The sequence below is a fragment of the Chiloscyllium punctatum genome, chromosome 22 (genome assembly GCF_047496795.1).
Source record: "Chiloscyllium punctatum isolate Juve2018m chromosome 22, sChiPun1.3, whole genome shotgun sequence".
In the NCBI taxonomy this organism is placed as follows: Eukaryota; Metazoa; Chordata; class Chondrichthyes; order Orectolobiformes; family Hemiscylliidae; genus Chiloscyllium; species Chiloscyllium punctatum.
Genome location: NC_092760.1, coordinates 59,538,443 through 59,609,373, shown reverse-complemented (window position 1 = coordinate 59,609,373; position 70,931 = coordinate 59,538,443). Strand labels below are relative to the sequence as shown.

The 70,931-nt window shown below is 40.7% G+C and overlaps 2 protein-coding genes and 1 pseudogene across 5 annotated transcripts; 1 reads left to right on the top strand and 2 right to left on the bottom strand.

Annotated features, from left to right (window-relative positions):
- Window positions 1-20,181: 20,181 nt before the first annotated feature.
- On the top strand, window positions 20,182-37,118 carry cimap1b (ciliary microtubule associated protein 1B). 2 transcript variants are annotated; one of them, XM_072591770.1, is made up of 7 exons: window positions 20,182-20,353; window positions 21,043-21,171; window positions 24,920-25,123; window positions 25,277-25,378; window positions 25,613-25,734; window positions 34,148-34,288; window positions 36,565-37,118. In XM_072591770.1, exons 2-7 carry the CDS (start codon window positions 21,066-21,068, stop codon window positions 36,652-36,654), a joined length of 765 nt encoding a protein of 254 aa, XP_072447871.1. In that variant the 5' UTR covers window positions 20,182-20,353; window positions 21,043-21,065; the 3' UTR covers window positions 36,655-37,118. The 2 variants fall into 2 exon arrangements, with proteins under 2 accessions (XP_072447871.1, XP_072447870.1); XM_072591769.1 differs by having other exon boundaries at window positions 21,019-21,171.
- LOC140493896 (U5 spliceosomal RNA) lies at window positions 28,404-28,510 on the bottom strand (annotated as a pseudogene).
- Window positions 37,119-40,432: 3,314 nt separating the features above from the next.
- On the bottom strand, window positions 40,433-69,818 carry bet1l (Bet1 golgi vesicular membrane trafficking protein-like). 3 transcript variants are annotated; one of them, XM_072592422.1, is made up of 4 exons: window positions 69,678-69,818; window positions 47,378-47,469; window positions 44,062-44,118; window positions 40,433-41,185 (listed from the first exon to the last, which is right to left on the bottom strand). In XM_072592422.1, the coding sequence occupies exons 1-4, from the start codon at window positions 69,694-69,696 to the stop codon at window positions 41,018-41,020; spliced, it is 336 nt and encodes a 111-aa protein (XP_072448523.1). In that variant the 5' UTR covers window positions 69,697-69,818; the 3' UTR covers window positions 40,433-41,017. The 3 variants fall into 3 exon arrangements, with proteins under 3 accessions (XP_072448523.1, XP_072448524.1, XP_072448525.1); XM_072592423.1 differs by having other exon boundaries at window positions 69,637-69,688; XM_072592424.1 differs by lacking the exon at window positions 69,678-69,818 and adding an exon at window positions 65,716-66,018.
- Between the last annotated feature and the right edge of the window lie 1,113 nt (window positions 69,819-70,931).

Sequence of the window (70,931 nt, the reverse complement as noted above, 5' to 3'; positions counted from 1 at the left end):
TTTCAGAACATATGATAGTATGTTTTGAAAAAGCTTCTGATCACCTTTATATAATGGTGTATGAGGATAACTTAAGGAAAGCTTCATTACCTTCTGAAATTTGCGTTTCACTTGGTTGACTCTGAACTTTCTCAATCGGTTTGTTTATATGAACCTTAATACTTTCCTTACTGTCAGTTCAAAGTTTGGTAGAAGATTTGTAGCTCGGGTGCTCATTGTTGTGGTTCTGTTCGCCGAGCTGGGAATTTGTCTTGCATTACATTTGTCTTACTGTCAGTGTTATGTTGTTGTACCATCTTGTGGGTTACCTGTTTTTGTTCTGAGAATTGATTAGTACATTGGTACACTAGATTTTCTGAAATTGAACATCAGGTGGTTTGATGCACTTTATTGGCAGGTGTTGGCTACACGAAAAGCAGGTAGTTGTTGTTAGCCTGCCACCAGGGCTTCATATTAAGTATGCATTTTCAAGTTATGGACCAATTGGTGTAGAAGCAATGACTAAGTCAATGAGCCTCTCTAATAGTTCTTCCTTGGAAAAGTCACAATCATGCCATTTGCAAAGACGTCTTCTGACAAACTGGTCAATAGATTTTTGATGTTGCTATCTGTATGACATTGATTGGAAGTCTCCTCTTCCTGAAGTGAATCCTTTCCTTGAGCTGGTTTTCAAGAATTTTCTGCATCTTTTCTGGGTCTTTCAGATCATCAAAGGTGTGGGAAAAGATTTGCTAGCCCACAATAGGCCCACAAAAGCAAGGAAAGACTGCATGTGCTAGTTCGGTGAAGGCTTTCCTTATCAATAGCAAGCAAGATTTTTAGAGCTCTTGGATTAAATCAATCTATTGCTTGATCTGTAAAGTAGTTCTCCCCACCCCCACCCCCTCTCATTTATCTGTCCACTCAGCAGGCACCCTGCCTCTATTCCTAATGAAGGGCTTTTGCCCGAAAGGTCGATTTTCCTGCTCCTCGGATACTGCCTGACCTGCTGTGCTTTTCCAACACCACACTCTAATCTAGTACTGTATATGCTGTATTAACAATTTCAACTCAGGAAGAATGACACTGAATGCTTTGCTACCCATCATTCCACTCTCGATGTTTTGCACTGCACCACTTTAAACCCCATGTAAATGCAGGCGAAAGTGAGGACTGCAGATGCTGGAGATCAGAGTCGAGATTAGAGTGGTGCTGGAAAAGCACAGCGGGTCAGGCAGCATCCGAGAAGCAGGAAAATCGACCTTTCGGGCAAAAGCCCTTCATCAGGAATGAGGCCTATGTAAATGCATTCCATTCCTTACTCATTTTAAAAATTGCTCTTGGTCTCTTTAAAACTGTTCCTTCAAGAATTGTAGGTTTATAGTAACAGATTTATTTTATCCATTCATGCAATGTGGGTATTGTTAGCTAGTACAACATTTATTGCGCATCCCAAAATGCACCGGAGAAGATATTAGTTAGCTGTCTTCTTGGAGAGAGAGAGAATCGCAGAAGGCCCAGAGATCGACATTTTATGAAGCAGCTGACAAGTGCAGTTTCACAGCTGAGAAATTGCACAAGGGCTCTCGAGATCAGGTTTCACTGAAATAACAAACAAGCAGTGCAGTTCCATAGCTGACCTGGGAAGTCTAAACATTCAGCTTCAAAGTTGAAAATCACACAACACCAGGTTATGGTCCAACAGGTTTAATTGGAAGCACACTAGCTTTCGGAGCGACGCTCCAAATCATCCAGCTTCAAGTGCAGCTCCAGAGGTGTCAGTGATTTTTAAAAAAGCTGCCTGAAATTACAAGAAAAGCGGACGACCTTTGGTTTTTGAGAGTTATCAGTTAAGTGTTTAATTTTAAAATTTATAAAACATCGATTTTTGTTTTGTAAATCTATAATAGTGAGTAAATTGAGGGCTTTAAAAAATACTGAAATCTGTCTCTTCATTGACTTTTAATATTAAAGATTGGTATTAAATTGGTAGCGTTTTTGAGCAATAAGCTTCTGCTAACAGTGTTTTTGAGCAAAGTGTGTTGTGTTTGATTTTAGGTCATTTCTGGGGCTGTAGATTGTTAAAGGGGCAGAAATGGCTTTTCGTAAGGTGATATGCTCTTACTGTCTGACGTGGGAGTTCATGGAGAGTTTGAATGTTCTTGGGGACTATGTTTGGTTGCGAATACTATCGGAATGCGTGGATCAGTTGGAGCAGCTGTTGGAGACAATGAAGTGTTTACAAGACCAAGGGATGTGATGGATGGCGGATTCAGGAAGGTATAGATACCACAGATACAATCAGGTAGCTAGCTGACTGCTAGGAGTAGTAGGAGAGGTAGTCCAGTCGTGCAAAAGTCTCCTGTGGCTATCCCCATCTCAAACAGGTATGCCATTTTGGAAACTAAAGAGAGCAATGGCTTCTCTTGGATGTAAAACACTGACGGCTAGGTTTCTGGTACCTAGTCTCATGACTACCTCAACTGTAATGAGAGGTATGTCAGGCCCCAAGCAATCAATAGTAATTAGGGACTCTCAAGCCTAGGGCATTAATAGACAATTTTGTGGCTGGCAGCAAGACATCAGGATGGTGTGTTATCTCCCTGTTACCAGGGCCAATGATGTCTCAGAGAGGGTGCAGAAAATGCTGAAAAGGGAGGGTAACCAGCAGGAGTCATTGTGCACGTTGGTACCAACAACATAGATAGGGAAAGGGATGAGATTCTGCAGAGAGAATATAGGAAACTAGGCAGGAGGTTAAAAAGTAGGTCCTCAAGTTTAGTAATATCTGGACTAATACCCATGCCATGTGCTAGTGAGAGTAGGACTAGAAGGATAGAGCAGGACTAGGAGGATAGAGCAGATGAATACGTGGCTGAGGAGCTAGTACAAGAGGGGCAAGGATTCACATTTTTGGACCATTGGAATCTCCTCACGGGTAGAAATGACCTGTATAAGGGGGAGGGGTTCCACTTGAATTGGAAGGGGACCAAATACTTGTGGGGAGATTTGCTAGTGCTACTCGGGAGACTTTAGATTAATAAGGGGTGGGGGGAGATGGAGGGAGAGGACCAAAGTGATAGTGAGAAAAGGCTGAGGGTGATCCAGAATATAAGGGGAGCATGTCTAATAATCAAGGCAGACAAGAGCTTGGCAGAGTACAAGGTAAGACTGATAAACTGCATTTACTTCAATGCAAGATGCCTAAGGTAAGGCAGGTGAATTTAGGGCATGGTTGGCAGCATGGGACTAGGATATCATAGCTTTTACGTGGCTCAGTGATGGATAGGACTGGCAGCTTAATGTTCCCGGCTATAGATGCTATGGGAAGGATAGAAAGGGAGGCAAGAAAGATGGGAAGTAGCATTTTTGGTTTGGGATAACATTATGGCGGTACTTAGGGAGGATATTCTTGGGAGATTTTCTCTGAATGATGAGCCAATGGGCCAAGGAGTGGCAGATGTAGTTTAATTTAGATACATGTGAGGTGTTGCATTTTGCGAAGGCAAACCAGGGCAGGACTTATACATGTTAAGGGTAGAGCCCTAGGGAGTGTTGTTGAACAAAGAGACCTCGAGGTGCAGGTTCATAGTTCCTTGAAAGTGGAGTCACAAACAAACAGGGTGGCAAAGAAGCCATTTGGCAAGCTTGCCTTCAATGCTCAGTGCATTGAGTGTAGGAGTTGGGAGGTCATGTTGTGGCTGTACAGGACATTGGTGAGGCCATTGGTGAGCCGTACAGCACAGCAACTTATCCAAATGTCTTTTAACTGGAGGGTTTGAGATATCAGGAGAGGCTGAATAGGCTGGAGCTTTCTTACTCTCAAGCACTGAAGGCTGAGGGGTGACCATACAGAGGTTTATAAAATCATGAAACGCATGGATAGGATGAATGGCCAAGGTCTTTTTCTGAGGGTAGAGGAGTCCAAGACGAGAGGTCATAGATTTAAGGTGAAAGGGGAAAGTTTTAAAAAGCTGGTAACTTTTTCCAAGTGGTAACTTTTTCACACAAAGGAACAACCTGACAGAGGAATTGGTGGGGGCAGATCCAATTCCAACATTTAAAAGCCATCTGGATGGGTATATGAATAGGAAGAGTCAAGATTAGAGTGGTGCTGGAAATGCACAGCAGGTCAGGCAGCATCCGAGGTGCAGGAAAATCGACATTTCAGACAGGAGCCCTTCATTAGGAGTTTCCTGCTCCTCGGATGCTGCCTGACCTGCTGTGCATTTCCAGCACCACTCCAATCTTGACTCTAATCTCCAGCATCTGCAGTCCTGCTTCCGCCAAATGAAATAGGAAGAGTTTAGAGGGATATGGGCCAAAAGCTGCAAATGGGACTAGGTCATATTGGGATGTCTGGTCAGAGGGAATGAGTTGGACTGAATGTTTCCATGTGGTATGACTTTATGACTGTATAATTGATACTGTGCTTGGAGTGCAGGAACACCCACACTGTGGTTAGGAAGGGATTTGAGAAATTTGAGCCCAGCAATAGATAAGGAATAGCAATATAGTTCCAAGTTAGGATGGTTTATGGTGTTTCTGCACACAGTTGGCACTTACATCAAAAAAGTGATGACATCATGTTGACCTTGTTTATTTTTGCATCAATTTTGGGGGAAAAAAATGGTAGAGTCAACTGACATCTGGACATGGATAAGTCTTCTTAATGTAGAAAACTTTTTTTTAATGTTTCTAAGTTACATTTTCTTCTAAGAGTACTTTGAATTTGTTCTAATCAAGAGTATTTATCTGCTATTTTTCAAAAAGTCACATCAGCAGCCCCATGTCATAGAGTCATAGAGTCATAGAGATGTACAGCATGAAAACAGACCCTTCAGTCCAACTTGTTCATGCCAACCAGTTATCCCAACGCAATCTAGTCCCACCTGCCAGTACCTGGCCCATATCCCGCCACACCCTTCCTATTCATACACCCATCCAGATGCCTTTTAAATGTTGCAGTTGTACCAGCCTCCACCTCTTCCTCTGGCAGCTCATTCCATACATGGACCACCTTCTGTGTGAAAATGTTGCCCCTTAGGTCTCTTTTATATCTTTCCTCTTTCAGTCTAAACCTATGCCCTCTAGTTCTGGACTCCCTGACTCCAGGGAAAAGACTTTATCTATTTATCCTTTCCATGCTCCTCATGATTCTATAAACCTCTATAAGGTCACCCCTCAGCCTCCGACGCTCCAGGGAAAGCAGCCCCAGCCTGTTCAGCCTCTCCCTATAGCTCAAATCCTCCAACCCTGGCAACGTCCTTGTAAACCTTTTCTGAACCCTTTCTTTTTAAAGAGAAAAGGAGGTTTAGTACTCTGTGTGCTTCAGTACAAGGTCTGCAGTCTTTAGGTTTGCTTGTATTTGCAACTTCAGCTCTTTTATTTTTAAGTAACATATCTTGAAAGAACATGTATTCTAACCAAAAAAAAGAAGTCAGCTCTGTCTTCTTGGTGATCAATGCCTTATCTACAGATCTGAATGAGTGTCTATCCTCACAGAAAACTGATGTCTGAATTCTCTGATGTTCAAAGTTGTTGTCCACAAGGTCTGTAGTTTTACATATACCTGCCACTGAGATATTGGAGTTTTGTTTTAATAGATGGCCACTACTGTGAACCATGATGTGAAGTTTGCCTTCAACAAGTACTTTACCTGATGTGGCAATGCTTAAGTTATCCCTTGTAACCTAATAAATTTGATGTGGATATTTTTGAAGAGTCCATTATTACAGCCAACTACTATAAATTGTACCTGAACTAACAATAAGTTATTATGTTACAACTGAGCATCAGGTTTCAAATTGTATGTTGTGGCTTTGTTTTATTCATTCATTCATAGGACATGGACATTGCTGGCTAGCCAGCATTTATCACCTGTCCCCAGTTGCCCTTGAGAAGGTGGTGAGCTTCCGTCCTGAACTACTGGAGTCCATGTGCTGCAGGTAGAACCACAATGCCAGTGAGTGTGTGTGTGTGTGTGCCAGGATATGACCTAATGACACTGAAGAGAACGGTGATATACCGTACTTCCAAGTCAGGGTGGTGAGTGGCTTGGAGGGGAACTCAAGTGATCCAGAATATGGTTGATCTGAGGATTTTATACTCTCAGGTCCTGTGCAATGAGACAGCAATGATGTCATGAACATGTCTCTCAGAAGTATACTGACAAACTGACTGCAAGACATAATACAACAACAAAACAAAATGAAGAATCAAATTATCTTCCCTTTGTCACATTGCTGTTTGTGGAAATTTGTCAAATGCAAATTATCTGCTGTGTTTCCTGCATTACCACACTGTCTATGCTTAAAAAAAATGATCTCATCGACTAGAAACTAAATTGAGACATCTAGTGGTCATGGAAAGAATTTAGTATTTTTCTGATATGATATTTTTATTCCATGAGACCCTCATTTTATGGATGATTTGAATTATACATATCCTAAACTATTGTGCAATTAACATACGTTTCAGGCTTATAAAACCATAAGGCACAGGAGCAGAAGCAAACATCAGTCTATTGAGTCTGCTCCACCATTCAATAGGATCATGGCTGATCAAACACTCCTCACACTTACCTTCCTGCGTTTTCCCCGTAACCCTTGATTCCCCTACTGATTAAGAATCTATCTATCTCAGCCTTAAATTTACACCAAGGGCTCATTCCCACAGCTATCTGTGGCAAGGAGCTCCAAAGACTCACAACCCTCAGTAAAGAAATTCCTCCTCATCTCAGTTTTGAACTGGTGCCCCTTAATTCTGAGACTATGCCCTCTGAATCTGTGGCCTGACTTCGTAGCCCTTAATACCTTCGCTTATCAAAAAGTGATCTATCACAGATGTAAAATTAACAACTGTCCCACATCCAGTAAAATTTGTGGAAAAGAGTTCCAAGCATCTACCATGCTTTGTGTGTTGATGTGCTTCCTAACGTCTCTCCTGAACATTCTGGCCCTAATTCTCAGACTGTACCACCTAGTTGTAGTATCCCTAACCATTAAAAAGAGTTTATCTTTATCTACTCTATCTCTTTCTGTTAATATCTTGAAGACTGTGATCAGATCACCCTTAAACCTTAAATTCTAGAGAAAGGAAGCAGGCCTAATTTGTATAACCTCTCCTCGTGACCTAACTCCTGAAAACCAGGTATCATTCTTATAAAGCTACACTGTACTCCTCCATCAAATCACCAGCAAACGTCCCCACTTCTGACCTTATGATGGAGTGAAGGTCATTGACGAAACAGCTGAAGATAATTCGGCTTAGGACACAACCCTGAGGAACTGAAGTGCCCTTGTGCTGCAATGGTAATATCCCTACCCCTTGAGCCAGGAAACCAAGATTCAGGTCTCAGACTCTCCTGAGGAATATAATACCATATTTCAGCATGTTAATTAGAAAAGGATACCTGCGGTACTGAGGGCCTTGTGTTGCGAGAGTGTCCCTATTTCTGAGCCAGGAGCCTTGAGTTCAAGTCCCACATGCTCTGGAGGTGTTCAGAATAATATCTATAAACAAGTCGATTGGGAAAATGTTTACCCTGAAGAACTCTGGCAGTCGTCCTGGGAGCTGAAAGGACTGACCTTCAACAGTTTTAACTTTGTGCCGGATATGACTCCAATCAGCAGAGAGTTTTTGTTCCCAAATCCCATTGATTCCAGTTTAGCTAGGGCACCCTGATGCCACACGTGGTCAAATACAGCTTTCGTGTCTTGGGCACTTATTCTCACCTCCCTTCTGGAATTCAACTGCTTTGTCCAGTATTAAACCAAGGCTGTAATGAGATCAGGAGCTGAGTGTAACCTAAACTAAGCATCACTGAGCAGGTTGTTGCTGAGCTTGATAGCACCACTGATGACACCAGCCATCACTTTACTGATTGAGAGCTGACTGATGGGGCGGTAACTGGCAAGGCTGGATTTGTCCTGTTATTTGTTTACAGGGCATAGCTGGGCAATTTTCACATTGTCCAGTAGATGTCAGTGTTGTTGCTGTACCAGAAAAGTTTCATTAGAAGTACAGAGACCCCAGCAATATCCGCGGAATCGTTTTCCACAGTTTCAGTTACCTGCGGTTTCCCCCCGGGCCGAACATACGACAATGGCATCTTCCGGAACCAGGGAACAGGAGGCTGCCAGGAAGGTAAATTTTCCATTGAAATGAATGTGTTTGCTCCTATCCGTGGATTTGGATTTCTGTGGTAGGTCGTGGAATATATCCCCTGGGGGGGGGATACTGTACAACAAATTCTGAAGCATATTTTCAGTACTATTGGGCAGGTGAAGCTGTGGCAGGCGGAATGGTAAGAATGAGGTCAAGTATGCTTTTCCTTCTAGGTTCCTTTACCCACTGCAGCAGACCCAGTCGAGCAGCTATATCCTTTAAAATTCAGAAACAAAAACAGAAATTGATGGAAAAGCTCAGCAAAGCTGGCAGCATCTGTGGAGAGGAATCAGAGATAACCCAAAACATTACTTCTGATTCCTCTCTTGTTTCTGATTTACACTATTGCAGTTCGTTCAGTTTTCCTTTAGAATTGAAGAGTCCTCATGCATCAGCAGAGGGGAGTCAGTACGTGGTAATCATCAGGAGGTTTCCTTGTCCACTGTATCATGAGACTTCATGGGGTCTGGAGTCAATGTTGATGACTCCGAGACAACTCCATCCCAACTGTATGCCAATGTACCAACTTCCAGTGGTTCAGGACTTTAACAGGAATGGCGATGGTGTCTGGGATATTGTCTTTAAGGTATTATTCCATGAGTATGACCTTTTTAAACTACTACTTGACTAATCCATGAGGCAACTCTCCCATTTTTGGTACCAGTCCCATGGTGTTTAGTAAGGTGCATTTGCAACAAGGCTATGTTTGATGTTGATCCTAGAGCCTTCAGTAATATTTCATAGAATCCCTACAGTGTGGAAACAGGCCCTTCAGCCCAGCAAGCCCACACCGACCCTCTGACGTTTATCCCACCCAGACCTAGTCCCCTACTCTATTACTCTACATTTACTCTGACTAATGCACCTAACCCACACATCCCTTAACACTACGGGCAATTTAGCACAGTCAATTCACCTAACCTGCAAATCTTTGGATTGTGGGAGGAAACCCATGCAGACAATGTTCAAACTTCACACAGACTGTCACCCGAGGCTGGAATTGAACTCCGGTCCTTGGCACTGTGAGGCAGCAGTGCTAATCACATGCCGCCCAGATGATCTGTCAAGTTACATTCCTTTCTTAAGACTTTCTAGCAGTTGGTACAACTAAATGGCTTGCTAGGCCATTTCACAAGCCAGTTAAAAGTAGGTCTGGAGTCACATGTAGGTTAGATCAAATAAGGATGACAATTTCCTTTCCTAAAGGGCATTGGTGAACACAATGGGTTTTTACAACAATGTTTTCTTGGTTATCATTGATCTTTTAATTCCAGATTTTTAAATTGCATTCAAATTCCACTATGGTGAGATTCAAAACTGAGAACATTATCTGTATTACTAGTCCAGCGACAATACGCTAGGATACCACTTCCTGGTAGATTTTAATGAGTATCTTGAAGTAGAAAAACAAGGTAGAGAGGCAGAGACATATAGGTTAGTGACTTTGAGAATTTGAGGCTGAGGCACCTTATGGCAAGGTCTTTAAGGTATAATTCCATGAGTATGACCTTTTCTGACCTTACGAGAGGCCATGAAGGAGTTTGAAAAGAAGAATAAGCCATTTTAAATCAAGACATTGCTTGACCAGAAGCCAGTTTAGCTCAGCCAGCTCAGGACTGATAAGCAGAAGAGACTCTGTTGTGAGTTAAGTCAGAATCAGCAGACGTTTTGGTCGAGTCAAAATGAGAAGTTTTCCTCATCTTTACTTGGATTATTTCTCCAAATATCTTAAATATGTAACCTCTTGTTACCAACCTCCCACCATTGGAAACAATTTGGTGTACAAAACAAGCATGATGTAACAGAGACTTTGGAATGTTTTCTTTTTCATTAAAGCTTTGTCAGGGAACAGCTTAGAAAGAAAAATATAGAAACAGCAACAAAATTTCCACTCTAACAATTATTCAGGGGTCAGTTGATTTTGATTCTGAAGGTTATATGATCAAGTCCGATTCCACAGAGTTCAGCACATAATTTAGGTTGATACTTGAGTTCAGTATTGACGAATATCACAATGGTTGAGGGTCAGTACTGAGGAAGTGCTGTATGTGGGAAAGGAAATACAAAGGGAATATTGCACTGTCATAGGTTCAGTCTTCAGGTTGCATGATCTGTATTGGGAGAATGTTGCACTGTTGGAGGGGCAGCACTGTGGGAGGGGCAGCACTGTGGGAGTGCTGCACTATCAGAGGATCAATAAGAAAGGCTAATGCATTATCAGGAATCCAGTCTTTTGGGTGGGACAAGAAGCTGCAACATGGTATAAATAGTCTAACAGAATGCACAGACATTTATATGATAATGCACTTTGGTAGAAAGGATAGGAAAAGGCATTATAGGTTAAATGACACGGTCCTGAAGAATGTACAGGACAAATGGAGCTTTGAATGTGGCAAGAAATCTTGAGAGACAGCACAACATATGAAATCTTGTGATACATAAAGAGAGATATTTGTCACAGAAGTTATGATGAACCTAAACAAAGCGCTGGTTGGGTCTCAACTACAGTACTGCATCTAGTTCTGATCACCACACTTTAGAAAGAATGAGTAGATCCTTGAGAATGTAGACTCATAGAGTCAAAGGGATGTACAGCCCGGAAGCAGAACCTTCGTTTCAACTCTTCCATGCTGACCAGATATCCTATATACATGTAAATATAGTCCCATTTGCCACCATTTGGCCCATATCTGTTTTAAACCCTTCCTCTTCATATACATATCCAGATGCCTTTAAATGTTGCAATTGTACCAGCCTGCACCACTTCCTCTGGTAGCTCATTCCATACTCACACCACCCTCTGTGTGAAAAAGTTGCCCCTTCGGTCCTTTTTATATCTTGTCCCTCGCACCCTGAACCTATTCCCTCTAGTTCTGGACTGCCCCACCCTATCTATGCCCCTCATAATCTTATAAGTCTCTGTAAGATCACCCTTCAGCCTCCAATGCTCCAGGGAAAATAGCCTCAGCCTACTTGGCCTCTCCCTATAGCTCAAACCCTCCAACCCTGTGAACATTCTCGTAAATCTTTTCTGAACCCTTTCAAGTTTCACAATATCCTTCCTATAGGAGGGAAACTAAAATTGCACGCAATATTCCAAATGTGGCCTGACCAATGTCCTGTATAGCCTCAACATGACCTCCCAACTCCTATATTCAATGATCTGTTCAATAAAAGCAAGCATATCAAATGCCTTTCTCACAATCCTATCTACCTGGAACTCCACTTTCAAAGAACTATGAACCTGTACTCCAAGGCCTCTTTGTTCAGCAACACTCCCTCGGACCTTACCATTAAGAGTATAAGTCCTGCCCTGATTTGTCTTTCTAAAATGCAGCACCTCACATTTATCTAAATAAACTCCATCTGCCACTCCTCAGCCCATTGGCCCATCTGATCAAGATCCTGTTGTACTCTGAGGTAACCTTCTTTGTTGTCCACTATACCTCTAATTTTGGTGTCATCTGCAAACTTACTAACTATACCTCCTCTGCTCACATCCAAATCATTTACATAAATGATGAAAAGCTGTGGACCCAGCACCAATCCTTGTGGCACATCACTAGTTAACATAGGACAGAGTTTTATCAAAACGATTCAGAGGTGTAAGAAATTTTAGCTAATACGTTAAGTTGGAAAAGCTGGAATTGTTGTCTTTGATCTAAAAAAGATTGATGGGAATACACAAAATTATGATAGCCCTAAATAAGATAGAGAAAGAAGGCTGTCACATTATGTTATGATCAAACAACTATAGAACACAAGTTTAAGGTTTTGGGGAAGAAATGCAAAGGAAAAGAGGGGATGAACCTTTTTATTGAAGAAATTTTAACAACCTGGAACTCACTGAATACAAGGAAGGCGAAAGTAGGTTGTGATTTCAAAAGAAAATTGCGGGGGAATATCAGGGGTTATGGTAATATGATTTAACTGGGAAGAGTGTGCCAGTAATCATACCTCACATTAGCTCAAGTCTTCCAAATGTGTAAAATTCCAATGAGATCACCAAAGTGACCAATTTGCCTGTTTGATTATTGAATTCATGTAAAACTCTGATATCTCACTTTTTAGATTAGAATCAATCTAAACATCATGGCATAGACAGAGAACACAGGGGGCTAACACCTTCAACATACTGTCTAGCTAATACCAATTATTACAGCTAAACTGAGAATGCAACTTTTAAAAAAAGGTTTTGTGATTTAAACATGAAAGAAGTGAAACTATCATGGTATTCGAACAGATGAAAGACTCAACAGACAATCAAGGTATTTTTCAATGTATAATTTCAGTTACAGCACACTGTAATTTTTTGCTATAAATTCTGTGCCTTACAATTGTGTCCTCCACAACCACCTGATGAAGGAGCGTCACTCCGAAAGCTAGTGTGCTTCCAATTAAACCTGTTGGACTATAACCTGGTGTTGTGTGATTTTTAACTTAATTTTCACGTTGTAATATTCTCCTGGTATTTGTTACACAGCAATCAACATCAATTTCAGCTTATAGTTCTAAAGAAAAAAAGAAAAATATATCTCTTACCAGTCACTGGGAAAAAAAGAAAGAAAATGGGACTGACTATGTTACTCCTGAACATAACCAAGGAGTTAATGGAGTGAATGGCCATTTTCGGCACTGTGATGACTCAATAACTGTTTAACTCTGATTTGTGCTGCATTCCCTGTACACTGTACTGGGAATTCTAAGTTAGATTAAGTTTAAATCCTTAAAGTGAACTTGAACCCATGACTCTCTGAACCAGGATAAGAGTGCTATCCATTTGGTCTCATTAACACCTTGTTACAGCAGCTCTTAAATCAAAAACTTGTTCATAATTATTGGGTTTAGAATTTCATTCCACACAGTGAACCTACTTACTGCCAAAGATCCCTTTAACAGGTAGGAAACAGCTATAATAACTAGTAATTAAAAGCATGGAGATTGATCTGACAAACAGAAAACATTTTAGTTTTGTAAAGACTTTTTGGGAGAACAAGGCAATTGATGTGAGTTGGGTTGAAGAGCGATTGCCAAGAAATATTGTGCTTTTGCCGTTTCTTCAACATTCGATTGGAGATTCATAGTTAGACAAACCTTTTCTCAACTTGGCTGTGACTCTACTTCACTTATCTGTCTTCCACAGGTTAGTATTTGCCTTTTCAACAATTAATTTGCCAACATGATAAACTATTAACTGGGAGGTCCTCCACAGTCCTCTATCACCTCCAAAGACAGAAAGGATCACATTGCTAGGCAAATATATAAAGTATAAATTATCAGATCAGATTTATTTCTACAGAAAGAGTACAAAAAACCCTCTTAAATACATCAAAATACACTGACAATCAAAGTTAATAGCTTAATTTAAACAATGAAAAGCAAAATAAAATTGGCATTTTCTAAGGATTTTTTTTAATTCATAGAGTCTGGTCATAAATTACATGGGCACAATTCTCTACTAGATTAGTAGATTTTATTAGCAGAAATTCTTCAGGAGGAGAAATTATCCAGAGTTGCTGAGAAGATCTTTACATTATATCAATCTCCTTCCTTTTACTCAGACGTGTAAAATAAGTTTAACAAGAAGATTCAATTGACATCAAATTAACAATGTAACATTGTGCCAAAACTATATAATATTATCAAATTATTTTCTTAGTGACTCAGTCATTATGGAAGACAAGATTTGCTTGCAAAATGGCTGTCATGTAGTAGACATCACGTGCAGGTCTGATCTCTAGTCATCAAGGAGAGAAAACAACAACTATTTGTATTTCCTTATCATTTTTAACTTTGTCACACATACCATGATTCTTCAAAGATATTACATCATGAAAGGAAATGTAGATGTTAAGGAGCATCTTAAAGGAAGAAAGGCAGAGAGATTTATGAAGACACTGCTGCCACATAATGAATATGAAAATCGAGAACGTGCATGAAATCAGAATTCTCATAAGCTGTGTTATAACTTTGGCTTTGTTCCAGGAGGAAATTAACTATTCTATATTCTTCTAATTTGTCTCTTGGCAGAAGTAAACAATACAGTTGGATTAACAGTAATGAGTGGTTATAAACTATAGTGATAAATTAGCAGTTCTAGCTTTGTTTTTTTGTAGGGTCATAGAGATGTACAGCATGGAAACAGACCCTTCGGTCCAACCTGTCCATGCCGACCAGATATCCCAACCCAATCTAGTCCCACCTGCCAGCATCTGGCCCATATCCTTCCAAACTCTTCCTATTCATATACCCATCCAAATGCCTCTTAAATGTTGCAATTGTACCAGCCTGCACCACTTCCTCTGGCAGCTTATTGCATACACGTACCACCCTCTGTGTGAAAAAGTTGCCCCTTAGGTGTCTTTTATATCTTTCCCCGCTCACCCTAAACTTATGCCGTCTAGTTCTGGACTCCCCAACTTCAGGGAAAAGACTTTGTCTATTTACCCTATCCATGTCCCTCATAATTTTCTAAACATCTATAAGGTCATCCCTCAGCCTTCAACACTCCAGGGAAAACAGCTCCAGCCTGTTCAGTCTCTCCCTATAGCTCAAATCCTCTAATCCTGGCAACATCCTTATAAATCTTTTCTGAAACTTTTCAAGTTTCACAACATCTTTCCTCTAGGAAGGAGACCAGAATTGCACGCAATATTTCAACCAATGTCCTGTACAGCCGCAACATGACCTCCCAAAACCTGTACTCAATACTCTGACCAATAAAGGAAAGTATACCAAATGCCTTCTTCACTATCCTATTTACCTGTGACTCCACTTTCAAGGAGCTATGAACCTGCACTCCAAGGTCTCTTTGATCAGCAACACTCCCTAAGACCTTACCATTAAGTGTATACATCCTGCTAAGATTTGCTTTCCCAAAATGCAGCACCTCGCATTTATCTGAATTAAACTCCATCTGCCACTTCTCAGCCCATTGGCCCATTTGCCCCAGATCCTGTTGTAATCTGAGGTAACCCTCTTCGCTATTCATATCTCCCCCATTTTCTGTGGCTCTGCACAAAGGCCGCCTTGCTGATCTGTGAGAGGCCCTATTCTCTCCCTAGTTACCCTTTTGTCCTTAACATATTTGTAAAAACCCTTTGGATTCTCCTTAATTCTATTTGCCAAAGCTATCACATGTCCCCTTTTTGCCCTCCTGATTTCCCTCTTAAGTATATTCCTACTGCCTTTATACTCTTCTCAGGATTCATTCGATCTATCCTGTCTATACCTTACATATGCTTCCTTCTTTTTCTTAACCAAACTCTCAATTTCTTTAATCATCCAGCATTCCCTATACCTACCAGTCTTTCCTTTCACCCTAACAGGAATGTACTTTCTCTGGATTCTTGTTACCTCATTTCTGAAGGCTTCCCATTTTCCAACCATCCCTTTACCTGCGAATGTCTGCCCCCAGTCAGCTTTCAAAAGTTCTTGCCTAATACTGTCAAAATTGGCCTTTCTCCAATTTAGAACTTCAACTTTTAGATCTGGTCTATCCTTTTCCATCACTATTTTAAATATAATAGAACTAGGGTAGCTGGCCCCAAAGTGCTCCCCCACTGACACCTCATCACCTGCCCTGCCTTATTTCCCAAGAATAGGTCAAGTTTTGCACCTTCTCTAGTAGGTACATCCACATACTGAATCAGAAAACTTTCTTGTACACACTTAACAAATTCCTTTCCATCTAAACCTGTAACACTATGGCAGTGTTAAAATCCCCTACCGTAATCACCCTATGATTCTTACAGATAGCTGAGATCTCCATACAAATTTGTTTCTCAATTTCCCTCTGACTATTAAGAGGTCTGTAATACAGTCCCAATAAGCTGATCATCCCTTTCTTATTTCTCAGTTCCACCCAAATTTTTGTTTTGGTTTAAAATACAAAATCCAGTGGAATAGTTCCTTCAGTTAATCATGGGTGCTCAAATTTCTCTTCAAACATTAAGAGTCACTAATAGGATGACATCACTTGTATATGGTGGGCAGGCTTTGGGAAGTCAGGAATTCTAGAATTGCCAAAAGGCTTCCAGCCTCTGACCTGGTCTTGTAACACAATGTTTATATGGCTGGTACATTCAGTTTCTGATCAATGTAAACTTCAGGATATTGATGGCGAATGCCATTGAATATCAAGGGAGGTGGTTAGATTTTCTCTTCTTGGGTAAGGTAATTGTCTGGTTCTTCTGTGGTACAAATGTTATGTGCCACTAATCAAACTAAGCCTAATTGTCTGAAGTAAAAGGTTGAAGAAACTCAACAGGTCTGGCAGCCTATGTGGAGTGAGGAACAAAATTAATGTGTTGAGTCCGATGTGACTCTCCTGCAGAACTTGCCTGATTATCTATTGTCCAGGTCTTGCTGCTTGTGAGCACAGGCTGCTTAGTTATCTAAGGAGTTTCAAATGGAATTGAAAACTGTCAAATAATCAGTGAATGTTCCTAATTCTGACCATGTATTAAAAGGAATTCTAATCCCATTTACCAGCAGTTGGCCCATGGCCTTGTAATTGTATGCATTCCGATTGCTCATCTACATACTTCTCAAATGTCTTGATGGCTCCCACCTCTCTCACTCATTTAGGCAGTGGCCTCCAGATACTAACCACCCATGTGTTAAAATATTCTTCCTCAAATCTCCTCTAAGCTTCCTGCTTCTTAATTTATAACTGCTCCACCCCAATTGTTGACCCCTCTACAAAGGGGAAATGTTTCTCCTTGTGTGTGCTCCTGGTAGTTTCGTACAAATCAGCCAGCTCCCCCCTCAGCCTTCTCTCTTCTAAGGAAAATAACCCTATCATATCTCGTCTGTCTTCATAGTAGAATTGCTCCAGGCCAGACAACATCCGGGTGAATCTTCTCTGCACCTTTTCCAGTGTAATCGCATACCTCCAATAGTGCGGCAACCAGAACCATGCATGTACTCTAGCCATGATCCAACTTATGTTAAGTACAGCTCCATCATAACTTCCTGCTTTTGTATTCAATGCCTTGATTAATAAGGGCAAGCAACCCATTGACTTCTTAATTCCCTTATCCATGGGCATGCACACCAAGGTCCCTTTGGTCCTTTATACTTCCTAGGGTCCCTAGCATTAATTGCAATATTTAAAAGGCATTTGGATGGGTATATGAATAGGAAGGGTTTGGAAGGATATGGGCTGGGTGCTGGCAGGTGGGACAAGATTGGGTTGGGATATCTGGTCGGATATGGGTAGGACTGAAGAGTCTGTTTCCATGCTTTACATCTCCATGACTCTATTCAACAAATATAGTACTCCCTTGCTTTGTTAGATAACCTCAATGAATCAGCCCACATTTTTCAGGAATAAATTCCATTTGCCATTGTTCAACCCATTTAACCAGCCTTTCCATATCATCCTATAATCTGAGGCTTTCTTCCTAGCTATTTACTACATCATCAATTTTTGTGTTACTTGCAAACTTTGCTGATCATACCAGCTATATCCTGAGGGACAGGATGTACATGTATTTGGTAAGGCAAGGACTGATTAGGGATAGTCAACATGGTTTTGTGTGTGGGAAATCATGTCTCACATGATTTAATTTTTTGAAGAAGTAACAAAGAAGATTGATGAAGGCAGAGCAGTGGATGTGATCGATATGGACTTCAGTAAGGTATTCAACAAGGTTCCCCATGGGAGACTGGTTAGCAAGGTGAGATCACATGGAATAACTGGAAAACTAACCATTCGGATACAGAACTGGCTCGAAGGTAGAAGACAGAGGGTGGTGGTGGAAGGTTGCTTTTCAGACTGGATTCCTGTGACCAGCAGTGTGTCACAAGGATTCATGCTGGGTCCACTGCTTTTCATCATTTATATAAGTGATTTGGATGTGAACATAGGAGATATAGTTAGTAAGTTTGCAGAGGACACAAAAATTGAAGGTGTAGTGGACAGCGAAGAAGGATACCTCAGATTACAACAGGATCTTGATCAGATGGGGCAAAGGGCCAAAGAGAGTCAGATGAAGTTTAATTCAGATAAATATGAGGTGCTGCATTTTGGAAAGGCAAATCTTAGCAGGACTTATACACTTAATAGTAAGGTCATGGGGAGTGTTGCTGAACAAAGCGACCTTGGAGTGCAGGTTCATAGCTCATTGAAAGTGGAGTTGCAGGTAGATAGGGTAGTGAAAAAGGCATTTGGTATGCTTTCCTTTATTAGTCAGTGCATTGAGAATTGGAATTGGGAAGTCATGTTGCGGCTGTACGAACATTGATTAGGCTGCTTTTGGAATAGTGCATTCAATTCTGGTCTCCCTGCTATTGGAAGGATGTTGTGAAACTTGAAAGGGTTCAGAAAAGATTTACAAGGATGTTGCCAGGGTTGGAAGATTTGACCTTTCGGGAGAGGCTGGAGCACTGGAGGTTAAGGGGCAACCTTATTGAGGTTTATCAAATCATGAAGGACATGGATAGGATAAATAGACAAGGTCTTTTTTCCCTGGATGGGAGTGTCCAAAACTAGAGAGCATAGGTTTAAGGTGAGTGAGGAAATATTTAAAAGGGATCTAAGGGATAACTTTTTCACGCAGAGGGTGGTGCATGTATGGAATGAGCTGCCAGAGGAAGTGGTGGAGGCTGGTACAATTACAACATTTAAAAGGCATCTGGGTGGGTATATGAATATGAAGGCTTAAGAGGGATATCGGCCAAATGTTGGCAAAGTGGACTAGATTAACTTAGTATATCTGGTTGGCATGGACCAGTTGGACTGAAGGTAAAAACAATGACTGCAGATGCTGGAAACCAGATTCTGGATTAGTGGTGCTGGAAGAGCACAGCAGTTCAGGCAGCATCCAAGTAGCTTCGAAATCTACTTGGATGCTGCCTGAACTGCTGTGCTCTTCCAGCACCACTAATCCAGTTGGACTGAAGGGTCTGTTTTATGTATCTCTATGACTTGATGAACCCCTCACTGAACTCTGTGGTATGCCAATGGACACAGACCGCTAGATGGTTGGGCTCAAGTCATTACCTTTGCAGTGATGTTCTGGGGCTGAGGTGATTGAGCTCCAACACGTGCAGTTGCTTTCCTTTGCACCAGGTAAGACTCTAACTAGTGGATCTTTCTCCAGAAACGTATGCTTCTCTTCCACTTCAATTTAATTAAAGCTCTTTGATGCCAGGCTCAGATGAAAGCTGCCTTACTCTTTGGGACAAGTGTCTTGGTGAAGTACGTAACGATGTAGAGTAATGGGGAATGGGTTTGGGTGGGATACTCTTTGGAGAGTCAGTGTGGACTTGTTGGGCTGAAGGGCCTGTTTCTACACTGTAGAGATTCTATGATTCTATAAAGCTGGTGGGTAAATTAAGAGAGTTAGGGATGGGTCAATTGAAGAGACATTTCAAAATGTAAAGAGAAAACCATTTGAGTAAAGACAAGCAGAGTGAACAAGAAAGATTCTGAGTCTTCTCCACCTTTGATGAAAGAGAGCTCCAGTTTTTAAATGGCTTTAAGGCGAAGATAGAGTTTTCATAAGCAAGGGTGGTGAAAGGCATCTGGGCTAGGCAGAATATTATCAGATTAGCCATGATTTTATTGAATATCAGAGCTGGCTACGGAGATCAAATAATCTACTCCTACAATCGTCCTAAATGTTATGTTTCTACTTAAGAGGCAAAAATCGCATTTGACAGAAATAGTGCAGCAGCCAATCGGGTCCATTAAAAAGAAACAGTAAAAAGAAAGTGAAAGGTTCTTTATTGGGAAGCCTAAAGCATTTTAATACGGATACAAACGGAGATAAATCATTGAGATATGATTACCCCCAGTTTCTCCAAACTCGCAGCGGGAATTGAATCACTCCGGGGACCAAACCTAATTTCGGGAGAAAGCTGATCCGGAGTAACTCATGGCGAGCACATACCCGAATCAATTCCCCGTCAGTGACCCCAGTCATTCCAGGGGACGCTGCTGATCTGCCCTCAATGTGGAGTAATTTCAGGGAGCCGCATAAACTCCCGTTAACCGGCGCTGATTGGACCTGCCTCCTGGAACCGTGCTGTATCCCGCACTGGAGCGAATTGCTATGGGGATTGTGTACAGTCTCCATGGAGATGGGAGGATCAGGCCAGAGTTTGTTTGTTGGATTTAATCTAAACTCATAGACAGCGAGAGAACTTCCTCGGCACACGGCTGCTGCACTGGGGGCGGTGCGAGCACACACGGTCGGTAAGTAGCTCAAGCCCCACTGCGCCTCCCGAACGCACCGACCCTCTTCCCAACCCACTACCCCTTCCCCAAACCTTCTTCCCCAAACCCACCACCCTTCTTCCCAACTCACTGACCCTCTCCCCAACTCACTGACCTTCTTCCCAACCCAGTACCCCCTTCCCCAAACCCACTGACCCTCTCCCGAACTCAATGACCCTCTTCCCAACCCACTACCCCTTTCCTCAACCCACCACCCTTTTCCCAAATCCACTGCCCCCTCCCCAAGCGCACTGCCCCTCTCCAAACGCACTACCCCCTCCCCAAACCTATTACCTCTCTCTCCAAACTCACTGCCCCCTCCCCAAACTCACTGCCCCTCTCCCCAAACCCATTGCCCCTCTCCCCAAACTCACTGCCCCCTCCCCAAACCCACTGCCCCCCCAAACCCACTGCCCCCCTCCAAACCCACTACCCCCTCTCTCCAAACCCACTGCCCCCCTCTTCCCAAACCCACTGCCCCCCTCTCCCCAAACCCACTGCCCCTCTCCCCAAGCCCCACTGCTCCTGAAATACCCGTTACTGAACTGATAGAACATTGAAATAAGTTTTAATTCTCTACAGTGCGCCTTACTTTTCACCGTACTACAATTTGCGTGAAAGAAAATGTGTTTTCATTGAATTAGTGATGAAGACTTTCTCTCCGGAAGGTCCTGTCAGTTTAAACGGAAACATGAGTTCCGAATGGGTGGGAAACTGGAGACCGCACCGGCCTCGAGGACCGATTGCAGCTTTTTACAGCAGTCCCGGTCCTAAGTATGGACTTCCCGGTTCCATAGGTAGGTGTTAAACTGCACATCACCCGCCTTGTAACTATCAGCCCAAGCGCCCAATATGCATATGCAGACAGCAGTGCTGCCCCTAGTTTTCTTACAGAAAACTGACATCTCAGCGGAGATCTTCAGGAGGAAGACTGAAAACAGCTAGATTTTTCTATGTGCTGGCATTTAACACACGCATTTTAGAAGCTGCAGTAACAATGCTCTTGTGGTATAGTGGTACTTGCCCCAAGATGTGCCCTAACATTTCCGGAAAAGACTGACTCAAAGTAATCGAATCTGAAAGTTCAGTCCTGGGTTGAAGTTCTGAAGGAGAGAAGGAAAGAAAAGCTGTGCTGGTAATTAATAAGCTTTTTATGAGTGGAAATAAAACATCTTAACTGGCACATGTTTCTGACTGTGAAGTTAATCTGGGGACAGCCCACAGCTAAAGGTCCAAAGATGGATCAGAGTCCCTCATCTTTTGTAAATGGGAGGAAAGCACATGTATTTATTAAAGTTATTCCTTCTCAGCAAAACTCAAAGTTACCGTTGGATAGGAAAACACAAAAGCAGAAATCAAAATATATGATTTGCTCCTCTCTCCCTATAACTCTCTCTTTATTCTTTTAAGATGCTTAGATTTCACCTCATAATATTTTCAACAGGGTCAACATCCTGGGTGTTACAATTGAGCAAACACTGAACTGGACCAGCCACGTAGATACTGTGGTTACAAGAGCAGGTTAGAAACTCCAAGAAAATGGGAGTTGATGCAAACACTGATAGATATGAGATGCTACACTATAAATCAAGACTAACATTGACAAGTCTTCCTTCGAATGTTTAGAATTTAACAGACTGAATGAGTACTACCAACTGACAGAGAGAGAAAGGCAAAGGCTGCATATAAATGGGGCAGGTTGGGGGGGGGGGGGAAGAAAGTCGAGGAGAGAATGACTCCAGTCACACTTATGTAGCTAGATGTCTGTTACCGAGCGACGACCATGTCTTTGTGTAAATAGTTACTAATCAACCCTTAGAGAGCTCAGAACTCTGACAAAAGCACACATTTAATATGGTGGTCGCACATCCTCAGGGGACAGATTAATGGATCTGATAGTGACGCCTTAACAGTGTTTATCTCAGAACGTTATTTAAGCCAATTGACCTCCATCAGCTAAAACTAGTTCTTTGAAACGCTTGCTAATTTTCAACAGAATTGATTGGGAGAATCTGTTTCCAGTGGCAGGAGGGTCGGTAATCACAGGACACGGGTTTAACATCATTGGTAGAAAGACCATTGGGGAGATGAGGATAATTTCTTCAGATGGTGATGGCTAGTAGGAAGAGATATAATTTTAAATTGAGGGATGAAAGATATAGGATAGGTGTCAGAGGTAGTTTCTTTACTCAGAGAGTAGTAAGGGTATGGAACACACTGCCTGCAAGAGTAGTAGACTCGCCAACTTTAAGGGTATTTAAATGGTCATTGGATAGACATATGGATGAAAATGGAATGGTGTAGGATTGGCTTCAGATTGGTTCCACAGGTCAGTGCAACATCAAGGCCTGCAGTGTACTGTAATGTTCTATGTAAATATTTTAACACAGTGGATTGTTAGGACCTGGCAACGTACTTCCTGAAAAGGCAGTGGAACCAGCAGTAATTATGAAAGGGAAATTGGTTAAATAATTGAAAAGAAAAACATTATAATGGGGAAAAAGTGAGTGGTGGTGGGAGGTTGGGGGTTGTGACACTGATTGGAGAGCTCTTTCAAAAACACAGGTGCAATGGACAGAATAGCTTCCATCAATGCTGTGTGATTCTATAAGCAGAATTGTTGTAAATGAGGACAATGTCCCAATGCCAAGCTTAAATCTGGATCATGCAGCCGCATGGACCAGTGGAAGGACATCATTGAGGATCTTCTTATCTGCAACAAATTAATGTTAGTCAAGCTGATTTTTCAGGTTTTGCAAAGGGATAGAGATAAGTTAAGTGAGTGATCAAAATTTGGCAGGTGGAGTAACATGGAGAAAAAAAGAGAACTTGTACATTTTGGCAAGAGAAGCAGAAAAACTAAAAATGATTTAAATGGAGAGAGATTACAAAACTCTGAGATACAGAAGGATCTATGTGTTCTTGTATGAATCACGTGAAGTTAGCATGAAGGTACATTGTGATTAGAAAGGCAACTGAAATGTTGTTCGTTGCAACAGGAATGGAATATAAATGGAATATAAAAGGAAGTTTTGCTGCAGTTGTACAGGCTGTTAATGAGACCACAGCTAAAATATTGAGATTAAAAGCAAAATACTGCAGATGCTGGGAATCTTAAACAAACACAGAAAATGCTGGAGAAAAACTCAGCAGGTGTGAGAGAGAGAAACAGAGTTAACATTTTGAATCTGGCATGACTTCTTCAGGCATACAATGTTAGAAGAGGCATAGATAGGAAGAAGCTTTTCCCTTTAATAGAGGGGTCAATAACCAGGGGAAGCATTTTAACATAAAGACCAGGAGGTTTAGAGGGGATTTGAAGAACATTTCTTTTACCATCAAGACATTTAAGAAGTATATAGATGAGCACTTGAAATGCCATAGTACACAAGGCTATGGTCTAAATGCTGGAGTATGAGGGTATGATGACTGGGTAGACAGGATGGGCTGAAGGCCTTTATCCAGGCTGTAAAATCTGTGTGACTCTGACTCTAAGGAAGTCGAGGGTCATCAGGGTAGGCAGGAATGTGGAATTGAAGCCATAATCAGATCTTCATAGTCTTAATGAATGACAGAGAAGGCTCAAGAACACCTATTCCTGCTCCTAAGTTGCATGTCGGATATTTGGTTGTTAAGAATTGTCATTAGAAAGGGGTGGCACAAGCACTCATTCTGGCTGGACATTGGTCCTGACAGGATAGGAATCTGACTCCAGTCCATTTTGTCTAACCTTGATGTTTTTCTGCAGACAGGCAATATTGCCCAGTATCTTCCAGACCTGTCCCTGGTTAGCTGAGTCACCAGCTCTCACTAGATCGATGAAGGTCATTTCGAGAACAAGGTTTAGCTTACAACATTTCTCTTTGACCTGCTGATTGGTAAAGATTAGACCTGTAATACCTCGCGATGCTCTGAAACTATGCCAGTATTCCAGCAGAAAGGCTTCTGCCATTGGAAGCAGGCAGTCCGATGATACTCCGACGAGGATGTTGCCTGTCGTGAAGAGTAGAGCTATTCCTAAGTAGGTGTCATATTTAGTTATGTTTACCTTTTGAAGATTGAGACATTGTTTAGACCTTCTGGGAGCCTCACTTCACACCAAATTTGCAAGAAGAGTAAGTATAAACAGTGCAGAACTGAGTCTCTGCCAAGCCTCTATACCTCTGCTGGGATATCATCTGGGCTAGGAGCTTTACTAGTCTTGGTTTGTACAATGGCATGGTGAATTTCATCAGAGATGGAGATTTGGCAAGAGAACTCAATCACAGGGTGCTGGCATTGGTCCATTAGGCTCATAGTACTGTAAAAAATCCAATCAATGACTCACCCCAGACAGAACAAAGGGACAGATTAAGAAGTGGATCAGAAACAGCTCTTGGTCTCCAGGCCCCTGCAGTCAATTAGTTCATTGTATTGTGCACTCCTTCCCTCCATCTCATTGCCTCTTCACTCTGGCCCACTGCCTCTTCACTCAAACTCTCAATCTTCACCCTGCTTCTCTGCTCCTACCAGTCAGCCTGATATTAATAATGCTTACCTGTTTAGGTTATTCCCAACATGATGCTACAAAATACAAGTCTCCAGCATACAGCTTTGGAGTACCTCACACCAGATTCACTGTGGATAGTTCACCAGGTCCAGCCTACCTCATCCCATCGCTGCTCACTAGGCGAGGAAAGGATGGGGCGCCAGCCTATTCCCTCTACAGTCGACCAAAGGACAACAATCCATTCCAGACCCCAGGTCCAGGTAACCCTAACATTCGGGAGAAGGGTGAACATGAACGTGTTGCAGGATTAGCAAATGAGATGGCTATTGCTTGCCTAATGGGTTTTGCATTTGCCAAATAAATAATGCGATGACATTTTTTGTCAGGTGTTGATATGTCTGATTTCCATGCAGGTTCCTACAGTCCAGAGAAGGCTGGGAAAGTTGCCTTCAGTGCAGCTCCTTCATTCTCCATTGCTGGGAGGACAAAAGGTTTCAGAACTGACCAGTCACCAGGTGTTTGTCACTCTTCTTGGCTATTTCACTATTAGAGAGCTAAACATGGTCATTCAACAGTCTAGCTTTTTACAGGACTCAAGTGATTGGCTGTCTGCATAAATTCACTATGAGAACTAATTAAATTGCTGACCATTTTCATTGGATTTCATCATTTTTGTTACAGAAATTCTTGTTTCAATTCATTCTCTAAAACAAATTCCTTAATGAACAGAGTCTTGATTCTTGTTCCAGGTCCTGCAGCCTACCTACTGCCTTCCGTACTAGGCCCCAACATTGTAAACAAATTGTCTTCTGCCAATTTCTCCCTTAGTGGACGAAGTAAAGTCGGCAGTTTCCATGAGGACTTCCAGAAGGTAACATCTATCCACACCTGCTTCCAAACAGGTCTCTCACCTCAGTTAATATAAGTTAACATCCGATAGTTTTAAAATAGTGATGGAAAAGGATAGACCGGATTTAAAAGTTGAAGTTCTAAGTTGGAGGAAGGCCAATTTTGACGGTATTGGGCAAGAACTTTCAAAGGTTGACTGGGGGCAGATGTTCGCAGGTAATGGGATGGCTGGAAAATGGGAAGTCTTCAAAAATGTGATAACAAGAGTCCAGAGACATTATATTTCAGTGAGGGTGAAAAGCAAAGCTGGTAGGTGTGGGGAATGCTGGATGATTAGAGAAATTGAGGGTTTGGTTAAGAAAAAGAAGGAAGCATGTGTCAGGTATAGACAGCAGAGATCGAATCAATCCTTAGAAGAGCATAAAGGCAGTAAGAGTATACTTAAGAGGGAAATCAGGAAGGTAAAAAGTAGACATGAGATAGCTTATCTCCAAAGGAATTTTATAGATATGTATTAAGGGCAAAAGGGTAACTAGGGAGATAATAGGGCCCCTCAAAGATCAGCAGCTTATGTGTGGAACCACAGGAGATGGGGGAGATATCAAACAAGTATTTTGCATCAGTATTTATTGTGGAGAAGGACATGGAAGATATAGAATATGGAGAAATAGATGGTGACAACTTGAAAAATGTCCATATTACAGGGGAGGAGATGCTGGATGTCTTAAAATGTATAAGAGTGGATAAATCCCCAGGACCTGACCAGATGTACCGTAGAACCATGTGGGAAGCTAGGGAAGTGATTGCTGGGTCCCTTTCTGAGATATTTGTATCATCAATTGTTACAGGTGAGGTGCCAGAAGTTTGGAGGTTGGCTAATGTGGTACCACTATTTAAAAAAGGTGGTAAGAAAAAGCCAGGGAACTATAGACCAGTGAGCTTGATGTCAATGATGGGCAAGTTGTTTGAGGGAATCCTGAGGGACAGGATTTACATGCCTTTGGAAAGGCAAGGACTGATTAGGGATAGTCAACATGGCTTTGTGCATGGGAAATCATGCAAAGTTGATTGAGTTTTTTGAAGAAGTAACAAAGAGGATTGATGAGGGCAGAGAGATGGACGTGACCTATATGGACTTCAGTAGACATTCAACAAGGTTCCTCATAGTAGACTGGTTAGCAAGGTTAAGTCTCAAGGAATACAGGGAAAACTAGCCATTTGGATACAGAACTGACTCAAAGGTAAAAAACAGAGTGTGGTGGTGGGGGCTTGCTTTTCAAACTGGAGGCCTGTGACCAGTGGTGTGCCACAAGGATCGGTGCTGGGTCCACTGTTTTCTGTCATTTATATAAATGATTTGGATATGAATATATGAGGTGTAATTAGTAAGTTTGCAGATGACATCAAAATTGGAGGTGTAAAGAACAGTGAAGGAGGTTACCTCAGAGTACAATGGGATCTTGATCAGATGACCTAATGGGCTGAGAAGTGGTAGATGGAGCTTAATTTAGATAAATGTGAGGTGCTGGATTTTCAAAAGGCAAATCAGAGCAGTACTTAACCAATTAGTGGTAAGGTCCTGAGGAGTGTTGCTGATCAAAGAGACCTAGGAGTGCAGGTTCATAGCTTCTTGAAAGTGAAGTTGCTGGTAGATAGGACAGTGAAGAAGGTGTTTGGTATGCTTTCCTTTATTGGTCAGAATATTGAGTACATGAGTTGGGAGGTCATGTTGCAGATCTTCGGGACATTGGTTTGGCCACTGTTGGAATATTGCGTGCAATTCTTGTCTCCGTCCTATTGGAAGGATGTTGTGAAATTTGAAAGAGTTCAGAAAACATTTATAAGGATGTTGCCAGGGTTGGAGGATTTGAGCTATAGGGAGAGGCTGAATAGGCTGGGGCTGTTTTCCCTGGAGCATCGGAGGCTGAGGGGTGATCTTTTAGAGGCTTATAACATCATGAGGGGCATGGATAGGGTAAATAGACAAGATCTTTTCCCTGGGGCAGGGGAGTCTAGAACTATAGGGGATAAGTTTTTAGGTGAGAGGGGAAAGATTTAAAAAGGAACTAAGGGGCAACTTTTTCACACAGTGGGTAGTGCATGTATGGAGTGAGCTGCCAAAGGAAGTCATGGACGCGGGTACAATTACAACATTTAAAAGGCATCTGAATGGGTATATGAATAGGAAGGGTTTAGTGGGATATGGGTCAAATGCTGGCAAATAGGACTAGATTATGTTCGGATATCTGGTCAGCATGGACAAATTGAACTGAAGGGTCTGTTTCCATGCTGTGCAGCTCTGTCACTCTGTGTGAGAGTCTTGGCATTTGAGCAGTAATCTCAGCTCCACAATGCCCAAAGCAAATACCAACACACAGACCCATTTTCTTCCAATTTGAGGGTTTGTGGTTGGTCAGAATCCTTTGGATTGTTAGAATGCACCTGGTTAGTTCAATGCACCTCCATGTGCACAAAATACCTCCTCTTCTCATTTAATCACAAGTGAAACAAAGGTGTTATAAACAGGTGTGTGGAGTTCAGATAGAGACATAACCTCAATTAATAGTGGAAATGTGGAGCAGGTTGGAAGGTCAAAATGGCCTCCTTTGTTCCTGGGATGTGAGTGCTAATAACAAAGCTAGCCTGTATTGCCAATCTATGATTGTCACTGAGAAGGTGCTGAAGAACTCTTTTCTGGAACTGCTAGAGTCCATATTGTTAAAACTCAATGTTCCTCTTTATGGAAATCTTTAGTAAAAGGTGAAAGATTTATATAATCTAAAGAGGAAACAGAGCATACAGATATTTTGTTTAGAACTAATAATTTGGAGAAAATTGAAGTTTGGACAGCTTTGTCATAAAGAATGAACCAGTTTTTAATTCAACTTGAAGTTAAAATGATACTGTGTTTTTTGTTGATGGAACTGAATTTGATACTTTATACTTGCACCAGATGTCTTTTGGGGAATTTTAAAAATAAGTAACTGCCCAGCAGCAAAGTTTGTGTTGGTTTAAGTATAGTTTTTCACTGAACTGAGAGGAGAGAGGTCAGTTGGGACAGATCTACAAAAAGCTTGTAAGCAAGCCAGATCCTTCCCTCTCTTTTAATTGGAAACGTAATAATACTCAAAGACTGCAGACAGAAATGAAACATCTAATCCAAGCCAAGGCCTAATTCCAACTCACCAGCTACTAAACTGAGGATCGTCACCGTTGCAGACAACAACATGACATCATTACTAAAAACCAAAACAAACAGTGACAAAAGTCACCTCATTTCCTCATTCTGATTGGACTTTGATCTATTGACTTTGTGCATTTTTGCCTGTATTTTCCATCTGTGATACTCCTAAGTATGTTAAGACCTGATTGGCTCATCTATCTGTCCATCTCATGTGTGAATACGTGTACGTGTTTGGATTTAAAGGGAATCTAGTTTAAGTTTGCATGTAATTATTTATCTGTTTTTGCCACATGTTAGAGGATAAGTTTTCTTATGATAAATAAGTTGTTGGTTTTCTTGTTCACTGATGAAACTTGGTGAGAGTTTATTTTATCTTAGTGGTCATAGTCAGACATTGACCATCCTAGTCATTAAATTAGTTTTATTTTGTATTTGTGATGACTCATGAGATATAGGGACTTGATTTTGGTGTACTAATCCAACTAGAGATTGTGACAATGTAACACAATTCCTCAGTTTAAATAGTATCTTTCAAACAAATGGGATAAACTGCCAAAGTAGTGACTGCTGGTCACTTATTGTATTAGAATACTCCTATAAGGTTAGGCTGAATCACCCACCGACCACTCCCCACCCCGCTCCACCCCACTAACCTATCTGTAAGAATAGGAAAGGGAGTGAAAACTTTATGGGGGCAAGCCTTATGCCTGAATCCAAAGATTAAAGTCCCAGCTGAGAGAAATGAACATAAATTCACTATTGTAATAGCGGAAACAACAACCATTTTCACACTAGTAGATCCCACAAATAGCAATGAGATAAAATAATCTGTTTTAGTGACCTTTGGTTAAGGGATAAATACTGAGGCACAGGCAGGAGCTCCCTTGTTCTTTTCTGTCTACCCAAAGATGGCAGACCTTAATGTCGCATCTAATGTATGGAAACTGTACAACAAAGTTCTGCACAGGAAATATTGTCACTGAGGTTAGATGATGTGGAATAATAGGACAACTGTATTCATGATAATAATGAGACAGGTTTAATGACTAAATTGTAAGTGATTCTCCAGGTGAGAGTGATCCTAACATGATAGAGTTTTGCATTCAGTTTGAAGCTGAAAAAATTGGGTCTGAAACTAACGTCTTAAACTAAAATAAGGACAATAGGATTAGCTAATGTGGAATGGAAAGAGAAAGCTTAAAAGTTATGGTGGTGGAGAAGCAATGTAGATTTTTGAGATATTTCATAACTCTCAACAAATATATATTCCCTTAGAAAGGGAGGTCCCCACATCGTCCTTGGCTAACTGAGATATTAATCATAGTATTCTACTGAAAGATAACATGTAAAATGCTACATATGTTAGTGGTGGATCCAAAAGATTGGAAAATGACAAAAATAGAGAAATTGGCAGATGAGAAAAATCTATCAAGAAATATAAAAAGATAGTAAAACCTGATGCAAATATCTAAAAAAGGAAGGGAGTAGCTAAAGTAAGTATGTGTCCCTTAATGGCTAAGATTGGGGAATTAATACTGAGAGCAAGGAAATGGCAGAAATTTTGAATGTGTCTTTTGTATCCATCTTCAGAGTAGAAGACACAGAAAGTATCCCAAGAAAGTGGTATATCAAGAGGCAGAAGGGAGGATCTTAAACAATTATTATCAATAGAGAAAAAGTACTAGGAATACTAGTGGGACTGAAGGCTAACAGGTACCTTGGACATGATAGCCTGCATCCTAGAGTCTTAAAGGTAGGGCCTGCAGAGAACAGTGGATGTGTTGATTGGTATCTTTGAATATTCCCCAAATCCTGGAAAGGTCCCAACATTTGGGAAACAGCAAATATTATATCACTTTTACAAAAGGATAGAGACAGAAATTGGGAAACTGTAGGCCAGTTAGTCTTACATCTGTCATTCGGAAAATGCTAAATCCATTATTAAGGAGATAGTAATAGGACATTTAGAAAATCATTACACAATTAAGCAGCATCAACATGGTTTGGTGAAAGGGAAATAATATTTAGAAAAAATGTGGTGACCTCACTGAAATATACAGAAGTTTAACAAGACTTGACATGGTAGACTCTAGGAGGGTGTTTCCTCTGCTCCGGGGAATCTGGCACATAGGGACAATCTTGGGATAACAGGTTGATTATTTAAGAATGAGTGAGGAGAAATTTCTTCAAATAGTTATCAATTCTCAGAATACTCTGACTCAGTGAATTGTGGATACTCCATTGTTAAATATGTTTATAGCTGAGATAAACAGATTTTTGATCTCAGAGAATCAAACAACATGAGGAACAGGCAGGAAGGTGAAATTGAAGCCAAAGATTAGCTGCAATTGTTTGAATGGTGGAGCAGGCTCATGGGTCCAAATGGTCTACTCCAGCTACTTTTTATGTTCTTAAGAATAGTGGGTTTTGAGAGGGTTTATAGCTCAGGTTGAGGTTTTGGATGTAGGTTTGCTTGCTGAGCTGCAAGGTTCATTTCCAGACGATTCACTACCCTACTAGGTAACATCTTCAGTGGGCCTCAGGCAAAGCAATGCTGAAAATTCCTGCTTTCTATTTATATGTTTGAGTTGGTGAAGTCACTTCCTGTTCCTTTTCTCAGGGGGTGGTAGATGGAGTCTAACTCCATAGACAATAGAAGCAGGAATAGGCCATTCTGCCCTTCGAGCCTGCACCACCATTCATTATGATCATGGCTGATCATCCTCAATCAGTATCCTGTTCTTGCCTTATCCCCATAATCCTTGATTCCACTATCCTTGAGAGCTCTACCCAACTCTTTCTTAAACAAAATCAGAGACTGGGCCTCCACTGCCTTCTGGGGCAGAGCATTCCACACACCCACCACTCTGTCCTAAATGGCCCACCCCTTATTTTTAAGCTGTGTCCTCTGGCTCGGCACTCACCCATCAGCGGAAACATGTTTCCTGCCTCCAGAGTGTCCAATCCTTTAATAATGTTATACATCTCAATCAGATCCCCTCTCAGTCTTCTAAACTCAAGGGTATACAAGCCCAGTCGCTCCAATCTTTCAACATAAGATAGTCCTGCCATTCCAGGAATTGACCTTGTGAACCTACGCTGCACTCCCTCAATAGCCAGAAAACTCGATGTGTTTGTTGATAAGAGTTCCAGTTGGAATGCGATATGTTGAGGAATTCTCGTGTGTGTCTTTGTTTGGCGTGTCCTGGGATGGATATATTGTCCCAGTCAAAGTGGTGTCCTTCCTTATCTGTATGTGAGGATACTAGTGAGAGAGGGTCATGTCATTTTGTGGTTAGTTGGTGTTCACGTAGCCTGGTGGCTAGTTTTCTGCCTGTTTGTCCAATGTAGTGTTTGTTACAGTCCTTGCATGGTATTTTGTAAATTACATTAAATTTGCTCATTGTCTGTTCAGGGTCTTTCAGGTTTATTAGCTGCTGTTTTGTGTGTTGGTGGGTTTGTGGGCTACCATGATGCCAAGAGGTCTGAGTAGTAGATTAGATTAGATTATTTACAGTGTGGAAACAGGCCCTTCAGCCCATCAAGTCCACACCGACCCACCGAAGCGCAACCCACCCAGACCCATTCCCCTACATTTACCCCTTCACCTCACACTACAGGCAATTTTAGCATGGCCAATTCGCCTAACCTGCACATTTTTGGACTGTGGGAGGAAACCGGAGCACCCGGGGGAAATCCATGCAGACACGGGGAGAATGTGCAAACTCCACATAGTCAGTCACCTGAGGTGGGAATTGAACCCAGGTCTCTGGCACTGTGAGGCAGCAGTGCTAACCACTGTGCCACCGTGCCGCCCAAAGTCTGGCAGCCATTTCAGAGATGTCATTTCTGGACATATTTTGTCTGCTTATTTGGGTTTGTTGCTGAGAGATTGGCGGACTATGTTCATTGGATACCCATTCTTTTTGAATACACGGTGATTTTTCTCTGCTCTGCATAGTTCCTCTGTGCTGCAGTGTGTGTTGGCTTATTGAAATAATTTTCTGATGCAGCTTCATTTGTGGGTGTTGGGATGATTGCTTCTGTAATTCAATATTTGGTCCGTATGTATTGTTTTCCTGTGGACACTGGTTTGAAGTTCCCCATTGGCTGTTTGCTCTACTGTGACATCTAGGAATGGCAGTTTATTGTTGTTTTCCTCCTCTTTAGTGCATTTTATGCCAGTAAGCGTATTATTGATGGTCTTGAAGGTTTCCTTTAATTTGTTTCATTCAGTGATGACAAAGGTGTCATCCATGTAGCGGACCCAAAGTTTGGGTTGGATGGTTGGTAGAGCTGTTTGTTCAAGTCTTTGCTTTACCGCCTCTGCTAAGTACCCTGATATCAGAGATCCCATGGGTGTTCCATTGATTTGCCTGTACGTTTTGTTGTTGAAGGTGAAGTGTGTGGTAAGGCATAGGTCCACTAGCTTGATGACACTGTCCTTGTTGATGAAGTTAGTGGTGTTTGGTGTATGTCTTTGGGTCTTCTAATAGTGTAGTCAGTGTTTTCTTGGCCAGGTTAATGTTGATTGAAGAATACTATCACTGAGCCACCACTAACAGTAATTCACTTTTCAAAGTTCTGGATGCATGACTGGGGAAAAATGGTCTATTTTAATCCATAAAGTAGTCCTACCCTATGCTGTGTTTAGTAGAATGTCTACCAGTTCTTATTGGAAGACAACCTTCTTCCTGAGAAGGATAAGTACTCCATACAGCTAGCACCTTATAAGACAAAATGTGCAATATTTAGAATTGATTGTTGAATTTTATAAGTAACAATTCAACAAATTTTATTCAATAATTTTATTTCTGATTGAGAATTTTTTTGTTACTTATTCATTGAACTGAGTATCACTGTTAAGGCCATTCTTTATTGTCCATTGCTAATTACTACACCAATTAGTAGTAAGTCATCTCTTGAACAGCTACAGTCCATGTGGTGTAGGTACAAAATGTCATTAGGTATAGCATTCCAGAATTTTGACCTAGCAACATTGAACGAATGGCAATATATTCCATAGTCAGAATGCATGTGGTTTGGAAGGAAATTGCGGGTGGTGGTGTTCTTAGGTGAACCACATCTTTGCTGTTCTGGGTAATAGAAAACACAGGCTTGGAAGATGCTGCTGAAGGAAGCTTGATTGAGGTGCATTTTGGTGCACACCATTGCCCTTGTGTGTCTGGAGTGCATTTTAAAGTGGAGGATGAGATAAAAGGGTTTTTTATTTTGACTTTTTCTTTCTCAGACTCCAGGACCTGGTGCATATAAAGTCCCCGATCCCAATATGTACAAACAAAAACCACCTCATTACAGCATAACTGGCAGGAACCAACTACCCGGTGATTCAACAAGGAAACCAGGGCCTGGGAGTCACAGTCCAGAGAAGGTAATAAATATTAATCTCGCCGAACTGTTTGACCTATCCAGTGAGACTGCCACGTTCATCCAAAACTGCCGCCTACCTTACACCAAATCCTATTCACCTATCACCCCTGCATTTGCTGACCTACATCAGTGAAGTAGTGCCTCGACTGGTAAATTGTAATAAAAGCAAATTACTGCGGATGCTGGCATCTGAAACCAAAAGAGAAAATGCTGGAAAATCTCAGTAGATCTGGCAGCATCTGTAAGGGGCGAAAAGAGCTGACGTTTCGAGTCTAACTGACCCTTTATCAAGGGTCAGTTAGACTCGAAACGTCAGCTCTTTTCGCCCCTTACAGATGCTGCCAGATCTACTGAGATTTTCCAGCATTTTCTCTTTTGGTTGTAAATTTTCATTCTTGTTTTCAAAATCCTCCATCTTGGTTCCCTTTCCTATCCCAGTAATCTCTAATGTCCTGCAACCCACTAAAATATCTGAACTCCTCCAGTTCTGGCCTCTGTCACATCCCAGATTTCAATCCGTCCATTGTCGGTAGATATGTCTTCAGTCTTGGTACAAAGCTCTGGAATTCCCTCCCTTTCTCCCCCTTTATTTTTAATCACTTTTCAAAATCTATCGCTTGAATGACACCGACCTAATATCTCCTAATATCTTAGTGCCAAGTTCTGATTGATAATACAACAGTGAAATATCTTGAGAAATTACACTATGTTAAAGAAGCAACATCAATACAAGTTATCATTAATTATTCACAGTAATGAGTTCAATGCTGTGTCCATTTGTTACATCGTTCCACATGGGTTTCAATTCAGTAGTGTCAAGGAAATAGCAATTAGCAGTAATAATTAAAGTCTAGAATCAGTGACAAATTCTAACAGTCATTGAAATTTAGAAGAAAATCTATAATTAATAGAAACAACCAGTTTTTTTGTTGCAAATTGGGTATTCCCCCTTCAGATAGACAACATTCAGTTCACATAGATCATAAAGAATCTGCTTCAATCATTCTGTATCAATTTGTTAAAAATAAAGTGAAAGAATAATTTCTTAAAACAAGGTGCAATTGTAGATATGTAAAGAGCATTAGAGTGGATCCCATTGGGCATTCCTTCATCTCCTTACACAATGTCAAGGGAAAGAGCGTTCAGCATCATCGAGGAGTGCATTCTTCTACAAGTATTCATTCCACAGCAGTCTTTAGAGCAAAACATTTAAAGCATAAAATCCACAATGAAAGAATTGAAAGGACCCCTTAAGTATCCAAAGTAATGCTCTCTTGCTGTAACTGCCCACCATTGTAATCATGCGCTTAGTTTTAGTTGGAACAAAATACTTCATTGGTGACCAAGTGTGCAATTGTGCAGCTGAGGGAATTCTGCACAACACTCAATGGCAATAAATGGCACAATGAAATTATGTTGAATTCTCAGTTCATTTTCAACCTATTTAATACTGTTAAGGAAAAGTGATCAGAAATTCTGCAAGACAAAAGAAGAAAAAACTAATTTACAAAATTAGATCAAGTAAATAAAATTTCAGAAATGAATACAAATAGGATACAGAAAATACCTGTAATTTTGGATTCACTTTCCCAAGATTGATTAAAACTGTTTAACTGCTCTATTAATTGCAGGGTGTCCATCTGTGACCCTGTTCCTTCTCCCAAGTCTTTAGATATAGTTTTATGGGGTTTGAAGAGGAGAATTGAGGAGTCAGCAACAGAAGTTAATTCTTAAAATTCTCCTCAGAAACTAAATTTAATTTGGTCATAAATGAAGGTCTTTGGTATCTTTGTTGCACTCAAACCTTGTCTGATCAGAACTGATTGGTATATTGAAAAGCTCGTGAACCAATCTGCTATTTGTACTTCTCATTTCCCACGGACTGAAATCTGGACAGTGTTAAGAGTCTGAAGGGAGATTAAAATTCAGAAATGTGTATAGCCTGCTCCCCACTAAAGCTACTTACCAAATAAATTCTGCACTTGTAAAAGAGTAAGGGCGGACATGTACAGAACACAAATGCTAGCAGGGACCAATTTTACAGTTAGTCTGTTCCTGTGCTCTAAATTCTATCTAATATACTGAATAGATTTCGAATGATTGTGGGATAGTGTTATTTTAATTCACTCTACAATCAGAGAACTTTTGCACAAAATAGTTTGTTTCGACTTAGATAGTCTTAGTTGTTTTAATGATCCAGAACAAAATAAATAATAAATGTGAAATGCTAATTTTCCTTGCCTGAAATTGACAGCAATGCTTCTTACTCTCACACAGGTTGTAGTAAATCGCAATCTAGCTCCCGCATTCTCCTTTGGCATCAGGCATTCAGAGTACCTGACACCAGTAATCGACAATATTGTGTAACAACGCAAGCTCCTTGTAACTTATAAAATGTTTTAAAACAATTATGTACAATTTGCCACATTCTGATCTAAGTTGCATCCCTTTGAAAACTTTCTGCACCGGTTTAAGAAGTTACTATACTTACTGTATTATGTTTCAAACGTTCTGTGGATACCATTTCAAGTCATGTATTCTTTTCAAAGAAATGAAGACAGTGACCAGGTGATGGAGTCTGTGCTTGTGATGTCCCCACATTATGATGGGATGTGGATCTATTCTGTGACTCTTACGTACTATGTTGGGAAGTGGATTTGTCTGTGATTTCTGCTTATGGTGATGGCACAGGAGTTTGTGATTTCCCCACATAGTGATGGGAGGCATGCCCCTGTCTATGATTCACATATGCTCACATCCTATTTTTACTCATGCCACTCTGTGTTGCAAAGTATAATCAGATATTTTCACAAAGAAGGAATATAAATTCTGGATGTAGGTTTGCTCGCTGAGCTGGAAGGTTCATTTCCAGACGTTTTGTCACCCCAGTAGGTAACATCTTCAGTGGGCCTCCGGGCAAAGCACTGCTGATAATTCCTGCTTTCTATTTATAGGTTTGGGTTTCTTTGGGTTGGAAATGACATCACCAACCCAAAGAAACCCAAACCTATAAATAGAAAGCAGGAATTATCAGCAGTGCTTTGCCCGGAGGCCCACTGAAGATGTTACCTACTGGGGTGACAAAACATCTGGAAATGAACCTTCCAGCTCAGCGAGCAAACCTACATCTAGAACCTCAACCTGAGTTACAAATCTTCTTAAAACTTGCTAGGAAAATAAATGATAGGGTAAATCATTGAATTAAATGGAGTAAACATTGGAAGGTACATTTCTCTGGAGAGAGAAATGCAAATACTGACTGGCCTGCTAAGTACGTCCAGCATTTTCTGTTTTTATTTGACTTCCAGTTTCTGTCCAATATTTTACCTTTTAAATTGCTAGGTTTTAAAACTTCCCCAATACTTGCAATGCAGAAGTAATTTATTCTGACTTCATTTTGTAGCAAGTACTGGGAGGAGCAGCCAAAAACATCTGTTCAATCAAACTCTCAACCAGGCAGGCAAAGCAAAGAACAGAGCAGAGCAGTCAGTCACAGGGCCCATATGGAGGACTGTCTACCAAAGTAGAACTGTGCTACAATCTTCTATATCTGTGAATTAGCCCAAGAAAGATTATTATTCAGCACTGCCCCCAAATAGGATAGAAATAACACTGTGTACTCAGGTAGATTGCAATTCCTCAAGTGACATAAGAATCTTAGACCAGTATAACTTGGTGTGTCAGCTGGAATCTTATCACGGTCCACTCAGAGGTAAAACTGGTCAGGAATTTGAAACCAAGTTCTATTCGGCATATCTGCAATGAGTTGGGTTGCAAATGAAGGTTTAAACCTCTGAATTAAAGGAATAATGTAATTGCAATATCTTGAAATATTGAATAAACCATTTAGTAGGTTATTTTTGGTCTCATTTACTTATTTTGTGGTTTTATTATGACACGGAGACAGATGGCTGAACTAAATCAGCCACTCTTGCCTCTGTATTCAGAGCACAATAAAATTAAAAGCTTGAACTACACACAAAATTGACAGCTTGAAAGACACACAAAATTGACTCCAATGGTTTCTAAACAGACCTTTCAATAACCAATCCCAGACGGTGACTAATTAACTCCAGATACCGAATTGTATCTTAAACAAAAGATTTAGCAATGTATTAACAATATAGTAACTTCTGCAGAACAAAAAGTAATCTAATAGGTCTATGATTTAAACACAATAACTTTTGTTTTCAGCCCCATTCACTCAAAAGGTAGAGAACAAACACAATTAAGAGATAAAGAAAATAATAAAACTGGCCAGATTACTAAATGGTCTTCATGATGTCTTATTCCACAGGCATGTATGATGGTTTATTGGTTAATTTTCTAAGATATTGATCAGGTCACCTTTTCAGTTCACTCAGACAAAGGCAGTAATACTTTATAACTTAGTTTTCTATTCTCAGAGCTTCTGAGAGCTGCTCATGCGAGGTTAGGCATGGAGCGTTCAAATCTTCACACTGTAGCATCAACAGCCAGATTTCCACCTTCCCAAAAACCTTAATTCTAACACTCAGTTAAGGTCACAGAGAGTGCTGCAGAATAAAGAGGCCTTGGAGTGCAGGCTCATAGTTCCTTGAAAGTGAAGTCCTAGGCAGACAGGATAGTGAAGGCGGCATTTGATATGCTTTCCTTTACTGGTCAGTGTATTGAGTATATGAGTTGGAAGGTCAAGTTGCGGCAGTACAGGACATTGGTTAGGCTACTTTTGAAATACTGCATGCAATTCTGGTCTCCCTGCAGTAAGATGTTGTGAAAATTGAAAGCGTTCAGAAAAGATTCAAAAGGATGTTGTCAGGGTTGGGGGATTTGAGCTAGAGGGAGATGCTGAATAGGCTGAAGCTATTTTCCCTGGAGCGTTGGAGGCTGAGGGGTGACCTAATAGAGGTTTATAAAATCACGGAGAGAATGGATAGGGTGAATAACCAAGGTCTTTTCCCTGGGGTGGGGGAGTCCAAAGCTAGATGGCATAGATTTAAGGAGATAGGGGAAAGATTTAAAAGGGACCTAAGGGCAACTTTTCACACAATGGGTAATGCATGTATAGAATGAGCTGCCAGAGGAAGTGGTGGAGGCTGTATAATTATAACATTTAAAAGGTGCCTGAATGGGCATATGAATAGGAAGGGTTGCGAGGAATATGGGCAAATGGGACTAGATTAATTTAGGATACCTGGCTGGCATGAATGAGTTGGACCAAACGGTCTGTTTCAATGCCACAAAGCTCTATGACTCTAATTCAAACTCTGACCACTAAGTGACATCTCCTCCACGATTTCCCAGTTACCATACAACATCTAGCCCCAGTTTGACCATAAGGTCTTTTCTAGTCTTGCTGGAACCAATTCCCCGCCCCCCACTTGTCATTAAACAATGACAAATATTTAAAGCAATAAAAACAGAAATTGTTGGAAAAGCTTAGCAGGTCTGGTAGCATCTGTGGAGGGAAATCAGAGTTAATATTTCAGGTCCAGTGACCCTTTCTCAAAATTAATGGTAGCTAGGAAAAGTTGTTGTTTTATGAAGTAGATAGGGTAGGGGGAGGGGGGTAAGGAGTAAATGATGATATGTGGAGTTAGAGCCCACAGAGTGAGAACAGTTGAAGAATGAATAGCTACTAATTGGGACGATTAGTGGTTAACAATGGATTGTATGTAATACCATATAATAACAAGGCCTGGTGTGTGGGGTTGGCACAAGGACATGTGAGAAAGTGCCCGAAGCCCTAAAATTATTGAACTTGATATAGAGTCCAGAAGGCTGGAAAATGAGGTGCTGTTTCTCCACTGAGCACTGCAGCAAGCCCAAGACAGATATTCAGGAAACAAGGTGGTGTGTTGAAGTGGTAGGCATCTGGAAGCTCACGGTCTTTTTTGCCTGCCACTTCAACACATGGAAACCTTACAGCAATTGTATTCTACATTAGTCAGAGAACACCTGGTGTAACATGTACATTTTTGGCCTCCAATCTTAAGGAAGGACAAGAATTCAATAGAAAAAATGTAACAAAGCCACTTCATATATGGCTGAGTGAGAATGGGCTCAACAAGATCACGGTTGCCATTGTAAGTAACTGATGGTGGGTGGGTAAACTAGATATAAAATAAACTATACACACAATCACAAGTTTAAAACATTTTGGGTGATCAATATTTATTCTGATAAAGATGAAAGCAACACTAACAATTTACGATCTTTATATACTTCACGACTACACATTTAGCAAAAAAAAATTTTGAAAAATAAATCCTCAAAATCATAGATTAAGTAAGGATCATCATCTTTGGAATTAATCATACAAAACATCCTTTGCAATATTTAAATTATGTCATGAAGCAATAAATCTAGAACATCCTTTTGTTAATAATTTTTAAAAATTAGTTTTATTTGGGTTGTATGGAGGCCCCAATTTATCCTCCTCACTTCAAGTGAGAAATGGGGCTCTAATCCAGTTTTATGTTTGCATTCTCACTGAAAGCTGGTTAAGTTTTTGCACTGTACATCAGTGTGCACTATAGCGTCATATAAAATCATGTTCCCTCATCTCTCCCTGAAAGCTCATCTTCATTCCCAGACTGATCGAGGGAACCTCATAAAATCTTGTTTTGTGAAGAAACTTTGGTGCAAAAGGAAGGGCAGTCAACCTTTTTAGCAGTATCCAAAGGAAGTTTGGCAAATACTCTCTGGTCACTGGATCTATTCCTCATCACACTGTCCGACTGTAAAAAGATCAAGTCTGAATTCTCATGATAAGGAAGTACAGGATGAAGAAAAGAAGGACCAGCCCAATAGACATATAACACAACAGTTTCTTGTTGTCCCGGCCAGATTTCACCATCGAGGAAAATCTCTTCACACTTCCTGTCAAAAGTCCAGTAGCACTCAAAAAGTCAGAATCCTGCCACACAATAAAAGAAAACTTTAAGATTAAAAAATAAACCTCTCACACATAATTAACTCCAATTAAATTCTAGATTGGAACAATGGTCTGATATTTGAAGCTTCAGTGAACACATCCCAGTCCCTTTTGATGTCTAACTCTTTTCTGGCTTCTCATCTTTCTCTCTCTCAGCTTGGTTTCTCCACTCTCTCTTTAACTAACAGTACCAAAGGGCAGTGGTGCTCCATACTACTGAGCACCTTCTCAAGTTATTACAACACAGGGAGAAAGTGAGGATTACAGATGCTGGGGATCAGAGCTTAAAAATGTGTTGCTGGAAATGCGCAGCAGGTCAGGCAGCAAAGGAGAAGGAGAATCGACGTTTCAGGCAACAGTCCAAGGGGTAAATTGTATTCCTATCTTTCTGTAACTATCCCAACAATCTTTGAAGGCATTCTTTTCCAAATATTTTTCACATCACATTTGCAACCTATGCTGGATTCAGCTTCTTTTACAGTTTCTGTTCAGACATTCCAGGCCCTTTGGTCCATCATATCTATGCCATCCCTGATGCCAATCTAAACCAATTCCATCTGCCTCCACATAGTTCATATCCCTCCATTTTCTGCCTGTACATGTGTCTGTCTAAATGCCTCTTAAACTTTGCTAACATTCTTGCTTCTACCACCCCACTATGGCAGTTTATTCTTGGCACCTAATACTCTGTAAAAAATGCTCCTTGCCCAGCTCCTTTCAACTTGTCCCCTCTCACCTTAAACATATGCCCCTGAGTATTTGGTATTTCCACCATGGGAAAGAGACTCTGACGATCCACCCTATACATGCCTCTCAAATTTTATATACTTCTATCAGGTCACCCCTCAGACTCCAATGCTGCAGAGAAAACAATCCAAGTTTACCCAACCTCTTCTTATAGTTAATACACGCCAATGCAGGCAATATTCTGGCAAACTTCTTCTGCATCCTTTCCAAAACCTCCACATCCTTGTATAGTAATGACCAGAATTGCACGTAGTACTCCCAAATGTGGCCTGAGTAAAAAAAAAGTCTTGTATAGTTGCCACATGACTTGCCAACTTTTATGCTCAATGAAGCCAAGCATATTGTATGCCTTCTTCACCAACTTATCCACTTGTGTTGCCACTTTCAGACAGCCATGGACCTGGACCCAAAGATCTCTCTGTCTATCAATGCTCCTGAAGGTCCGACTATTTACAGTATACTTTCCTCTTGCATCACCTCACCTTGTCCAGATTAAACTCCAACTGCTATTTCTCTGCCCAACTTTCCAGCTGATCTGCATCTTGCTGCATCCTTTGATATCCTTTCTCACTATCCACAACACCAGCAACTTTCTTGTTATCTGCAAATGTATTAATCAAATTATCTACATTTGGATTCAAGTCATATTACAAACAACAGAAGTCCCAGCACTGCTCCTTGTGGAACACCACCGGTCTTAGACCTCCATTCAGAAAAACATCCCTCCACAATGACCCTCTGACTTCAATGGCCATGCAAATTTTGTGTCCAACTTGCCAACTTAGTCTCTTGCTCTTAATCTATGCATAAATGCCTTGGATTCTCTTGAAACGTACTTGCCAAGAACATTCATGGCCCCTTACACTTCACAAAGGCTACTTGTTTCTGTTTCTTACAATTTACAATGCTTTTTTGTCTAAAAACTTACAACATTTCTCGTCATCCAAGATTTCTGAACCTTGCCATCCTTATCTTTCATCCTCAAAAGGAACATACTGGCCCTGAACTCTGATCAACTGGGTTTTAAATCTACATCTGATGTGAAGAATTTTATCTTCAAATAGCTGCCCCAATTCAACTATTCCAGTTCTTGCCTAATACTGTTGTAATTAGTCTTTCCCCAATTTTCCACTTTTACCCAAGGATCAGTTTTATCCTTTTCCATTACCACTTAAAACTTATGGAATTATGATGATTGCTCCCAAAATGCTGTCCCACGGAAAAGTTGATTACGTGACCAGACTCATTCCCCAATTCAAGGTTAACATAACCCCTTCCCTAGTTGGACTTATTGTTTCATGAACCCTTCCTGGATGCACCTAACAAATTCTGCCCCATCTAAGCCCCTAGCACTAAGGGAGTCCCAGTGAATATTAGAGAAGTTAAAAATCACCCACTACAACAACCCAGTTTTTCTTTTACCTCTTTCCATGATCTGCTTATATATCTGTTCCTCTACTTTCCCCTGGCTATTGGGAAGCCTATAATATAAACCTTGCATAGTGACTGCACCTTTTACATTCCTAAATTCTACACATCTGGCATTGCTGGTTGGGCCCTTCAAGATGTCCTCTCTTAGTATAGCTGAGACATTCTCCTTAAATCAGTGATGCAACTCCCCAACCTCCTTTTATACCTTCTCTATCCTGACTGGAACCCTGGAACGCTGAGCTGCTAATCCTGCTCTTTTCTCAAAGAAGTTTATGTACTGGCTACCATATTGTAATCTATTGTATTAACCTAGACTGCAAGCTCATCTGCCTTATCTGTTATACCTGTGCATTAAAATAAATATACTTCAGACCGCTAGTCCCACTCTGTTCAATAACCTGGCACTGCCTGTTCCTCCCACTAGACATGAGTTGACTCCCCTCTTCTCTTCAATCACACTGCATGCTGATCTACTGCTGAGAGTTACCCCTCCACCACCTTAACAATAGAGTCCCTATCACTACTGCTTGCCTACACTTAGACTCTCCCTACTGTACAATTGTTGTTGTAGCTCTACAGAATTACCAGTAGCTTCTCAGCTTAGTGTTTAGTTAGATAATCTCAGTAAAACACTGTTTTCTCCATTTTAAAAATAATCATTGAAGCTTGTGTGGACTCACCATGCCATCCAAATATCTATTCTGGTCGCTAGCTTCCTGGTCAATATCCAGAGCAATCTGCTTGAACAGAGAATTGATTAAATTAACAAGGTACAAACAAATCATCTGACATGGACCACCGCTACAGGGGAATCATAAAATCTAATGCTAGAAACACAGACGCTGAAAATTAGAATGTGCAATATGAGTCAGCTGTGTTCAGAGATTGTACTCTTTCTTCGTAGTCAGAAGTTTGAGTTCAAGCCTCAGGAAGACACAAACACAAAATCTATTTGTACTGGTGTGACTTCAGAGAGGGTGCACTGCACTGACAGAAGGTCTGTATTGAGGGAATGCTGCACTGTTGGACAGTTAATACTTATGCAAAGGTGCACAATTGGATGGGCAGATTTGAAGGCAGTGGCACATCTTTCGATGATCATTACGGAGGAAATATCACATTTTCAAAGAGGCAATACTGAGGAATTATTACACACTCACAGTCAGAGAGGTGGACTGGCTGGAGTGCTGTACTATTGTTGAACAGAACACTCCACTGTTGGTGACAGTACAGAGGATGTGCAGGAGGATTGGAGAGGCAGTATTGAGGAAGTAACTTATTATTAGAAGGACAGTAGCTGAAGGTGACAGTGACAAAACCTCAAAAGTATTTCTTTAACTGTAAAGTAATTTGAGACTATATGAAGTTGAGCAAGGCATCTTAGAAGAGCAAGTCTGTCTTTTATTTGCCATCTGCAAGATTTTGCTCAAAACTGTCGCTTTTACCCTCAAAGTCACAAACAACCTTCTCTGACTGGGATGTATCATTCCTTAGCCTCTCTGTAGCTTTCAACAAGTTTTACCACACAAACATCCCCGAGTACCAATCCTGATATCCAGGTACTAGGGACTGTCACCTTACACCTTCCATCATAGCCACAGCATGTTAAGCAATCACTTTATTTTACTAGTTATGGGAGACCCACCTCCATAATCTATCACTCCTTCATGTGATGTTGCCCACTGTGTACATAATCCTTAGACATAGCTCAATTTCAATAGTATTGTCAGATTATTTGTCTAACATCCAGTCTTGCATAAACACCAAATTCTAATTAAATCCTAGGAAAAAGTAAAATTATTTTCAGTACACATCAGCTTATACCCTGCTATCTGATTCCAGCTACCGTTTCAGGCTGAAGTGGAGGCAACATTAAATAACCAATCATGAGCTGTGTTTCTAACATCCATATCCTCTCCAGCACAAAATAATCGATATGTGGAACCACATCAACAACCACTGAACACAAGACACGTGAGCACAGTGGACCATAATGTCTCTCCAGCCTGCTCTGCTATTTAATAAGATCACAGCTGATCACTTACATTAAATTTAATTACTACGGAGCTCTTATGTTGCAGTGGTAGCGTCCTTATCTCTGAGTGAGAACGCCTGGGTTCAAGTCCCACCTGCTCCAAATGCATGTCATAACACCTGTGAACAGGTTGATTAGAAAATATCCAAGGCCCTCAGACTAGAATGACCTCACTTCCACAACATGTTTGAAATAAAAATCGTTGAAAGAGTTATTCACCTTTTATCCCTTCACCACAACCATATCTCTAACTCAACCCATCATCTATTCAAACCCTTCCATGTCTATCATCCCCACACTTGATCATTGCACTGCTCTGCCAGCCGGCTTTCCCTCTTCAGATCTATCTTTGCTAGGTCCTATATCCTGCCAAAACCTACCTCCACCCCTTTCCAAATACCCATCAACAAGGCCCTGCTCCTTAAACTCTTCCTTCTCCTTATCCAATGTTAAGGCCACCCACCAACAATGACTTGTCTGTTGATGCCCCTGTTCTAGTCTCTTTGCCTTTATATTTGCATGTAGTTTCCTCCAATCTTTGTAAACTGCTTTGAACATAGGAAATTGTTACCAGCTGAAAAATAAATAAATATCATTGTTACATTTTCTAACATTAAATTCTCCCTGTGAACTAATCTTTCTTGCATATGAATTGAACAGGTGGACTACACCTCAGAAGTATGTTTTAGAATCATATCTTTAAATGATTCCCAATTATCTTATTGTTGAAATGAACATTCCAGAGAATCTACGGACAAAAATGTAAATTGTATGGTCAAGGAGCTGAAACTGGTGTATTCATTACTAATATATTAGTAGCTCGAAGCTCTCCATCTTCACTGTCCAAAACATATCCACAACATCAGGGAGCTGGACAAAACTCCAACAAAATATTCTTACAAATTGCTGTGTACCTGGCATCAAAAGCATGCTTATCAGAGTACAGCTTCATTACGTTGGTCAGCTGTTTCATATGCAAGATTCCTACATACCAAGACAGTATTCTACAGAAAGCTAAGTATGAGAACCCACATCACAGGATATCCCAAAATTGAGATAATGAAATCCATTAGTGCTCCCCACCCTATACCCACGGGGAATACATCCCAATACCTACTGCAGATGCTCAAAACCGTGGACAGATGCGAACCCATTCATTTAAATGGGAAATGTCTTCTGGTGCATGATTCTGGTATGTTCCCTTTTATATGTTCGGGCCGCGGTAAACCATGGATAACAGAAACCGTGGTAACCAGGCCCGTGGATACGGGGGTCGCCCGGTCATATGAAAGTGAATCTCAAAACTTGCAGGTTGGATACCAAGACATGGGAAATTAACTTTGGACAGACTCAGACACAGGAGGTTTCCATTAAGCAGGAGGTTGACATCGGAGGAGGACAAAATGTCTTCATGACAGATGAACAGGACACAAAGCTAAATTTTTCATCCATCTCCCCAACAGTATTTATATATGACTTTATATACAGTATTTTGAAATGAGACCCAACCCAACATCACACATGGAATGTCATCAACCTAGCCTGTAAACTCTCTCTTTTGGCTGAACATACATCCATTAAAACAACAGAATTCATCAGTTACACTCTATACTCAAACACATTGTTTCTTAATCAAATAAATTTATGAATAATCGTAATTACAGGTTTTAGAAGAGTTAACTAATCTTGTTCCCAGACACTCATTAGTTTTCTCAATTGAAATTCATGAGTTTTCTGAATTATCACACTGCAGCATTTTAAAAACAGGTCTGGAAGGAACTCGACCAAACAAAAGTTTGCTCTTTTAGCATCACAATTTCATATCAAGACCTTTCCCCTCTATTCTTAAAACCGATGCCGATTCATGGGACCTAGACTGCAAGGGAAGAGCAGCAATTTAATATCACTGATGATTTCTAGATGAGGCATTAAAAAATATTAGAAATTAAAATGTGACAAACCGATTTGAGCCGGGACACCTTACTGGACAAATTATCGGTCATTCGTTTGTTTTCTGCATCAAGCATTTGGTCCACTGCACCTGAACCGAGGCCTGGAAGAAACAAAGAAATAAACATATAAATGGCAAACATAGACTGTAGATGGAAGATGGAATTTGGAGTCCCAGGTTACCCGGATCCCTCAATATTGACCCCAAGTTAACACGGATCCTTCAACCACAGTCAGTCATTTTTCTCACTTCTTCTCCTATTACTTTGCTGCGTTAATGGATTGCAAGGCATGCTGCAAACACTGACCATCTTTTGAAGTAATTTATTGGCTGTAAAGCAATTTCGGATGTCCTGAGGAGAGGAAAGCTATATCTAAGCTGGCGTTTATTAGAAATCATACAAAACAGGAAACTACTCATTTCCTGCTTGGTGTAGGTAATTCATAGAATCATAGAGTCCTACAGCACAGAGACAGGTCCTTTCACCCAAATTGGTCCATGCCAACCAAAACACCCACACACGCTAACTCCATTTCTCTGAACTTGGCCTACATCCTTCTAATCCTTTCCTATCCATGTATTTGTTCAAGTGCCTTTTAAATGGTGCTATTGTACCCGTCTCAAAAACTTCTGCTGGCAGCTTAGTCCATATGCATACTATCCTCAGGTTCTCTTATTTTTTTCCCCTCTACTCTTAATTGATACCCTATTGTCCTAGATTCCCCTCGATTGGGAAAAAGGCTGTGTGAATTCACCCTATCCATGATCTTATACACCTCTATAAAAGGTCCCCCCCTCAGTCGCCTATGCTCTAAAGAAAAAGTCCTAGCTTGTCCAACCTCTCCCTATGACACCCCAGACCATTCAGTCCTAACAACATGCTTGTAAATTTCTTCTGCACTCTTTCCAGTTTATAACATCCTTCCTATAACAAAGACACCAAAACAGAACACAATACTCCAAGTGTAGCCTCACCAACATCCTGTATAACTGCAACATAACTTCCCAACTTCTATACTCAATACCCTGATTGATGAAGGCCAGTGTGCCAAAAGCGTTCTTCACTGTCCTGTCTGCCTGTGACTCCACTTTTAGAGAACTGTGAACCTGAACTCGGAGATCCCTCTGTTCCACTACATTCCGTAAGGCCCTACAATTCACCATGAAACTCCTAGCTTGATTTGGCTTTCCAAAATGCAAGACCTCACACTTACCTATATTAAGCACCATTTGCCATTTCTTGGCCCCCTTCCCCAGCTGATCATGGTCCCGCTGTCATTTCTGACAACCTTCCTCACTGTCCATGATACCACCTATTTTAGTGTCATCAGCAAACTTACTAATCATGCATTGTACATTCAGACTGCTTTTCCACTAAATGGTAGCTATGTTTTACTAATTTATTACTTTAACATACTGGAAGTCTACACAAGTAGCTCCCAGCATGGCAATTTCTATTTCAAATCTTGTATCACTTATTAATTACATACAATATACAGTCAACACACATGTCTAATGCCACCGATCTGCACCTGTATTCATGCTCCATATGAACCTTTTCTCACTTTACATTATCTCATCCTATCAGCATGTCCTCTTAAGGTTCCTTGAAGGATAAAAAAGTACTTCATTATCCATCTATTAAGTCACCATTAATGGATATCTGAATACATGCAATTCTCAATAGGTTATTACTTAAAAAATACCCAAGTGAATAATTAGCAAAAATAATGTTAAACAAGAGATCTGGTTAATGATGCAGAAGCTAACAAGGATAATCAGAACAATCCATGCCATAACATTAATCTCAGCTGAATTACATTTTTAAAGAAACTGGAACAAAGAAAAACATTAGGGATTCTAGTAATGATGGCCAAGGGGATTTCTCACTTTCTCAACTACAGACATAAAGAGCAGGATTGTTGCCTTGCTCATCTTAATTTTGACAAGAGTGGGTGCCACAATGTAAATAACCTTCTTCTGTTTTGTAGATATTTTTAATCAACTTATTCAGACATGTTGTGACACAGCTCTGGAGGGGACTTGGATAAACCTTCTAGCCCAAAGTAGGGACATTACCAATACTTCACAAGACCCCAAATCGTATTGCCCCTGTTATTTCCAAGTGGTCACCCATCCAAGTAGAAACCAGGCCTGCTTAGAGTCCAAGAGCAGATGAGATTGGGTGTCTTCAGGCTGGTATGATCGTAGGCACTTCTGTTTTGTATGATACTATTAAATACCAATGCTTGCATACAAGTTGCAATTCAACTTACATAGAAAGTGTTTATAACAAGGAGACAACAGCCATATGAAAATCAAATCTGCATGAACCAAAATCTGCTCTCTTGGTGCGCACTGAGTGCAAGAGATTAACAACTGACCCCACCACAGGGCAATGACCAACATATTGTCCAAAAAATTGTTATAACTGCATCATCTGATTTTCTTTCTGCAGGATGGAACAACATCTTATTACAGAGGGATGAGCTTACAAATGTTTATAAAATCATGAGGGGTATAGATAGGGTGAATAGCCAAGGTCTTTTTCCCCAGGGTAGGGGAATCCAAAACTAGATGGCATAGATTTATGGTGAGAGGGGAAAGATTTAAAAGGGACCTGAGGGGCAACATTTTCACACAGAGGGTGGTGCATGTATGGAACAAACTGTGTGAGGTGGTGGTGGAGGTGGACGTAGGTACGATAGGAAGGATTTAAAGGAATATGGGCCAAATGTTAGCAAATGGGACTATACCAGTTTAGAATATTTTGGCGCAGACAAGTTGGACTAAAGGGTCTGTTTCCATGCTGTATAATTATGACTGTATAAGGAGGAAACAGCTGCAAATCAAGAGTATGATTACCTCAGAAAACAAATAGCCTATAAGGAAATGAGTATCTTCTTAAGAAAGTGTTTTAATTCAGCTTGTCAAACTTCAAATGATAGAAAAGAATTTAGAATCATCCAGGACTAGAAAAGTAGCCATTCACACTGCTGTAGCCCTTTCTACCACATTCGGTCTTAGTTTTCTCCATAGTCCACAATGGAGAACAAGGCAAAGAAACCTAATTGACCAAGTTCTGATTTACTATTCAATCTGTAAACTTCAATTATATTGTGTCCTTTTTAACTAAATAGTTGACTTTAAGCTTCTATGTTCTTGGGAATTGCCAGATCAAAAAAAATCCCAAGGTCCACCCAGTTCACCATCTACACTGATATAATCTTATCATCCAACTATTACAGTTATTGACTAATCACAGTGATCAACCTTTATTAATGAGATTACATCAGACTAAACATTAGCAGTGGAAAAAATAAGTTCAAAGGCATCTTTTCTTCCTAGGTTCTCTACATTTACCATGCCATGTCTCAAATTACTCAGTTCGATTATTATGGTTATATTATAGGCAATGGCCTAGCCAGTGACACCCACATCCCATGACTGAAAGATCTTTTTAAAAATTACTGAACATAAAAGAGAAGTTGATAGGATAGGTACCAGGAGACAGTAGAACCAGGGAACATTTTTAAAAATAAGTGTCTTGCTATTAAGATGAAGATGAGGAAAATCTTTTACCATCAGAAAGTCATTAGCTTGTGGAATTCTTTTCGCCAGGATCAGTAAACTTATTCAATGCTGCATTAGATAGACCTTAGATAGATAAAGGAGTCAGGGTTTATGAAGGGACAGACAGGAAAGTGGAATTGAGACCACAATCAGATCAGCCACCGTCTTATTAAGTGAAAGAGGTCTACTCCTGCTCCGAAGTCATAGAATCATACAGAAAGAAGTTACTTGGTCTATCAAGTCTGCGGTACAAAGAAAATGAGCCACCCAGCTTTATCTCACCTTTCAGTATATGTCCATGGTTCTGTAGATTATAGCATATTAAGTCATGTGCTCTAAAACTGCTGAACCTCCTTGCATATAAATAGATGCTTAAGCAAGATACTGACAAATTAGTGTAGCTGTACTCATGCATTAATCATGCCAACAAAAGAGAGCATTTAAATAAATTGCTGTACTACTCATGTTATCCAATTGAGATTGACATTTAAAAGTTACACATGGTTAATGTTTCATTGACCACACTAAATGGAATAGCCCTTTATTAATGAAAACTATTAACCCTGCAATAGCAAAATCACAAAGCAACATTATTGTTCAGTTCAAGATGAGAAGATAGTGTCTTTGGCTCAATCACCTTCACTTTACTGACATAAGATTGGACACATTTACATCCTTGAATTATCACATGGACAATAGTGAGGAGAACACAGGTGGAGCTTAGATGTTAAAATGAACAAAGCAGAGCCTGAAGGTAGTGACGAGGAGATAGGAATTTCAAAGAAAAGTGAATTTAGGCAAAGGAAACAAACTTAAGATAAAATTACTATTAATCAGCTATTCCTGAATCTCAGAGGGATCAGGTAACATGATGCTACTTTCAGAGGCATTATGGAACAAGTGAATTTATTTCAGAAATGTAGCTCACCTCAACAGATAGGAATGAGTTCAAATCTCAAGAAACATTTTAGTCAAGAAAACTGCATTATATACACACATGAAAAGTCTAAGATTTATGAGTCAAGAATACAGGGAATAGAAAGGCAATTTATTATTTAAATGGAGAGAAACTTCAGAGTGCTTCAGTGCAGATGGATCTCACTGACCTTATGCATGAATCGCAGAAAATTAGTACATAGGCACAGCAGGTAGTAAGGAAGGCAAAAGGAATTTTCCACTATTGCTAAAGGAAGAGCATGTAAAAGTGGGTTGCTGCAATTGTACAAAACATTAGTGAGACAGCACCTGGAGACTACATCCAGTTTTGGTCTGCTTACTTGAAGAAAGATGGAGTTACATTGGAGATAGTTCAGATGAGGCTTATGAGAGAGAAAGCAGCTTAGGCCTATACTCTCTACAGTTTAGAAAAGTGAGAAGAGATCTAATTGAAGCATAGATGCTAAAAGGACTGAAAGTTGGCTTGTAAAGATGTTTCCTCGTGTGGCAATCTAGAATGGAGGTCATAGTTAAGGTAACAGATTTAAAACCAATATGAGGAGAAATTATTTCTCTCATTGGGGTCGTGATTCTGTGGAATTCACTACCCCAGAATGCACTGGATGCCAGGACACCAAGTACAATTAAAGAGATACACAGATTTTTAATTAGTAATTAGTAATGGGTTTAATGGATAGCAGGCAGGGAAGTGGAGTGATTGTATTGAATGGCTCTGCAGGCTTGTGGGGTTGAATTTCCTGCTCCCACTTATGTTCTTATAAATGTGGAGACTGAGACAAAATTGCGATGTAATATTCAAACAGATGAGAATTGGAGTGGACCGTTTATCATTTTATATATGTTCCCAGGGATAGAACTGTATCAGCATATCAGATGTGCTGCTCCATGAGAACGTCCAGTTTATTGTGTAAAGTGGAATCTCTTGTTTCACAGCCCCTAATACAAAAGAAAGACTTACATTTATACAGCCACTTACAATGCTTCAGCCAAAGTACTTTACATGCTTCAAACAAACTCCATTGTCTTTGACACTTTACTACCCAAGTAAAGGTCCCTCATTGCTAAGGAATGGAATTATTAGCGAGAATGTAGAAATATGAAACGTCAGGAAGATCAAATCTTTGATTTCTAATTCCATGCCATGCAAACATCTGAATTTTAGGGAACTTTAGATTTGTCTCTTCCATGGTGTCATGTTTTGGTATGAATACTTCAAGGGTTAGGCACAACATGATATGTATAAAAATTGCAGTCCAACATGGGGTCTCTATGTACGGTTGACTACCTTGTCAAATAGTCTGCATCTCATGACTGAGCCTTAGCCTCCAATGGGCATACAACCCAGATCACAACCAAAGGATGACATCATCTGGCTTCACAAGGAAACCATGACAACACAGATTCCTGACAAAACACAACAAAGTGGTATACAATGTGCATCTGTAAATGTTAGTCAATTGGACCAAGCTTCGAAGAACACGGCGAGGAGGATTGAAAATACTGCAAAGTAACATCATTAATCAATTAAGAAAAAGACTGTTAGCCAAAAACTGAGATAGTTTCCAAATACATCTCAAATCAGATCAAATCAGTGAACAATTAATTGGCAATTACCTACAAAACACGATTAAAGGTTTCCTCAAATCAAGGAAGATTGGATAGATCATAGAGCAAAATGCTGGACTGAGCAGCTTTGGGTGTTTGAGAAGTTTTAGCATTTCAAAAGGTTCAGTATTTCAAATCTCATCTGTACGGAGGACACATTAGTAAGCTTTAAATACTGAACTGAGCAATTCCATCTTTTTGATTTTCAGTCCGTGCCAAGATTTTAAAAATGCATCGCAATGTGGAATTATTCTCAGCGAGCCTCATAAAGATGACTGCTGAGGAAGATGAGGATTCTCGGAAGAAAATACTGAATAGTCTATACATTCTGGGATGTCACCACCCAGAGATGGTGTTAACTGTCTGTCATGACTATTTGTCTCACCACAGCACATTGACAGGTCTACAGGGGGCTGTAATTTTCGACACCATGACAATGATTACCAAAAAAACACTTGAACAAATTAGTGAAGGCCTAGCACAAAAAATTCTCTCATTGGCTGCACTATGGATTACTAAATTAACAGGAAGTCAAGCTGACAGCCAGGAAGCTGCAAGCAACCTCCTAGTTACCATGAGCTTCAGGTTTATGGATCAAGTTCTCCAGTTGACGATGGAGAATTTAAAGGAAGGGAATGTTCCAAATGCATACATGGTGAAAACTTTGACCAAAATGTCAACAGAAAACACGCTGGTCATGATGCCTTTTCTGAAATCTATTATAGGGACAATGATTCCAGTTCTTTTTGGAGTTAAACAGGATGAGTTGAAAGTTGTATTTGCTGCAGCACTGGGAAGTTTTAGTAAGAGCATTCTGCTCTACCTGGAAAATACTGAGAAAGCCTCAGACCTGACAGTGACAAAAGACTCTTTCTACTCTGAGATTAGCACTGTCTATAGCACATTCTTCAAGGTGTGGCTTCAGAAGGAGCCTTCTAAACTGAACATCCAAGTAGTGGAAGCGTTGGGATATGTCAGCTCTCTGCTACCCAAGGACAAATTTGAGAAAGAACTTCCCAAGATGATTCCAGCCATCCTCTCTCTCTACAAGAAACAACCTGGGCACTTTTCCATTACAGAGTGTCTACGCCAGTTGCTTGATGCTGCTATGGAGATGGGACATCCTGGGTTGAAAACACAGCTGGATAATCTGCTTAATAATCTCCATCAGCAGATATGCCTCTCGGTAGGGGCAAATAACCAATATACCACAAAGAACCAGACAGAGATCCTTCGCTGTTTCATAGTTCTAGCCCCAATTTATGCAGATTCACTAGTTGACTTCCTCTTACTAAAGTTAGAGAATACAGAACAACAAATGAGAGTGGGAACGCTCACTGTGCTGAGGCATCTCATCAGTTCAGTCTCCTCGCACTTAGAGAGGAAGCAAGTTAAGATTGTTGCTGCTATTAAACCAATGCTCCAGATGAATTGCACTAATCATGAGAAGAAGTTAATTGCCCGAGTAATATGTGCCATGGCCCAGCATGGTTACCTTGAGCCAGAAGAAGGAAAGGCAACAGTAGAATTCCTCATCCGACAGTGTGCTGCTTCCATTGATTCAACCACCTCAGAACTAACCAACCATCAAGAGGAGCAAGTAACAAATGAAGACCTGGCCACAGTGTGTGAAACAGTGATGTTTATGATCACAAATACTGTGAAGATGGAGGATGCTCTCTGGCCATTCTTATTGGAGTGTGTCACAATGACCCAATATACCAAAGCTCTAACAACAATCTGTAACTGTTTAGCACATCTGGGGAAGAAGAAACCACAAGGTATCGGTGAAAGGTTTTCCCTTATTTACAGTGGGAATACCAATGTCCCTAGAGCCCAGGCACTGCTGGCCCGGCTCCTCCTCGTGTCTTGTTGCCCAAATCAAGGAAGAAGCAGAGCAGCTGCAGCACTGAGATTATTGCAAGTCCTAAATTTTAATATTCATCCAGCAACAGCAAGCTGGTGGGATGAGGAGCTCCCAGCATTAGTTGACCAATTACAAGGTCATTTAAAAGAGTGTCTACATGATCAGGAATGGGAAGAGAAACTATTGCTGTTCCTGTCAAAAACTTTGAACATCATTGATGATGAGGAATGGACAAGTCAGCTCGGTGACGAAATGTATCAACAGATTGACACCCATGATCGTTCTCCACAGGAGAAAGGCTTTCTCTATAAAGCTCTTGGGATAGTGCTTAGTCAGGTTCGCAAACGCAATATAAAGGAGGAACTTCACCAAATGTTACTGAGCGTGCAGCACAATGAGAATGCAGAGAGAGAGGGGGCAGCCATTGCCATCGGTTTCTGTGCCATGACCCATTTCAATGACACCCTCAGCAGTCTGGAGGAGTTTGCCAATTCTAACAGAATTATGAGTACTAACAGTTTTTTCCATAATAACAATGACAAACCTGATGTGGATCTGGATCAAGCTAAGAGCACATTAGTCCTGTGCTATGGGAACATGGCACTCTATACACCAGAAGAACTACTGTCCAGAATAGAGTCTCACATTCTGTCAGCTATCAGTGAATTTATTACAAGTGGGAATAGAATAAAGGCCAAACCCAGGAATCTTACACTAAAACTCAGCATAATAAAGGCCGTAACAATGATAGCCAAATCACTACACTCAAATTATCAGAGTATTCCTTTCAACTTTATCAGAAAGAGAGAGCTGCTCATGTACATGCAGAATCTTATACAGGATGAACCACAAGAGCTGCTACATGGTCCTGTTCGAAAGTTAGCCATGATTGCCTGTCTACATCTTGTACAACTACACACTGAATCAAACCAAACTGATATCCTAACTTCCCAACTAATCCATACCTGCCTGACTAGTACTTTCAGCATTCTCCCTTTAGAACTAGATAAGGACAAAGACATGGCTAGCAGCAAAGATAGTACAACACTTTATATCCAAACCATCACTGCCTTGCAAGAACTTCTGAAGGAAATATTACTTCAGGACCTGTCATCTGAAGGTGTTCAGGCCATGTTTCAACAATTTGAGGAATGGATCATTTCAACAAAGGACTATGAACGAGAGCGAGCTATGGACATGATCTTAGTACTGCTGAAATATATGGAGAAGCTTGATGCATTTCCATTAATTAACATGGGTACTTTGATTGGACAGATAATGCCACACTGTGCAGACCCGTTGATTTCTATTGGGCAGATTGTCATTGATTGTTTGTACACCATCTTCAACATTCAGTTATCCTATGGAGGCACAAATCTGGATCAGTATAAAGAGCAGCTAGAGGTTCTGAAATCAATCAGGCAAGCGTTAGCTTATCCGGATACTTCAGTCCTCCTACAAACTTGCTTACAGATCACAGAAGTTATTTCAAAGTGTACGCCCCATGAACAGCTGGGCAATCTATTGCTCATGGCCTTCAAGGGACTATCTGATCAACAACTTAGCTGTTCCAGTGCAGCTGCTATCCTCATTAAAACCATCATTAAAAAACATGGCAATGAACTCCAGAATCAGGTACCTGAATTACTTGAAGTGTTGAGGAGTCAACTGCAGTTAATTCGTTGCAAAGAAGCAAAACTTTCAGTTCTGCGGAGCATTGCTATTCTAGCCAAGCAAAACACAGCAGCAGTTGTATCATGTCTCCTCACTTATCCTGTCCCTTTAGATATGAACACCACTGAAATATGGAGATCACTAGCTGAGGACACAGACTGTGCACCAATTACAATTCAAGTACTTTTAGACACACTGAACAAACAGTTACCAACTGGGGAAAAGAAAACCTATCCCATTTATGAGAATGTGGCACTATATCCAAATGCTGAATCACTGGCTGTAACTTGTGCTTTATACCAGATAATAAACACACCTACGTCAGCACAGGCTGTAATCCAATTGTTTCCAAAGTTATTCAGCACTCTATTAATCCACCTTAATTCCTCGATTAATGTTTATCTACCTAAAGTTCTTGCTCCTGATTCTGAAGCAAGGCAGTTTGAATTTGTAGTTGAGTCTCAAACACCAAGAAGTGGGGACATGTGTATGAAATGTGCAGAGACTCTAATGGACTTGCTGGATCGGACAGGAAAACAACAAGTGCTAAATTGTTTGATAGAAAATGGAGGTTGGAATCTTATGATGGATATCCACAAATCAGTAATGGGGATAGTCTTGCTTGTCAAAACAATGGCCAGTTACACTGATACCAGTTTGACTAGGATTATAGATGAACTGGCAGAATTCATGCCCAGCCTACAAGAGTGTCAGAAAATTACTGTGGCTGCATTCTTTGGAGAGCTTTTAAGATCATCACTGGTTTTGCAGCTGCAGCTCACTGATACCCTGATGAACAGATTGCTTCAATGGCTACCTAATTCTTCTCCAGTTCTCCAGTTATTGTGTATCAAGGGGCTAGATAACATCACAACTGGAGCTCCTCAATGCATTGAAAAATACTCTCGCCAAGTGCTATATTCAATCATTTCTATGATGGGATCCAGGGAACATAACAATGAGGTGCTGATGTTTGAGGTCCTCTCCTGCCTGGATAAACACTTGAATCTGTTAAAAACCAGTACTATCAAACCCTTTTTAATCAAAATCCTCACTGCAGTACAACCATTCTTTGAATTTACCAGCGATAAAATAAGGGCTGAAGCATTTACTGTGTTGGGGAGCTTAGCCAAGTGTGGAACCAGAGATCCCAAATCCTGCTTGTGTCGACAAATCCATTTAAACCTAGTTCGCTTGTTACTGCAGCTAGATGGAAACAGCAAAGAGGTTTCTAGGTCTTGCAACTCAACACTGCATTCAGTCATCCCTCTTATTATTTCAGCCAAGGCTGTCTCAGTGATTGTGAAGTATTTAGAGGAGCCAACACTAAAATACATGGAGTTCCTGAGGGTCATATCACAACAACTCATCAAAGACTTCCCTGAAAGAATCCACGGTTACATCATGGACTGTATGTCCTACTTCAACAATCCAGAGGAACAGCTCAGAGCAAACGCAGTCACCTTGTCAGGATTGTTTTTCCGACGCCCAGAAAAACATTTCAGATCTGTCCAGAGATTCACCTGATATAATAAATATTACAACTTGATATCAGGCAAAAACTAACATAGGGCTTCAATACTTGACCTCCCCCTTTACACATGTTACAACTTGGAAGTCAAACCTCTGCTAATTAAACCAAACACCCAGAAAAGCTAATCTCTCCTCTGTTAAAATGGGAGTGACAGAGAACTACTAAATTCCACTATTTAAAGAAAAATAACAATTTATTTTCTTAATTCTAACAGTGAACACAAAACAACTATTCACAAATCCAAGACCTCCGTTTCTTAACTAAATATCTGCTCTCAACTCTAAAAAATATGCTGTTACAATAACACACTTACTAAACATTACATTAACTTAACCTCAAGGCCACACAGTCTCTGTCTTCCCCATTGTCTTCAATCTTCTGGCTGCTGATCTCCTGAGTAGGTTTCACTCTTAATCAAAGGTACCTTTTTGTGTGTTTTCTAAAGTCTTTGAAAACAAGATGTTAGGTGTGCAGTTAGCTCTCCAGCTCTACAGCAGTTGCTCGCTCTCTCTCAAATTTTCAAAATACCAGGTTTCTATACTGCCCATGACACATTAAATTCTTATAATTTGATTGGTTTCCAGGTGTCAAAACAATACAATTCAAACGGGCATTGGCTTCTGGTATCCTGGGCATAATTTAAACTTGGTTAAATTCAAATTGTTGTCAACCAACAACCAAAACTCAGGTATCAATTTAATCGCCAATTGTTACATTTGGTGTAGCCCGATCTTTAGCTGACAGCCGTACTTTAAATTCAGAGAAGCACTTTCTTTCTTACAGTGACCATACATGCTTTCAACTTCGTTACAGACAGGCTTTCCTTTGAGAGGAGGCTCCCAATCGTCAGGCTCCCCTTCCATGCACACCCCAATCCTCAGACTTCCCTTGACTACAGGGCTCCCAAATCTCAGCTCTCCACCTATTTTCTATAAACCCAAATAAATGTGGCTACCCGTCATTTTATCATTTTACTAATTATAAATGAATGTCAATTTGTTACATTTATTATGTAATCATCACTCATTGGACACTTGGATTGAAGTTATATCTCCCAAACTGCACCCACAATTGTGACATATCATGCTCCCAGTTTATGAATTCGTTGCTGCAGCATCATATCAAATTTTCTAATGGAATTAATCCAAAATCTGGCCCTATACTGGTGAGTGGAACAATAGGATTCTCTATTCTAGTAATGCAGATTTGCCAATGTCACCAATGCAAACAGCCATACAGATTAACGTGATCACACCCTTAGTGCAAGCCCATCTCACTTCAAATAATTTGTAACCTAGAATTGTACAGTTATTAAGACATATAGCATGGAAACAGATCTTTCGGTCCAACTCATACATGCCAACCAGATATCCTAAATAAGACTTGTCCCATTTGACAGCACTTGCTCATTTCCCTCTAAACCTGTCCTATTCACATACCCATCCAGATGCCTTTTAAATGCTGTAACTGTACCAGCTTCCATCTCTAACTGGCAGCTCATTCTGTACATGCACTCGCCTCTACGTGAAAAAAGTTGCCCCTTCAGTTCCTTTTAAACGTTCCCCTCTCACCCTAAACTTATGCTCTCTAGTTTTGGACTCCCCCACCACAGAGAAGAGACCTTGTCTATTTTTCCTACCTATGCCTCTCATAATTTTATAATCTCTATAATGTCACCCTCAACCTCTTGACCCTCCAGGGAAAATAGCCCCAGTCTATTCAGCCTCTCCCTATAGCTTTCAAACACTCCGACCCTGGCACCATCCTTGTAAACCTTTTCTGAATCCTTTCAAGTTTCACAACATCCTTCCTATAGCAAAGGTTACCAGATTTGCATTCAGTATTCCAGTAGTGGTCTAACCAATATTCTGTACAGGTGCAACATGACTTCCCAATTCCTACATTCAATGCACTAACCAAGAAAGGAAAGCATACAAAACGCCTTCCTCATTATCTTATCTACTTGCGACTCCACTTTCAAGGAACTATAAACCTGCACTCCAGGGTCTCTTTATTCAGCAACATTCCCCAGGACTTTACAGAGTGAAGAAAGAATTACTGAGCACCACTCATGTTCCACAGATCAAGAAATAGGAGGATGCCATTCAGTCCCTCAAACCTATTCCATATTCAATTACATTTAAAAAATCACACAACACCAGGTTATAGTCCCACAGGTTTATTTGGAAGTTCCAGCTTTCAGAGCGCTGTTCCTTCAACAGTTACCTGATGAAGGAGCAGCACTCTGAAAGCTAATACTTCCAAATAAACCTTTGGGACTATAACCTGAATGTGTGATTTTTAACTTTGTCCACCCCAATCCAACACCAGCACCTCCATATTCAACTACATCACGGCTAATCTGTCACTCAGCTTCATTCACCCATTTTTTCTTCAAAACCCTTAATACACTTACCAACAAAAATATCAACCTTAAACTCCCCAAAATTTCAATTTACCCACAGTATTCACAGTCTTCGGGGCGGCAGGATTTGTACTGTACTTCGTGCAAAGAATTTTATTCCTAAAAGGCCTTGCTCTTATTTTAAGATTACATGGCCTTATGTTGAATTTCTCTCAAAGAAAATTAACTCTAGTTAAATTGCAAATTCTGAAGTTGAGGAATAAACTGACCACGCAAGCTGATCCGATCTGTTAATGAGTAAATATACAATTAATGGAAGACACGTAAGAAATATTTGGTCTAATTCAAAACCAGTACATGCCACTCAAAGGAAGAAGCTGAGTCATGTAGTGAAGGGATCAGGATAACAAATGATTTGATGGTGCTGGTGTTGGACTAGGTGTACAAAGTTAAAAGTCACACAACACCATGTTATAATCCAACAGGTTTATTTGGAAGCACTAGCTTTCAGAGTTCTGGTAACCACCTGATGAAGGAACAGCAGTCCAAAAGCTAGTGCTTCCAAATAAATTTGTAGGACTAACAAAGATGATACTAAGTGTAAAAGATTTATGTAAGTGAAAATGAAATAGACTAAGAGCACTACAAAGATAGTGGAAGGATGAAACAAAAGTCATGAGAGACAAAAACAGACAATCTTGCAAGTAATTTCAAAGCTAATAGTAAAGGTTTTTTAAAATATAATTATAGCAAATTAGATTTATATTGCACCGTTAATATTACTAAAACTATCCCAAATACTTCACAGGAGTGGACCAGACCAACTTCTCTTAAATTATATTGAGAAGATAACGTAGTCCCCAACTTTCTCTTATTTTTAAAGGCAAGTGTTTCAGATGCATACAATTGGTCAAACTGCCAGGTTTAAAGCAAAACACACTTCATTCTTACACTATATTTAAAGTACAAACAAAATAAGAATAAATAAAAATAATAATAAAAACAAAATAAGAGTAACTAACTCTTAAAATATTTAAGATGATACACATGTTAATTACCACTGATACTGTTCGAAGATAGTAATATCCCATAAAAGGAGACCCTTGGCAGAGTCAAATTCAGTAAAATACATTGTCTCACATGCAACATTTCTCCCTGTCCAAGATGAAAGAGCATCAAAAGAAAATTCGAAGTGAGACAGAATTTAAGTGTTTTGCTGTAGTAGGAGAAGGTATATAGCAGATTCCATACCTTAACAGCTTCCGAAAACTAAACAAAAACGCTGGGTTCTGTGGGAGCTTGACCTCACCCCATCATGCTACTTCTGTTGTTCCAACTTCAAAAACCCCAAGTCCTCACAAGCTGTTTAATATTTTGGTTTGGAACAAACTACTTGATACCTCTATCTCAACCTCTCATTAAAAAAAAAGGACAAAATATACATCTGTTAAAGCCACACTGTTGTCACTGAAGCACTACCAAATAAAAGGTGACAAACGGCCAAATAAAGAAAAGATTCATTAAAGAGGTTTTAATTAGTATCTTAAGAAGCTGGAGACACTTGGGAGGGAATTCCAGAGATTATTGTTCAAAATTAAAGTACATGGAATTGGCATGGATTGAGAACTGATTAGCAGATATGAAGTTAAGAATAATTGGGTCTTTTTTTGGAGTGGGGCATCAGAGTATCAGTGTTGAAAAGTGTGGTGCTGGAAAAACACAGCAGACCAGGCAGCATCAGAGGAGCAGGAGAATCGACGTTTCAGCATAAGCCCTTCTTCATGCCCGAAATGTCGATTCTCCTGCTCCTCCGATGCTGCCTGGCCTGCTGCGTTTTTCCAGCACCACACTTTTCAACTCTGGTCTCCAGCATCTGCAGTCCTCACTTTCTCCTAGTTTTATCAGAGTATCATGCTTAGGTGGCCCAACTATTTCATATATCAACAATATGAATAAGGGAATGAAAAGTAATATTTTCAAGCTTGCTGACAACTCAAAACGAGGTGGAATTGTGAATTCTGAGGAAGATGTAAGGTTTTAAAAGGATTTAGACAGGTTAAGTAGGCAGCACATGGTAAATTTAATACAACGTAGCTAGGCATGAAATTATTCATTTCGGTAGGAAAAATGAATGATATAAGTTTTATTTAAACTGGAATAGATTGGAAATGTTATTGTACGGTGGCACAGTGGTTAGCACTGCTGCCTCACAGCTCCACAGACCCGGGTTCAATTCCCACCTCAGGCGACTGACTGTGTGGAGTTTGCACGTTCTCCTCGTGTCTGCGTGGGTTTCCTCCGGGTGCTCCGGTTTCCTCCCACAGTCCAAAGATGTGCAGGTCAGGTGAATTGGCCATGCTAAATTGTCCGTAGTGTAGGTAAGGGGTATGGGTGGGTTGCGCTTCGACGGGGCGGTGTGGACTTGTTGGGCCGAAGGGCCTGTTTCCACACTGTAAGTAATCTAATCTAAAAAAAATGGTCCTAGACATACTTGCATACTAGTCAATTAAATTAAGCATGCAGGTTTGCAGCAAACATTTAGAAAGTCAAGTGTATTTGGCCTTCACTGCAAGAGGATTTGAATGAGGATACCTCATACAGCGTCTTTGTGATGCCACATTTGAAATACTGTATGTAATTTTGATATTCTTACCTAAGAAAGGATAGGTTTGCCACAGAGGGAATGGAGCAAAGGTTTACAAGACTAAGTCTTGTAATGGTGGGATCACTATATGAGAAAAGATTGGGTCAACTGGGCCTGTATTCACAGGAGTTTAGAAGAATGAAAGGGAATCTCACTGAAACTTGTGGAGCTTGGACAGAACTGGACAGACTAGATGCAGGCACAATGCTTTCCCTGGCTTTGGAGGAAGGAGGGGAGTGTGCAGCTAGAAAAAGCGGTCATGGTCTCAGGATACTAGGTAGGTAATTTAGGATCGAGATGAAGAGAAATTTCTTCACACAAGAGTGGTCATTCTGTGGAATTCTCTGCCACATTAGTATTTAAAAATCTATATTTTACAGCCTTAAGATGTCAAGGAGTATGGTAAGAGGGTGATGATCATGGTATTGAAATAGATGATCAGCCATAATCACATAAACAGCAAAGCAAGTTCAATGAGTGAATAGCATACTACTACCACTTTTTTCAATGGAAGAACATCAATTGTTATTTCCCAACGAAACCGATGGTCTGTGGGCCCACAAGGTCGACCATTTCCTATAGCTGAGGTGTGGGATCCTGTAGCCTCCAAAAACAGGAGGCCTGCTTTCATGTTGGCTGGGTAAGTTAACGTGGAGACACATTGTATAATGACTGTTACACTACATGTTATTCTGACAATTCTCAAACACATTTTTAGAGTTTTAAATCCCAAGATTGTCCACTAAGGCTTTAAATATGGCCCTGTCATATGGAGATCATGAAAGGTGTAAAAATGCAATCCATTAAATCCTTCTCTAACTGCCATCACTTACTATTCAACTTTAACTGGCACCAGGAAAACTTAAGCATTTCCAATATTACTCCAGTTTTCCTCCATTCCTCATCTTTTCCTGCATTAATGCATCCTGAATGACCACTCACCCTTGTTCTCATTTGTCCTGCCTGTTCTTTCTAAATAGTTTCATGTCTTTTGTTTGCCTCCTTGTCCTGAACTTAGACAACTGAAGAGCAGCCAATCATGCTGAGAGGTCAACCTATTGACCAATGCCCTGGGCAATGAGTGAGTGTTGGCTGCAAAACTGACAGGCCAAGGCTAACACAGTTGTAAGCTGCCTCAGGCGAGTATTATGAAGATATGGAGTACGCTTGGTATATCGGATGTTGTGCATCAACAAAAGAGAAGCAAGACTAATAATCAAAAGTAATCTTCCTTCAGACCATAATGAAATCAGAAATCTGCATTGCCGTTAGGGCACCATCTGCAATGCTCCCATCATTCATGGCAGGAAACTAAGTTTAATTATCACTGTCTCCTCATTAAATTATGCAAGTACAGCAACAGACAGAATTACCCAGTGTGTAATTACATTTACTCCATGTCACTGAGCAACAGCAAATGCATTCTGTTCAATAACTGGACATTCCAATCTAACTTGCAAAGTTTCTACAGAGGTCTCTGAAGCAGCAACTACAATTCTATTACATTTAGCCACTTGAGCCTTCTCCACCATTTTACAAAATCCTACCTGATCTTATTGTAAACTCAATTCCATGTTCCAACTAACCCCCGATAACTTTTCAGCCCATGCTTATCAAGAACCAATTCACTTCTCCCTTAAAAACATTCAAAAGATTCTGCTTCTACTACATTTTTAGGAAGTTTCAAAGATCCTTAAAAAAATAAATTTGCCTTCACCGTCTTAAATGGGCAACTCCTTATTTTTAATCAGTGACCCCTCATCAACAATGCACATAGATCAATGTGCAAGTAAACTCAGTGTAGCCATAATTCAAATCAAAATTAATGCGTCAATCTTTATGGAAGTCAAAGCATTGCTCATCACTGACAGCAATGTCCCATTCTCCAAAACCATCACTTTTCTAGTTTCAGATTGAATCAAAGTTATGAAGTAATGAATGATGTCATGGCCCAGATGTTCCAATCAGGTCATAATCAATATTTCCACTTAGAACTAGATTAAAACCTACGCACTTAACTTTAGGTGTCGCTTATGCTGGAAGTTCCTCGACAGGTGTTTCTTGTTATGAATCTATCCAAGAACCCATAAATCCAGGAGTGAAGAGAATCAGTATGGAAAACACCCTACCTTTTGCAGTTGTCAGTTTGGTCACTTAAATGTTCCAAAGCATTTCCAGCCAGAATGACGGCTGCAGTGAAAGGGTAAGTATGTAAGTTAAGTGTAGAGTTAGGGTGGGAGTTGGTCAAGGAGTTAGGATGTCACATGAGTGGGGTGGGCAAGGTGCCAGATAAGTGATGTACACTTAGGGTAGATCACAGCTTCAGTCCAGGGAAACGGCTTCAGGCTGCCAGGAATGGAGGGGGGTGCTCTGCAGTGTTGGATCACGGAAGGCAAGCAGAGGGGTGATCATGTCCAGAGGGTTCAATGGCCCTGAAAAGATTCCAGTAACAGTGGTGAGGATGTGCTCCAGAAGTAGCCCCTAGTCAAGCAGCAAGAAAAAAAAGCACCTACCTGGCAATTGCACAGGTACGTCTGTCCACAAAAAGCAGAAAAAAAAATTCAATCAGGCTAATTACTGCCTCTGTCAATCTACTCTCGATCATCAGCAAAATGATGGAAGGGTTTATCGACATGTTGCTATCAAGCAGCACACTAACACTCAGTTTGGCTAGGGCCATATCACAGTCAAGTATGGGTGAAAAGACCGAACTCCAGGACAAGTGGGACAGGGAATGACTGCCCTTGACACCAAAGCAGCATTCGACCATATAAGATATGAATTAGTCCTAGCAAAATTGGAATCAATGGTAATTGGAGAAATCTCTCCACTGATTGGAGACAAAGCCACACAAGTGGCTATAGCCATTGGTACTCAATTAACTCAATCTAAATATATCACAATTCTGGTCTCCCTGCTATAGGAAGGATGTTGTGAAACTTGTGAAAGGGTGTTTCCAAGGTTAGAGGGTTTAAGCTATAGGGAGAGGCTGAATAGACTTGAGCTATTTTCCCTGAAGTATCGGAGACTGAGGTTTATAAAATCATGAGGGGCATGGATAGAGAAAATAACCATAGTATTTTCCTTAGGTTGGGGGAGGTCCAAATCTAGAGGGGAAAGGTTTAAAAGGGACAACCTTTTCACACAAAGTGCACATATGGAATGAGCTGCTAGAGGAAGTGGTGGAGGCTGGTACAATTACAACATTTAAAAGGCTTCTGGATGGGAATATGAATAGGAAGGGTTTAGAGGCAAATCTGATCAGCATGGACAAGTTGGACTGAAGGGCCAGTTTCCATGCTGTATACCTCTGACTCTGAAGGAGCTTCTTACTGGAAGGCCCTAGGCCAAACATCTCCAATAAAACCCCAAAAAACTGTGGATGCTGGAAATTCGAAACAAAACAAATTGCTGGAAAAGCTCAGCAGGTCTGGCAGCATTTGTCAAGAGAAATCAAAGTTAATGTTTCGGGTTCCATAATCCTTCCTCAGAATCTCCAGCAATTTCTGTTTTTGTTTCCCAAACATCTTTAGCTGCTCAACTATTAGGTTAGCAGTGGGAATATTTGCTGATGCACCACTGAACTCCTCAAATACTGAAGCAGATTCTCTTCATAAGCAAGGACACCTGGACAGCATTTGTTTGGAGTGATATGTATATATTGTGAACACAGATGAGCAGCATTGGAGTGCATAATATAAGGCAGGATGAAAATAAAGAAAATATACCAAATAAATAATTATCAGGAAAGCAAAGAGAAAGTATGCAGTTGGAGTAACAGAAAATCAAATACTTTACAGCTACATCATTAAAAAGGTTTAATGACAACAGGACCATAAGGAACAGTTAGGATAGCATGACAGCAACGGTTATCATATAGAGAAATAGCAGAAATGTGAAGTAACTATTTTGATTCAGTATTTGATCAGTCAGATGCAAACTGGTAGACAAAACACTGAATAAAGGGTGGGGGGTGGGGGGTGGGGGGTGGGGGGTGGGGGGTGGGGGGTGGGGGGTGGGGGTGAGAGACACTGACCTCCCTCCACCTATCGCATTCCCAATGCCCCTCCCCCAAGTCCCTCCTCCCCACCTTTTATCTTAGCCTGCTGGACACACTTTCCTCATTCCTGAAGGGCTGATGCCCGAAACATAGATTCTCCTGTTCCTTGGATGCTGTCTGACCTGCTGCGCTTTTCCAGCAACACAATTTCAGCTCAATCAGATTAACACCAGCGGTTGGAAAATAATGTAATTCTTAGTATAGTTGAATATCTATAATAGTAGGACATCTAGAAATAAGAAATAAACTAACGAATAGTCAGTATGGATTTCAAAAGGAAAAGTCTTGTTTGATCATCCTTACGAAGTCTGCAAAATAATGGAGAGGAGACAATAGTAATAATCTTTTACAATAGATTAATAAAGTCAGAAAATGCAGAGTCCAGAGACAAGTGGTAGAATTAATTCTTAGTTGTCTGCAAAACATGAATGGGTGCAAAGGAGTGGCAGATGATGGGAAATGGTGATTCACAAGGATCATTCCTGGGATCACTATTGTTCACATTATACATTGGTGACTTAGTGGAATCAAAAAAATTCTAAATTCACAGATGATACATTTCAATTAGAGGGAGTGGAGAGGATTACAGCAAATTATAGGATACGAATAAACTTGCAGAATGAAAAAAATTGGCTAAATAAAGTTCAACAGATAAATGTTAGGTTGCATATTTTGCTCGGAAGAACAGGGTGATCATTTTTTACTTGGAAGAATTTAATCCACGTGGTAAAGGAACAAAGCTATCAACATACCAATATATTAAACACTAAATATTTAGGAACAGATATAAACAGATATTGCTGGAAAAACTCAGCAGGTCTGGCAGCATGTGTGGAGGGAAAACAGACTTTGTGTTTTGAGTCCAGTGACCCTACTTCAGAACTAAATATTGGGCAACAGATGGGCAAGATCACAAATATATAAATCAAACACTATATCTTACTTGACGAGGGGCGAATTTAAAAAGCAGAGGAGTTTAAATTACTCTAAACCTGTATCAAATATAGGACTTGAGAGCAAGCCACCTTTGGCCCTTCAGTCAGCACTACATGTAGTCTAGGAGCAAATTACTGCAGATGGTGGAACCTGTACTAAAAACCACAAATACTTGAGATCAGTGGGTCAGACAGCATCCATGAAAAGACAGCAAGCTAATGTTGAGTCCGAGGGTCAGTGTGGACTTGGTGGGCCGAAGGGCCTGTTTCCACACTGTAGGGAATCTAATCTAATCAAACATCAGAGCTCTGATGTTGAGTCATCTCGACTCGAAACGTCAGCTTGCTCTCCATGGATACTGTCTGACCCACTGGAATCTCCAGAGATACAGCAGAATGCGTAGAGAAGATTTACACAGATACAATGAGCAAAGTATGGACAGGCCAAAGTACTTTTGTTTCCTGAAAAGATCTAATTAGACACCCTTAAAATTATGAAAGCTTTCAGCAAAATAAACACCGAGAAATTATTTCCTCTTTGTTGTGTAACAACATAAACAGAGGGCATCAACATAAGGTGGTTATCAAGAAACACACAAAAAAAGCAAACTCAGAAGTTTCTCAACACAAAGCATGGAACTCACTAACAAAAGGAGTGGCTGAAGCAAAGTACGTGGACCATTTAACGTGAGGCAGGACAGGTGGATGAATGAGATGGGTACAGGGGGTTCCAATGATTAAACTGAGGAGGCTCAAGTGAAGCATCAAGATTGGCAGTATATCCGAGGTAAACAATACTACACCTGGGAGTTAACCAGTGATTTAGAAATATTTAATGTGGTTCACTGTTGTACTCAATGTCTGTATTGATAAAGTCAAGGATAATAGCCAAGTTTCCGGACTTTCTGGACCTGCCCAGTTGGTTATTCAATACCCGGGATCCTCTCTTTCTCCACATAGCGAGCCCAGCACCTAAACAATCGGCTCAAACCCGCATTCATAATATTCACAACATTCAGTGAGTTCCCTAGTGCCGGTCGCGGTCTCCCTCACACCTTGACTGCGAGTTGATTTACTCTCTGACCCACTCTCTCACCTCGGTTCCTCTCCGCCATATCTGCGGCGGCGGCGGCGGCGGCGGCAGCATCCGGGATTCACAGAGGGGCGGGGCCACCTACCCACCTATCCGGGAGAGACGGGGCTAACCTCCATCGATCAGGAAGAGGTGGGGTCAACCGTGCATCAATAAGGGGGAGGCGGGGCCAATGGTCGATCAAACCGGGAGAGGCGGGACTAATTTGCGAATAGGGAAAGGAGCGGCCAACTGTCCATCAGGGAGGGGAGGGGAGGGATCAACTGTGCATCACAGAGAGAGGCGGGAACAGGTTTCACTCAGTGTGTGGCGGGACCAACTTTCCATTAGAGAGAGAGGCCAACTGTCATAATTGATTTGGAGATGCCGGTGTTGGACTGGAGTGTACAAAGTTAAAAATCACACAACACCAGGTTATAGTCCAACAGGTTTAATTAGAAGCACACTAGCTTTCGGAGCGACGCTTCCTATAACCTGGTGTTGTGTGATTTTTAACTTTATCCATAAATGATAGCGTTAGGGCCAACTGTCCATCAACACGGGAGAGTCGAGATCAACTGTCTATCAAACAGTGAGAGGTGGGGGCCACCGGTCCGTCAATCAGGGAGAGGCGGGGCCATCTGTCCATCAATGACGGAGAGGGGCCACGTGTCCATCAATCGTGAAGAGGCGGGGCTACGTGTCCATCAATCAGGGAGCGCCTGTCCAACTGTCAAAGAATCATACAGCCTCGTTGTTTCTCACTGTGTTTTCCACGACATGGATGCTGGGGGAAAAAAAACACACACTTGGGCTGTTTTGCGATAGTGTGGGGATTTATGGACAAAAAAGAAAAAAAATAGAATCATACAGCATATAAACACACCCTCCATTCAAACTAGACCATGCCAACCATACCAAACTAGTCCCTCTTGCCTGCATTTGGCCCATATCCCTCTAAACCTTTACTCTTCATCTATCTATCCAAATGTCTTTTAAATGTGTCCATCAGTCAGGGAGAGGGAGGTGCACTGTCAATCAATCAGGTGAAATAGGGGTCTCTCTCTCTGTAAAACAACGCACCTAGTATTTGACATTACCAATCAGGGAAAAAGATTCCAACTATCCATGTTATACAGTCATAGTCAGAGAGATGTACAACACAGAAACAGACCCTTCAAACCAACTTCTCCATGCCAACCAGATATTTTAAATAACTCTAGTCCCATTTGCCTGCACTTGGCCCATATTGCTTTAAACACTGCCTGTTCATATACC

Bases quoted from the DNA above. Each gene is read 5' to 3' on its own strand.
- cimap1b (XM_072591769.1), top strand. From the start codon at position 21,021: ATGAAGACTTTCTCTCCGGAAGGTCCTGTCAGTTTAAACGGAAACATG. The intron at 25,379-25,612 runs GTGTTTGTCACT...TTCTTGTTCCAG, and splicing joins CAGAACTGACCAGTCACCAG to GTCCTGCAGCCTACCTACTG. The intron at 25,735-34,147 runs GTAACATCTATC...TTTCTTTCTCAG, and splicing joins TCCATGAGGACTTCCAGAAG to ACTCCAGGACCTGGTGCATA.
- bet1l (XM_072592422.1), bottom strand. The intron at 44,119-47,377 runs GTTTGTCACATT...CTGTTCAAGCAG, and splicing joins AGGTGTCCCGGCTCAAATCG to ATTGCTCTGGATATTGACCA. The intron at 41,186-44,061 runs GTGAGTCCACAC...ATTGTGTGGCAG, and splicing joins ATAGATATTTGGATGGCATG to GATTCTGACTTTTTGAGTGC.